Genomic DNA, 60,356 nt, shown 5'->3' on the forward strand with positions numbered 1-60,356 from the left:
CTAGGTTTTTTTTTCTTTTTAAATATTTATGTATGTGAGTGCTCTATCTGCATGTATGCCTGCATGCCAGAAGATGGCACCAGATCGCATTATAGATGGCATGGCCATGTGGGTGCTGGGAATTGAACTCAGGACCTCTGGAAAAGCAGACAGTGCTCTTAACCACTGAGCCATTTCTCCAGTCCTTTCTAGTTGTTTTGAAACAAGGTTTCTCGTTTTTATTCCTGACTGGTCTGGATCTTAGTAGATCAGGCTAGCCTCCAACTCGGAGATCTGCTTGCCTGTGCTTCCCTAGTGCTGGGACTAAAGGTGTGCATGCATCTTAACTTTTTTTGTTGTAGCCTGATTTGTGGGAACTAAGATGTTAGATTCTAAACAAAACCAGGCTGCTTATGTTATTGCAGGATTTTGTGATTCGTGAACTGAGAATTCATTCCAGGATTATAGGAAGAACTCCCAATGACCAATAGCAAAACATGGTTTTTGTTTGTGAGACCATAGCTCAGGCTTTCCTGGAAATTGCCAGCTTCCTTCCTGCTTTGGCTTCCAGGGTGCCCTGTGTGATGCCTGGCAGGTCAGGGATGTGTGGGGATGGAACAAGGACAAAGCACAGCAGGGAACTCTGGTTAATTAAGCATACTTCATTTTTTTCATAAGTGTTAAAGCACTTCACCTAAAACTGGCCAGTTTGGGAGATCTGGCTGCTAGTTTCTTGGAAAGCCAGATAATAATTAACTTAGTTTTTGCTTAGTATGGAACTTCAGGACGCATGACTCCGTTTTTGTTTGATAGGGTGAACTTAGTGCAGAAGTTCAGTTCAAACTAATGCTCTGATAAATTTTATTAACAAGGACATTAAGGGGCTTAGAAATGGCTCAGTTCTTAAGAACACTTACTGCTCTTCCAGGATCAGCTCCCAGCACTCACACGGTGCTCGGACATCTGTAATTCCGGCTCCCAGGGATCCAATGCTCTATCCTGACCTTCATGGGCACTGCACACATGGGATACACAGACATACATGCAAGCAAACATCTGTGCACATATATTTGTTTGCTTGCTTGTTTTTCCTTCTTTCTCTTTTTTTTTTGAGACAGGGTTTCTCTGTGTATCCTTGGCTGTCCTGGACTTGCTGTGTAGACCAGGTTTGCCTCGAACTCACAGAGATCCGCCTGTCACTGCGTCTCGAGTGCTGGGATTAAAGGCGTGCGCCACCATGCCCGGCGTTATATACATTTTTTTTTTAAAGCAAAGGTGTTAAAACTTGTGATTCTTGCCTTGTAATTTTGGCTTCATCATTTGTTTTCTCGTGAGAAAAAGATGGACAATGTGACATCAATTTTTTTTTTTCGTTTTTCACGACAGGGTTTCTCTGTGTATCCTTAGCTGTCCTGGACTCGCTCAGTAGACCAGGCTGGCCTCGAACTCACAGAGATCCGCCTGCCTCTGCCTCCCGAGTGCTGGGATTAAAGGTGTGCGCCACCACTCCAGGTGGCATCAATTCTTAAATCTATCAAATAATTGAAATCTCAGCAAAACCACCCTCCCACCCACAACCCTGCAAACTGGAGCGACGTGAAAACAAAAATGTGACTCAAGAGGAAACCATTGCCGGAGCCAGTAATTGACAGATGATAGGCTTGAAGCGTAATTATCACATAGCTGACACCATGTCTAAACGCTCTGTATGTTTCTCTTAATTCATTAGTTTGTATTCATAGAAGACCAAAGCCCTCTTCCATAACATACTGTTCAGTAGGGCTTTGTCGCGAGCAGAGAGTTCACACTCAGAATCCGGAACGAAGGAGGCAGGCCAAGAGCAAGTGGTACGATTTAGCAAGAGAGGTTTATTAGCAATACAAAGGCAACTACAACAAAAGGCAGCGGCTAAGGCTCCAAGGCCAAGCCACCAATACCATTTCATTACACTCTTAAAACTATCTTAATTCTAATAGGAGTAGCATTTAGCATCTTATAATATCAATGTTCTGGGAGCGTATGCCATTAGGGTATACGACCTGATATCGTGAAGTTCTGTCGAACAGGTTCGCTGCTGCGACTTGAATCAGTTCTCGGGTTGTTATCTGACAGCGTGTCTGTCTGCTCCATCCTGGGAGAGCGCCCATCGGCTGGTAGCATTTTAGGTAATCATGATGACAGCGAGAGAGAGAGCTAGAGAGCTAGCGAGCGAAGAGAGCGAAGAGAAGAGAGCTGGCTGCTTCTTCTCAGGGTTTTTATACTTACTTTTGCCTTACCCTCTCTAATTCACACATCTAGCTTTCTGTGGCACTCTTATCACCAACTTGCAGTCCTGGCTGCTCCTAGGTCAGAACTTACTACTAAGGTTTTATCTATCACTCACACATCTGGTCAGACGTCAGCTTTTTGGGCAGTCAGCTATTTTCTACGCTGGGCCTTGAAACAAGCCCTGACATGTAGCTGCTTCCTACACTGGGCTTTGAAACAAGCCCTGACATGTTTATTACATTCCACCCCCTGACACCTGAAATGATGTCAACATGAAAGGTGTCATCCTGGTTAGCCATCAATTGTTGGCTATTGATGGTTAAACAGTTGCCTCGCAGGGCTGGGGTTTACAAAGTCATAATGGCGCAAACTTCTAGTAATTAAAGTAAATGGTTTCCTTAACTTAGCTTTAATATGCAAACGTTTTAAAATTCTATATCTTCTATTCATTTCATACCATGTTTTAAAAGCTGCAAATTCTAATAACATTTCATCCATCATTGGTGCTATCAGGGTTCTAATTGCCCATGATTGTAAGCTATTTGGGGTATCATTGATTTGGTCAAAATGCCTGTGGTAGAAGTGTGAGATGAAAATGCGGGGTCCGTTGCGCTGTAATGGGTCACACCGTCTCCCACTGGGTCCTTTTCTGAAGTTTGGCATATTTTCTTCTATTTCTGCATGATAAAGCAAATTTTGCAAGAATAATGACAACAATAGCAATACCTGCTACCATTACCATTTCTTTAAACCATTCCCACCATCCATATAGTGGGGAACATATAAAATCAAGCTGTATAATTCTTGCTACATAGTCAAAAAAACTACATTTTCCAATGCTTCATAGATAGACGGGTTTTCTATGATTCCCCTACTTTGTCCCATCTCCTGTTCTGTTAGAATGATTGTGTCAGCCCCTTTTTCCCACAATCTGACCATGTATTGTGCATCTTTCTGACCATTTTGGGCATATTCCCGTCTTAAATCTGCCATCTCCTGTGGGGAGTATGGTCTGGACTCTTTGACCTCTGTTTCCGGGGTATAGTGGGGCTGTCTGCCATCGCTGAGGGGATTCAGACGACTGGCAATGTTCCTGATTGGAGTCCTTTTACTTGTGGTTACTACCGGGAAAGAGTATGAGGGTTCAGATGAACTGGCCAGGTCCTTCTTTTTCCTCACTATATTCATGGCTAGCCTTTTGCCCATAATTCGGTCCTTGTCTATATCCTGTATAGTTTTCACCAAAATTGCTGGTACTTCATTCTTAGGCGCCTATTCTCTACCAGCGGTTGCACTACTGATGGGTCGATAAGACCTATTCTTACATCAGTAGGTTTCATGCCAATTCTATTTTTAACTGCCTGGGCTGTTCCCAACCATTTCTATTCCTCTGCAGTTTCTGGGGGGCTTCCTGTGGCTGGATTTAGATGTAAACCTCTCATTTTCTTAATTAAAGACTTCATTTCCACAGCTTATTTGCCAACCAGTATAGCAGTTTAATCTCTCTTTTCCTAAGGTACCACTGAAGGTTACCTGTTTGAGTGCTCTTGATTAATTTTTCAAATTTTAGATCGGCCAATCTTTCAATTCGTTTACTGAAAAATTTCAGCATTTGTTTGAATTTTAGTTGCCTTATATTGAGTTTCTTTCCTCTGTGCCATTAACCAGCTCTTAAGTTGGCATCGGGCACTGAGTTCGTCCTACTTCCGCACCCTTAGGGAGGGTGGTGTTTTCGGACCCAGGCTTTCCCCGCTCCTCTGGCATCGAGGAGTCCGGTAATCACCTGGTAACTCGATATAAGTTTTCAACCAGATTACATGCAAGCCTTATGTAAATTGGGGAAAGTTAGCATAAACTAATCCTTTCCCCAGCCTTGTTCCAGATCCTGCCGACTACGCCAGCTGTAGTCCTGACATGTTTATTACAGGCTTGGAGTTGCATTTCTGGGCCTGTTTCTTCATAAATCACCTTTTAAGAATTTGGCTCTTCTTCGGAGGGGTTTGGTGTCCATGGCGACAGAGGCGCCAGGGCAACGCAAAGCAAGACAGTCGCAAGGCCAAGTGTTCCGCCATCTGGCGCCCTAGCTAAATTCCGAACTCAGAAGCACCATGTCAGAACGCTGGCCTATCCTTGGAAGCGAAGAAAATCCAAGTTCAAAACAATGACACAAAACAGTGAACAAACTGACAGGCCCATAGCGGTCTAGGAGAAATACAATGCTTCCGGCCACGGTGAGCACGTGGCAGCGGGGTGGGGTGGGGTGGGGGAGGGGGGCCGGGCTGGTCTCACAGTCCAGCTCAGCATCCGTAGGCCTGGCCCCGCCCACGGCGGAAGTATGGGCGGAGCCAGTAAGATGTGCGCGTCTAGTGAACGGAAGTAGCTGTTGGGAGGCTTCAGACGCCTTAAATTCCTGCGGGGTGGAGCGTTTTGCTTAGTTGCTGGAGTCTGGCTTCTCCCTCGCATGGCTGTGGACGTGAAGTCTCGAGCGAAGCGCTATGAGAAGCTGGATTTCCTCGGAGAGGGGCAGGTGAGGGCCTTGGGCTGATTCATGCCTGTTGTAGCGCAGGCACAGCCTGGCCACCGCGGGCTCTTCGTGGGGAGAGAGGCTCGCCCGACTGGTGCCCCCTCGCCGCCCATGAGCGTCCCCTCCCTGCTGGGGACCAGGCCTCCTGACCGCGTCGCAAGCCGTCGCGAGGCAGCTCCAGGGTTTCTTTGTTCTAAAAAAAAAAAAACAAAAAACAAAAAACAAACAAAAAAAAACCCCAACAACAACAACAACAACAAAACCCCAAAAAGTCATGGTGGGGAAGATCCGCAACCAACCACCACCTAGAAGACTTCTCACGGATGTGTTACTGTTTTCCTTTCTAGTTCGCTACGGTCTATAAGGCCAGAGATAAGAACACCAACCAGATTGTCGCCATTAAGAAAGTGAGTTCCTTTTGTGTGTGTGTGTGTGTGTGTGTGTGTGTGTGTGTGTGTGTGTGTGTGTGTGTGTTTCTAGTCTGTGTCTTTCCTGCCACATGGCCCTTGCTGGCACGGGGCTTGCTATTTAGACCCGGCTGGCCTAGAACTGGCGGCGAGCCGTAAGCTTCTGCTTTCCGAGTTGGGGGTTTGGGGGTTTGCATGCGTGCTCCACCACGCCAGAAAATACCCGTGCATTTACAGTTGTTTGGTAGCTATTTGTTGTCTTGGAGACAGCGTTGTTGGGCTGTCCTGGTTGGTTTCCCAACTCGTAGGAGTCCTCCTGCCTCTGCCTCGGCCTCCCGAGTGCTGGGATTACAGATACGGACCACGTTTGGCTTCATTTTAGTAAGCACGCTCACAGTCTGACTGTGGGAGTTACAAGGATTCTAGAGACGATAGCATTTATTAGTGTCCTGTGTATCAAGATGGAATCCGGGCGGAACCAGGCTTTGTTCAAATATTATAAATTAAAACTTTTTGATCCATACAGGTTGGTTGTTAGCCAAGGAGGCAAGTGCTGCCATCTCTTCAGTTTTTGGACGCCATGATATTTCCAGGCCACGGTTGTTCTGTCTGTGCTATCTGTGCAGAAAGGTTCTCCTCGGCATTAACAACATTGATAATAGTGTATTTTCTAAAACGATTTAAATAGTTTTTAAACTTAGCTTCATTTACAACATAATTTCCTGTGTGCCAAACAATTTGACTCTCCCCCCCCCCTTAACTTTTCAAACAGTCTGTAAAATAGGTAAAGGTCTCCTTGTTTCACCATTGAGGTACCTGAGTTAAGTTAGATGACTTCAAGATCACACAGCTAGTAATTGCTGAGGTGAGGGTTAGAGCACAGCCCTTGGCCTCTCTTTCGCACACTCCTGAGATCTGTAGCCATCTCACCATGACTGTCTCTCCTCAGGGCCTCTCAAATGATAGGATTCCTGGTGTGAGCCACTCCCCACCGGTTCCTCTTAACTGTTGTCTTTGTTATCGGTTCTGCTGATGAGAGTGTGTCCCAGCCACACACCTTTCTACTCTTTTTTTTTTTTTAAGATTGATTTATTACTTTGTATACAGTGCTCTGTCTGCATATACCAGGCCAGAGGAGGGCATCAGATCACATTATAGATGGTTTTGAGCCACCATGTGGTTGGGGGGAATTGAACTCAGGACCTCTAGAAGAGCAGTCAGTGCTCTTAACCGCTGAGCCATCTCTCCAGCTCCACCTTTCTACTCCTTGAACATGCTAAATTTCTTTTAGTCCCAGGATCATTATATTTTCTCTTTTAATTGCTGTGTTTTCTCTCTAGAGCTTGGTGTGGTTGAATTCTTTTATTTATTTATTTATTTATTTATTTATTATGCTTTTAGAGACAGGGTTTCCCTGTATAGCCTTGGCTGTTCTGGACTCGCTTTGTAGACCAGGCTGGCCTTGAGCTCACAGAGATCCATCTGCCTCTGCCTCCTGAGTGCTGGGATTACAGGTGTGCGCCATCACGACCAGCTATGGTTGAATTCTTATTTCCCTCAAATGTCTTCACCAAGAGATGCCTTTTAATTGCAGGAAACAGGTGTTTCCCTTTCCTTCGCTGTTCTTTGCAGTTCTTCATTCTCTATCATTTTCATGTCATTACCTGAATCTGAAGTCCTTCCACCTGAGCTCATTGCTCATAACAATTTATTAACATTATTCCTGCCACTGTGATGAGCACATTTGTTTATTATATGTGTGGGTGTTTCTGCCTGCATGTATGTCAGTTCAACTTTGTACAGAGGCCAGAAGAGAGTGTCTTATCCCTGGGCACTGGTGGGAATCAAACTCAAGTCCTCTGGAAGAGCAGCCAGTGCTTTTAACAAGCATAACAAGCACTGAGCCGTCTCACCTGTCCTACAAGTGGTTTCCTTGTCTGCCTCTAACAAGCATTAGGATTTAGAATTCAGCCTGTTTCTCCTTTGTTAGAGCCTTTATGACCTGGCTCCAAAGTCACTATGTAGTAGAGAATGACCTTTAACTTCTGCCTCTATCTCCTTTTTTTTTTTTAAGATTTATTTATTTATTATGTATACAGTGTTCTGCCTGCACACCAGATCTAATTATAGATGGTTGTGAGCCACCATGTGGTTGCTAGGAATTGAACTCAGGACCTTTGGAAGAGCAGCCAGTGCTCTTATCCTCTGAGCCATCTCTCCATCCCTTGTTTTGTTTTCTTGAGACAAGGTTTCTCTGTAGCCTTGGCTTCCTAGACTCACTTTGTAGACCAGGCTGGCCTCAAACTCACAGTGATCCACCTGCCTCTGTCTCCCGAGTGCTGGGATCAAAGGCATGCGCCACCATGCCTGGAAAAACCTTTCCTTCTTGAAGGTGACTTAAATATTTTTTTTCTTTGCCAGGCATAGTGGCGCATGCCTTTAATCCCAACACTCAGGAGGCAGAGGCAGATGGATACCTGTAAGTTCCAGGCTAGCCTGGTCTACAAAGCAAGTACAGGATATCCAGGGATACCCAGAGAAACTGTGTTTGTAAGGGGAAAAGAAAAAGAGTTACTAAACTGCTTTTCCTTATTATGACTTGGACTTCTTAAAGTATTGCTGATGTGACTTAGCAGTTAAGAGTGCTGGCTGCTCTTATAGAAGACCCAGGTTCATTTTCCAGAGCTTGTGTGGTGGCTAACAACTGTCATTGTTCCAGGCCATCTGCCACCTTCATCCTCCACAGGCACAAGGCATGCATGTGGTCCACAGACATTCATGCAGGCAAAAAACACCTATACACAAAAAGTAAATATATGTATTTTTAAATTATATGTAATCGCTATGTTTCTGTGCTTCCCAGCTTAGCCAGGCTGCCTGGATAATGGCTCTTGGGTCACTCTTTGTGTGTGTGTGTGTGTGTGTGTGTGTGTGTGTGTGTGTGTGTGTGTATGTGTGTGTGTGTGCGCGCGTCTGTCTGTCTGTCTGTCTGTCTGTCTGTAGGTGTTTGCGGTGTGTGCACATGATTGTTGAGGTCTGCCCATGTGCAAGCTGGAGTAGAACATTCCATCGCTCTCCTCCTTAGTTGCCTTTTAGACAAGGACTCTCAAAGCCAGATGCTTGCTGTTTTGGTTTGGCCAGGCCTGGCTCGCTCACCAGCAAACTCTCTGCATCTTTGTGTCCCAGTCTCCCAGTGACAGGACTTGAGGCACACACAACCATGGCTGGTGGCTGGCCGTTTACATGGGTACTGGGAATTTGAGTCAGGTCCTCATGCTTGCAAAGCCAAGGTTACTACTGAGCCATTTCCCCAGGACCCTCTCCCCCTGAAAATTTTATTTGTATGTATGCATGTGTAATTGGATGAGTGTATACTCGATTGACCCCAGAGCTTTGAGCATTCTAGGCAAGTGCTTTGTCATTGAGCCACATCCCTAGCTTACGTTATTATCTTTTCTTTTTAAATTTTTAAGTATTTGTATGTATTTGTGTCTATGTGGGTAGGTGAGCACATGTCACCATGTGCTTGTGGATGGAGTAATTTTAAAAAATATTTTAGCTGGGGGTGGAGAATGGCTCAGGTTAAGAGCACCGTCTGCTCTTCTAAAGGTTCCAAGTTCAGTTTCCAGCAACCACATGGTGGCTCTCCATCATCTGTAATGAGATTCAGTGCCTTGTGGCAGGCAGGCGCACATGCAGGCAGAATACTGTATAAATAATAAGTCTTTAAAATGCATATATATTTTTAGCTGATTTAACATCGTAAAATACTAATCACTTAAATTTAGGTGATAAAGAATTTCATGAGATTATTCTTTTATTTATCTTTATTTTTTAAATCTTCACCTCAGCCTCAGAAATGCTAGGATTACATATGTTAATTACCACACCCACATCTCCTTTCATCTTTTCAAGTTAAACATGGACCAGATAACTGCAGGTAATTTCCCCAAAATCACTTCAATGTAGTATACTTGGGAGAAAAAAGTAACATAACAGAAAATAGCATATAGAGTTGGTAATATATCCAATAATCCTGTGTTTTCCACAAAGCAAACTTACAAAATATGCTGGTTCTATGAAACAGTGAACACTGAATAAGCATAGCAAACTACACAAAGTAATGACTGAGTCAGCATTCCCTTCCTTACTACTTACACAGGGCTGTCAATTGTTGACAAAACATTTTTCCTTAAGAACATTCTCCTAGGCTGGGCAGTGGTGGCACATGCCTTTGATCTGAGCACTTGGGAGGCAGAGGCAGGTGGATCTCTGTGAGTTCGAGGCCAGCCTGGTCTACAGAGCGAGTTTTAGGACAGCCAGGGCTGTTACACAGAGAAACCCTGTCTCAAAAAGAAAGAAACAAGAGCATTCTCATTACTGTAAATTATAAAATAAGATAAGGCATTGACGAATTGATTATAAAATGTACATGGGAAAGAACTCAAAATAGACACAATGAAAATAAAATACTCTCAGCCGGGCATGGTGGCCTAAGCCTTTAATCCTAGCACTTGGGAAGCAGAGAGAGGCAGGAGATTTCTGTGAGTTTGAGGCCAGCCTGGTGTACAAAGGGAGTCCAGAACAGCCATGGCTACAAAGAGAAACCCTGTCTCAGAAAAAACAAAAACAATGGTAGCCCATACCTTTGATCTCAGCCCTTGAGAGGCAGAGGCAGGCAGATCTCTGAGTTCAAGCCCAGCCTGGCCTAAAAGATTTAGGACAATCAGGGCTACAGAGAGAAACCTTGTCTGGAAAAACAAAGGTGGGGAGGGGATAAAGGAGACGATTGCTGCTTTGTGTGCGTGTGTGCACGTACCACAGCACGCTCTGAAGGTCACAGGATAACTTGTGGGAGTTCTTCCTTTCCACGCTGTGGGTCCAGGGGATTGGTTTATCAGCTGAGCCATCTTGCAGGTCCAAGATATTTACTGTTTTTAAGTTTGGTTGTTTACCACTTGTGTAGTTCAGCAACTTAAAGTAGACACTTGATTGGTTTTGGTCCTGCTGTGCTGGAGCTCAGACTCTGCCTTCCCCATGCTATGGCTCGCTTGGCTCCTGAGCAACGCCTTTGCCTTCAGCCTGGAGCTCCAGTTGGTCTCAGGGGCTGTGCACTGCTGCGTGCGCTTACTGTGCGTAACTTGCTGGTTTTTTTTAAAAGATGGAGTCTAGAACTCAGTATGTAAACCTGGGTAACCTCAAATTTGGAGATCTGCTTCTCTGCTTCATGAGTGCTGGGGTTAAAGGAATGTACCACCAGTCCCAGCTGTTTTGGTTTATTTGAGGCAGACTCTTGCTGTGTAACCCAGGTTTTTCCTCCCAAGTATAGGCATGCATCACCATGTCAGGCCTGCTTGTAGCTAGGTTTTTTGTGCATGTAGATTATACACTAATTTACTATTGGGAGTTTTGGGTTGCTTGGTCTTATTTCTAAAATTGTTATCGTTTTAAGTGTATCAGTGTTTTACGTCCATGTATGTCTGTGCACCACTTGTTTGCTTGGTGCCATACGAAGTCAGAAGTGGGCATTAGATCCCACCGGAGCTGGCAGTTGTGAGCTGCTGTGTGGGTACTGGGGATGGAACCTTTCGAAGCAGTCACTATTCTGAACCGCTGATGCAGCTCCATCCTCAGCACATTGTTAATGTCTGTGTTTTTGCTTTTTTCTCCTCTTTCTATCCCAGATCAAACTTGGGCACAGATCAGAAGCTAAAGATGGTAAGTATTACCTATAATTTGATCAAACAGAATATGTGTTTATTCTGATCTGAGATGAAGAAAACGTCAACGAGAGTTGTAAATAGTTCTGTCGAGTTAGTGCAGTGTCTCTGTGGGTCACGACCCCTTTGAGGTGGTCACATATCAGATCTCCTGCATATCATTTATTTACATTATGATTCATAACAGAAGCAAAGTTACAGTTATGAAGTAGCAATGAAAATAATGTTATGGCCGGGCGTGGTGGCGCATGCCTTTAATCCCAGCACTCGGGAGGCAGAGGCAGGCGGATCACTGTGAGTTCGAGGCCAGCCTGGTCTACAAAGCGAGTCTAGGACAGCCAAGGCTACACAGAGAAACCTTGTCTCAAAAAACCAAAAAAAAAAAAGAAAAAAAAGAAAAAAAAAAGAAAATAATGTTATGGTTGAGGTCACCACCACACAAGGAACTGTACTAAAGGGTGGCAGTGTTAGCAGGCTGAGGACACTGCTCTAGAGAATAAAGAGATTCCAGTTAGAAACAGCATGTGAGCATTACAAAGACGTTCTGATCACAACATGGAGGGCAGTGAGGTTGTTGGGATCCTCAGTGCTTTTTGGGGTGTTGGAAGTCACTGTTTTTTCCACCTCTGTTTTTCTAACTGCTTTGAAAGATTCAAGATGGCATCTTTTTAAAAGAACACAATGTTTCTATAGAATGGATACACTGGGAAAAGATTTATTTCTTATTCTCGAGCCTCTTAGAATGTCAGGTCCTGTTTAGCCATCAAATCATAGTTATAATGAAGAAGTCACCCGTGACATTGCCAGCACTGTGTTTTAATTTTTATTTCTATCATTTGTATTGAAAGAGTATCTGTAGTACTAATTTGCTATTTACACACAGTCTTCCTTTAATGTTTGTAGGTCAAGAGAAAAGACCCATTCCAACATGTCTGCTCCATGTCTATATATATTATTGTAATCATTGCTATAGAGGTAGAATAAGTACTTCCTTCACCATATATCACAGACCGTGTTAAGCTCCTCTAAAAAAATAGAGGGAGGGGGCAAAGAACTTTCTCATAAAAATAGTTAAAATTACTTTTGTGTGTGTGTGTGTGTGTGTGTGTGTGTGTGTGTGTGTGTGTGTAATGTTTATTTCCTGAAATGGCCTTTCCTAAAAGATCAATTTCCAGAAGGTTTGAGATTTCAGAATCTGTTCATTTTTTGCATTCTTTTTCCATAGGTATAAATAGAACAGCATTAAGAGAGATAAAACTGTTGCAGGAGCTGAGTCACCCGAATATAATTGGTGTGAGTATGGTCTCTTGTTTGCTTGGGGTCCGCCATGTTCTGAATATGGTGGGATTGATCACAGGCTCAGCAGGGTGAACTGATGAGACAAGCCGTGCAGGCGGTGGGAAGTTGAGCAGTGTGAGATGTGTTTTTACCTCACTTGTGCTGTGAGCAGTGCCTCTAGACTGGTGACCTGAGCCACATGTTGCCATATAGGCCGGTTTTGTCAGTGATTTGAATCCTAGAGAGCTGTAGCCACAGGTTTAGCGGGTAGCAGCTTGCATTCAAATTCAGAGCCTTTCTTGTCACCTGTGTGAGGGCTGGAGTGTGTTCTTTTGATTGTTGCAGGCTAGCCAGTTGATGGTGTCTGCAACAGTGCCTGCTGTGGACAGTCTCACATGCCCAGTGGATGGTAGAAGCTATTTAGAAGACACTTTTTTTCTTGTTCTGTTTTGTTTGGGAGGTCTTTTGTGAGCTGCATAGCGTAGCCTTGAACTCGTGCGCTCAGGTGATTCCTTTGTCTGGCCTCCCAAGTAAATAGTGCTGTGGGGTGTCCTCCAGGGAAGACTGCTCGGACACGGCTTAGACAACAGAATCTTTACCTGCTGGCTGCTGACTACACAGGGTGGTCAGGATCCCGGTGTAGCGACAGGGCTTTCTCAGGGTGACCTTGTAAGCACCAAAATCATGTTTTAGGTTGACAGCCTTCATTTAACAGCGGCAGTTGGCCAGAAGCTGAAGCACAGCAGGCAAAGGCAAGGCTGGTGCATTTAGTGATAGTCCCAGAGCTGTGGGCTTGGATGGATTAGGTCTTTGTTTTCATCCTGGCAGGCAGGTGCTGTCTCCGTGCTGAGGTTTTTTGGGTTTGGTTTGGTTTTGGCTTTTCAATACAGGGTACGTGCTGAGTTTTGTGGCCTAATGGAACTCCCATCACGGAGTCACTTGTGTGCTGAGGTGTGGAGGCCTATCAAGTTCTGGGCCCTGTTACAATTTGTACTGTAATTACTGTACTGGAGCTATAAGAAGGTATCTCTGTGCCTGGCAAGAATTTTCTTAAGCATTTTGCTTAGGAATTTTGTTTGTTTTCCAGACAGGGTTTCTCTGTGTAGCTCTGGCCATCCTGGAATGCACTCTTAGACCAGGCTGTCCTCAAACTGACGAAAGATCCACCTGCCTCTGCCTCCTGCGTGCTGGGAAAAGACATGTGCTGCCAAGTCTGATAAAAATTTTTTGTTTGTGTTTTGTTTTGCTTTTCAACACAGGGTTTCTCTGTGTAACAGTCCTGGCTGTCCTGGACTCGCTTTGTAGACCAGGCTGGCCTCGAACTCACAGCAATCTACCTGCCTCTGCCTCCTAAGTGCTGGAATTAAAGGTGTGTACCACCATGCCTGGCTAACAAATAATTTTTAAAAATTACTTCAATAATTATAAATTCCAACAGTACTGAAAAGAATAACAATCTTTTTCTTGCTTTGCAGCTCCTTGATGCATTTGGACATAAATCTAATATTAGCCTTGTCTTTGATTTCATGGAAACTGACCTAGAGGTAAGATTAGGATTCCTGGAGACTTTTTCCTCCCTTTAGTGAAAGAGAAACCTGTATGTTTATTCTGCTTTAAACATACATGAACAGATACACACACACATACACACACAACCACAGAGCTCGTGCGAACCTTAATTTTGCGGAAGTCAAATGATCTGTGATTCCTTTAATTTAGTTGTGTTTCTAGTATCATGTGCAGAGATTTAGATTTTATTGGCATTTCTACCAAGTTCTCTTTAACATATTGACACTTTTATGCACATTAAACCTGACAGAATTTTGAATTTGCTCCCATATTATCACAGATTAATGTCATCTTTTACGAACCAAGTTATTTTTAACATGATATTCATTCATTGAATCTCAGAAACACTTAATAGTTCAAGGATTTAAAACAACTAGAATTCTCAACATTGCTGTTTGAATGCAAATACTATAGTCACTTTGGAAAACAGTACAGTTTGTTATACAATTAAAGACATGTTTACTATCAGATCAAAGATAAAAAGGGATTTTTATGACATGGCATCAAATAGTAAAAGGAATGCACATGCACTAAATATAGAGACTGGCGACAATGGTATATCTTACTGTAGATCCTAGCATTGGTTACCACTAATTTACTGATGTTCTATTATTTATAATAATGTCAGTAATATTGTAGTCATTAGTAATAATAATGTGATCTAGCAACCACTGTTCAGTATTTATCCAAGAGGAAAACATTGCCAGTACAGAAATCACTTGGTGTGTGGGTGTTCACTAAAGCTGGAAACACCTAAAATGTATGTCATCTAGTGGATATGTAAACAGACTGTACGTGAAAATACGACCTAGGATTAAAAAGGAACCAGTTAGTCTTAACAGTAAACTGACTGTGGCAGAATCTACAGTAACCTCATTGGTTCAGTCCTCTTTGCCCCTCTGCTGCCTTCTTTCCTAGGCAATTCCAAGCCATATAGTGGTTTTTTGTTGTTGTTGTTGTTGTTGTTGTTTTTTTTTTTTTTTTTTTTTTTTTTTTTTTTTTTTGGTTTTTAGAGACAGGGTTTCTTACATTGCCCCTTGTCTCTTTGGTTCTGCCACAATTATTTGGTTTTCTTTCTTCTCTCCTCCTATGGTTTTTTGAGGCAGAATTTCTCTGTGCAGCCCTGGGTGGACTGGAACTCGCTCTGTAAACCTGGCTGGCCTTGAACCCAGAGATCTGCCTGCATCTGCCTCCTAAGTGCTGGGATTAAAGGCATGTGCCACCACGCCTGCTGCATGCGTCTTTTTTAAAGCAGCCTTTCTCCTGTCCAGGCTTTGGGTAGAGAGGTCAGTCCAGTCTTACTTTCACCTGTGAGCTGAGCTGGAATGAAGTGGTTTCCCAAAGTAAGCACTTGTCAGACGGGGCAGACAAAACCCACAGATATTGGCTACTTCTAAGCCAGAGTTGCAGGGTGTGCAGAATTACTTTCTCCCCTAGTAGACGATGCTCTTTTGTACCACCTAATTCTGGAAATTCATTGGCTAATCTAGAAATTCTTGTGTGTGGATACATTCATTTTAAGTATATTTTTTGTTTGTTAGAGGTAATGTGGAGTAATGAAACATACCTGTGTGTTGCCTGTCTTCTTCTAGGTTATAATAAAGGATAATAGCCTTGTGTTGACGCCGTCCCACATTAAAGCCTACATGCTAATGACTCTCCAGGGGCTAGAATATTTACATCAGCATTGGATTCTCCACAGGGTAAGACTTTAAGTAATGGTCAGTCCATGAGAGCTTTGTTTTATATTCCAGCATGGCCTGGAATTTGCTGTGTAGCCCAAGTTGGCCTCAAATTCATGATTCTTCTGCTTTTGACTCCTGGAAGCTTCGAGTATAGCTGGTTTTCACCACACCGGCTTTTAAAGTTGCTGCCTAAACTTTATTAAACTTTGTCATTGGTTAGTTGGGGTTTTTACTTATGTATTTTGAGTGCATGTGTCTGTGGGGGTGTGTGTGTCAAGTGCGTGACTGTAGGTGGGTATGTGCCACAGCATTTAAGTGGAAGTCAGATGACAACTCCCAGGAGTCAGTTCTCTCCTGCCACTTTCTCGGTTCTGAGAATCAAAGTTAGATCATCAAGTTTACTGCAAATGGCTCTACCAGCTGACCCAACTTACCAGTTTAGTTGGAGGTTTTTGTTTTGAGGATAATGCCTTCCTGGTGGCCTGGCTGGCTGTGAACTCACAATCCTTCCTCCTTATTCTCTAAGTGCTGGGATTACCAGTGTATGCCAGCTTGCCCAGCTTGTTCTCTTGTTTTGTTTTTTGTTTTTCCAGACAGGGTCTCTCTGTGTAGCCTTGGCTGTCCTGGACTCGCTTTGTAGTTCAGGCTGGCCTTGAACTCACAATGATCCGCCTGCCTCTGCCTCCCGAGTGCTGGGATTAAAGAAAGGCATGCACCACCACGCTCGGCTTGTCCTCTTGTTTTTTAAGGTTTTTGTTTTTGTTTTTTCCTTTGCTTTTTTGAGACAGGCTCTCTCTGTGTAACCCTGGCTGTTCTGGAACTGATTCTGTAGATCAGGCTGGCTCTGCCTCCTGAGTGCTGGGATTAATGTCATGTGCTATGTCCAGCCTTGTTTCCTACGTTTTAAAGTTAAGCTAACTGGCAATGGGAAGTAGCTTAGTTGGTAAAGTGCATGCTTGCCCAACATATATGAAGCCCTGTGTTCGATCCTTAATACCACATTGGCTGCATCAGAAGTTCAAGGTCTTTCTTTTTAACTACATAGTAAGTTCAGAGCCAGCCTGGGCTACTAAATAAACTAAACTAACTCAATGTACATGTTGCTTTTCTCTAATCCTGCTTAATTTTGTTTGCTTGTTTTGGTAACTGCTTGATACAGGATCTGAAACCAAACAACCTGTTGTTAGATGAGAATGGAGTTCTGAAACTGGCAGATTTTGGCCTGGCCAAGTCATTCGGGAGCCCCAATAGGGCTTACACCCACCAAGTCGTGACCAGGTGAGCCCGTGTGTTAGGTATCCACCACAAACGAGCAGCAGCTGGCTTCTGCGAATTACCTCAGGAGGGAGTCACTTTTGGTGTCCCCTCAGGATACAGCCCGCTGTATATTATGCCTACCTCACCACAGGAAAAACTGTACATAGCTCTTTCAGACAGAAACTCATTGGTGTTGGAAACTCACTGAAGTGGATGGTGAACAAAACAGCACACGTTCATGGCCACAGAAGTAGCTGCTGATGCTCTGGTGAAGAGTGGAGGGCTGTGTGGTCTGAATCAGGCATGGGAACAGCAGACAAGGTGCTTCCATGAATAAGGTGGCTTGAGCCTTGGCAGGGTGCGCCTGCTGTTGAGATGTAGACCAAAACTGGAGAGAGGAAGGGCAGTCTGGACCAATCTGAGTGTTCTCTACTTGGTGGGGGGAGTGGTTGGGGCAGAATATTCCTGTACTTGATGGATACTACTGTGTCCAAAAGGCTCTTTAGACTCTAAAGATGATGGTGTCTGACAATACATTGTTTGAAAGCCCTTAAGCATCAAAGGTCAGAAGCCCAGGGCCAACTCTCTGGTTACTCCACATGTCCTACAGCACAAACACCGACGTAGTGCTCTGAAGAAACAACACGCTAAGAAAAACAAGGAGGCTGCTGCAGAATAAGTTAGTCTTTTGGTCGAGAATGAAGGATGTCAAAGAAACACCAGGGAACCAATTGCCAAGAGACATAGGCTGTCCTCACTGAGAGAGCGGCTCCTTCTAAGTCTGAGTTCACTCAGAAATCTTTAATTATATCAGATAAATGATCAGACCTTTTTTAAAAAAAAATGTTTAGGAGTCAGACTTGGTGTCACACCTGAAATCCCAGCACTTGGAATTCAGAGGCAGGAGATCAAGAATTCAAGGTGGGCCTTAATTATAGTGATCTTGAGACCAACCAACTGCAGAAGTTCCTGTTCCAAATATAAAAACAAGCAATGTAGGAAGAATGAGAGGAGGAATTGGGCACAGGTGGATTATACAGTGGCAAGTTAGCATGTTAATGGGAAAAGTCTAATAGACAGCAAGGAACAGTGTTGAGAACTGGCAAGGCAGGGGCTGTAGACCTCGGGGTGAGTGGTTGTGCCTAAACCTGAACCTAAAAGGCCAGTTCATCTTTTACACATTGGCCTTCTGGGTGTGGTATTGAGCTCTTTAATCCCAGCGCTCAGGAGGCAGACACAGTCAGATACTGAGTTAGGGGGAAAAACGGTTCTCATAAAACATGATTTCTTTTTGTTCTCAGGTGGTACCGGGCCCCTGAGTTATTGTTTGGAGCTAGGATGTATGGAGTGGGTGTGGACATGTGGGCTGTTGGCTGTATATTAGCAGAATTGCTTCTAAGGGTAAGTTCTAAGTCCACGTACACTCTTATGTACTGCTGGTATCTTTCTTACCATTTTCTAGGAATTATCTTCTCTTCATAATCCCTGCAGCAAAGTTAACAAGCAAATCAGTTTGTTAACTACAAGTTTAAACAGATATGATGGCACATACAATCCTGGCATGTGGTAGGCTGAGGCAGGAGGATCACTGTGAGTTCAAAACTAGACTGGTTTACATGAAAAGCTCTGTCTCACAAAACAGGAAAAGCCTCAGGTAGTTGGGAGGCAGAATCAGAACAATTAAAGAGTTTGAGGCCAGTCGTGTAGGTCTTTCACAAAGCTGTGACATGGTAACTGGCCAGTCACACTAAGGCAGGGTGGGCTTGTTTGGGCTCACAGCCTGAAAGCACGGTCCGTTAGGAGAGGAATCATGGCAGCAGCTGGAGGTGAGGCTCCTCGGCACACCCATCTACAGTCAGGAAGCAGAGGTGAATGCTGGTGCTCTGCTCAGCCTTACAGTGGTGCTAACACATTTAGGGTGCATCTCCCCACCAGTCATGCTCAGAGGGTTGTTTGATTGGTGGCTCTAAATTCCATCAGGGTGACAATATTAACCGTCACAGGGGCTGGTAAGATGAAGTACTTTCTGCACAAGCATGAGACATTTAGAATTCATCCTATTAGAGCTTGGACCAATTCTGGGTCCAGTTAAAAAACAAGCCACATATTAATTTGTTCAGGAACTGCAGCTGAGCCTCTGACACAAACCTGGTGCCCATGATTTGATCACTGCCACTTGGCAAGAAGGCCTTGCAGGCACACAGAGGAAGGGGATGCAGGCTATCCTGATGAGACCTAATAGGGGAAAGGATGCTCCCCCCCCCCCCACTGCCCAGTCAGAGGTCTGGGAGAGGGGGATAGGGCAGAAGAGGGAGGGAGAGTGGGAACATGAAGATAGGAGCAAGGGGATAAAAATCGGGACATAATTTGAATATATTATAATAAGTAAAAAATATATTACATGGCTGACACCTGTAGTTACAGCACGTAAGAGGCTAAGGCAGGGAGAATCACCGTGAGTTTGAAGTTTGCCTGTGTTACAGAGTGAGACTATCCATCCAACCCCCACCTCTTCCTACTCAAAACTGCAGTGGGTGGGACTAATGAAGGATTTGCTAATAAGTCTAAGAACAAGCACAGTCACTGTTGCTCACCGCTTGAGAGCATATAAGGAAGACTTCCAGGGCTGAAATCTAGGCACTGGAAGGGACACTGAGGGCTGCGTGCCAGAGAAATTGCTTTGCATGTCTTCTGGTGACTTGCCAAAAAATCTGCTTTTTGGAGGCTCAGCACCTCGGAGTACCCAGGTTCCATTCCAGCACCACTACACGGTGCTTCACAGCCCCCTTGTAATTCCACTTCCGGGAGACTTGATGCCTTCTTCTAGTGCCTGAAAGTACTAGGCACGAACATAGTGCACAGACATAGTGCAAGCAATACTCAGACATATAAAGTAATAAAATGAATTTTTAAATCTGCTATTTGGAATATGTTGAAAATATGCTCTGGGGTACTGAGGGAAGCTCTTCAGAAAGTGTTTGTCTGGACGCACCTGCTAGAGACTACCCAAATCTACTTTTCACAGAGAGGGCAGAAGGGTTTGCACTGAAAAGCAGTTAAGTTGATAACGGTAATCAGTGCTTTTAACAGCTGCTGAAGCTACTTTAAGCTCTTCCCAGCCCTGTAGGAGGAAGTTGTTTGTTTGTTTTTTGAGACAGGGTTTCTCTGTGTAAAACTGACTTCCTGGAGCTCACTCTGTAGACCAGCCTGGCCTCAAACTCAAGAGATCCGCCTGTCTCTGCCTCCTAAGTGCTGGGATTAAAAGCAAGTGCCATTAGCACCCCACTCAGAGTTTAATTTTCTTATTACAAAGTTTACAGCATTATTTATGTAACCACTCTCACTAATAACCTTGAAATGTCATTTACTTACTTGTAGGTTCCATTTTTGCCTGGAGACTCAGACCTTGATCAGCTAACAAGAATATTTGAAACTTTGGGCACACCAACTGAAGAACAGTGGCCTGTAAGCCTTTGTACTTTCTCTTTGTTTTGTTTTGTTTTTATTTTTCGAGACAGGGTCTCTATGTGTAGTCCTGGCTGTCCTGGACTTGCTTTGTAGACCAGGCTGGCCTCGAACTCACAGCGATCTGCTTGCGTCTGCCTCCCGAGTGCTGGGATTACAGGTGTGTGACACCACACTCAGCTTTTTATGCTTTTTCTTTGAAATATAGTTACAATTCTGTAAGTTATATTATATCTGAGTGCAGTTATATGCCTATTAAAGAAATTTATTTATTTATTTTGGACTGCTAGAGAAAGATTTCCTGTGCTGGACAAGTGCTCTGCCACTGAGCTAACTTAAGTAGTGTGGTGGCACATGTTTGTAATCGGGAGGCAGGAAGAGCTCTATGTTTTGAGGCCAACCAGGTTAATAGTGAGTTCCCGGCCAACCTGAGCTGTGTATTGAGATCCTGTCTCAGAAAAGTAAATAAATAAATAAATAAATAAGAATTATCATTATTATGAGGCTGTAAATGACAAAAAAGGAATTACAAAGGAAAACATTGTAATTGTGATCTACAGCCACCATCTTAGTGTATATACCCCTCCCCACTGCAGTACTCTGTTCCAGGTTATTCAGTGCCTTCAGTTTGATAGAGAGCTGTTCTAGCAGTGTGCGTTTACAGTCACACAGAAGAGAGTTGCATTTCTTTCTTTCTTTAATAAAAAATGAGGGGCTGGGATGTGGCTCTATGGAAGAGAGTGGGTTTACTGTTAACATGCTCAAGGTCTCTGGTTTACTAAACATACTGGAAGAAATAACGGCAGGATTACTTCTTAATCTTTTGTTTTTCCACCAACTTTGTTTTTTCTTGATGCACTACAGCCTGGTGTTTTTTGTTTTGTTTTGTTTTGTTTTAATTGAGGCAATTTTTACTGTAAGTGCTGGCTGGCCTAGGACTTACTACAGAGACCTTGAGTTAGTACAGAAATCTATCCACCTCTGGTTCTCTAGTGCTGGGATGAAAAGGTGTGAGCCAACACCGCCAACTAATAATATTCTCACTTGTGGACACTTACAATAGTTAACCAGTGTCTAGGTAAAGTAGATTATAAGCACGATTAAAATACTGGTTTTTATGATCATTTTATTCCAGCAACCATTTAATGATGTATATCTCTCACGTCCCAGCTGCTCAGAGAATGCAGCAAGAGGATTACTTGAGCCAAGAGTTTGAGACCAGCCTGGGCAAGACCCATCTCTTTTTCAAAAAACGAAAAAGATACTGATGGCACATTGCTATTTTGCATAATTAGGGGAGGCACACACCCTTTTTTGATTGTTTGCTTGTTTGGTTGTTGGTTTGTTGTTGTTGTTTTCCCCAAGCTAGGGTTTCTCTATGTAGCCTTGGCTCTATTTGTAGACCAGGCTGGCCTCGAACTCATAGGTATCCACCTGCCTCTGCCTCCCAAGTGCTGGGATTAAAGACATGTGCCACTACGCCCGGCGGAACTCTCGGTCTCTTGTCTTTTCACTGGTGCCTCTGAGAAAGCCTTGGGTCGGCCTGGCTTTCAACATAACAAATACCTGTTATCACTTATTTAGATTCTTTTCTTTTTTAAAAATTTGTTTGTTTTTATATATACAATGTATAAAGAAGAGGACACAAGCTCATTATAGATGGTTGTGAGCTACCATATGGGTGTTGGGAATTGAACTCAGGACCTTTGGAAGAACAGCCAGTGCTCTTAACCTCTGGGCCATCTCTCCAGCCCCTTGTTCAAATTCTTAAAGTTGAAGAGCTTTTGGCTTTTTATTCCCACTGAAGCTCCAAGTTCTGAGGAGCAAATCAATGTAAGAAAAATGAATTGTAGGGGCTGAGGACATAGCCTGGTGCTAAGAGTGCTGACTGCCTAAGCATGAGGACCTGATTTGAATAGCGAGCAGCCACATGAAAAAAGAGCAGTTGCAGCATACCTGTAACTCCACTGATGTCGGGACACACAGAGCACATATGCCACACACACATTCTTGCACCTCTCCCTCACCAAAAAAAGAAAGTGAACATTTTAAGATGGATTTTATCTTCTTGTTAAAACTATAACAAAAATATATGAGGCCTAAATTAACATTCAGAGAATTCCTTTTGTGTCATTTCTCAATTTTGTAAGCTTTCTGCTTTGGTTTTGGTTTTCTTGTTTGATTGATTGATTAGGGCCTACAGCTTCCTGCCTTGGTCCCTGGCTTGGTGGGATTATAGGTATACGTTACCATGCTGAGCCTGAGCTGTCCTTTTGCCTTTGTGTGTCCGCATGCTGTAGCACTGTTGTCAGAAAGACTTGACAGAATCCTTTACGCCTTTTCTGAACTGTGCTTGGATACATGTGGACCTCTGGGTTTTCTGTGTGCTCCACTGATCCCTCTCTGTCCCTCCAGCAGCACCACACAGTATGAATTATAGTTGTTCTGTCAGGTCTGAAAATAGGTACCTACTTGAATTAATATTTTTTTCTTTTTCAAAATTGTCTCAACTAGCCCTTTACCTTTCTGTATAAGATTCAGAATAATTTGATCACATGTGTAATATGTCAAAATATTAATCCTGTTTCCTGGAGAATCAATTCTTTCCTGTGTTGAATATTTTCAGACTATGAACTTATTTCTCATATTTTATATGGATGTTTATTTCATCAGCATTTTATAGCTTTTAGTACATGAGCCTATACACATTTTGTTAGACTTCTCAACTAAGTATTTTTCTTTTTGGCATAATTATAAAGTATTATCTTTTCTGTTCTGATGTTCACGTACTTGTTGCTAGTATGTAGAACTGTGATTTTAAATATATTTGTTATGTCTTGTAGCCTTTACATATTACCAATTCTGACTGATTTTTCCCTTTAAATAGTTTCCTCAGGCTTTTCTGCAAAGACTGTCTAACAGGTCATGTTGCCTCTTTCTTCCATTTCTGTATCTTCGAATCCTTTACTCAGATTTGAATTATAATTTTTCAGGACATGTGTAGTCTTCCAGATTATGTGACATTTAAGAGTTTCCCTGGGATCCCACTGCAGCACATCTTCATTGCGGCCGGAGACGACTTGCTCGATCTCATACAAGGCTTGTTCTTATTTAATCCGTGCACCAGAATTACAGCTTCACAGGTATTTATATTAGAAAACCTAAGGACCATTATATATATTATATTATATTATATTATATTATATTATATTATATTATATTATATTATATTATATTATACTAGTATTCTAAGTGTCCTAATATCCCTTAAGTACCAGCAAGATATGTATCTTTTGTGTTCTTTCCCCAAGCTATAAACACTGTCCAGGATGATATTACATTTTATTATGTGTACACATAAGAATTTACACTTGCCTAGCGTGTGTGTTTTCATTCCAACTGCTATATTTCAGATGAATATTTTATTTTTCTAGTTTATGTGTATGAATGTTTTGCTTGCATATATGTCTCTATATCAAGTATGTACAGTGTCCATAGAGGCCAGAAGAGGACATCAGATTGCTTGGAGCTGGAGTTAGGTGCTTTAAGTCAAACCCAGGTCTCTTGAGTGCTGGGGTTAGAAGCATGCACCACCACTGATGGACTTGGGTTTGTTTTGTTTTGTTTTTGTTTTTTTGAGAGTGAGAGAGAAGACGAGTTGGTGTAGAACTGAGAGGAGTTGGGGAAGGAGAAAGAATATGATCAAAATATATTTGGTTGGTTTTTTTTTTTGTTTGGTTTTATTTTGGTTTGATTTTTTCAAGACAGGATTTCTCTGTGTAGCCTTGGCTGTCCTGGACTCACTTTGTAGACCAGGCTGGCCTTGAACTCACAGAGATCCACCAGTGCTGGGATTAAAGGCGTGTGCCACCACTGCCCAACTGCTTTTTGGTTGGTTTTGTTTTTTGTTTTTTTAAGATTTATTTATTGTACATGAGTGCTTTATCTGCAGATAGCATTGTAGATGGTTGTGAGCCACCATGTGGTTGCTGGGAATTGAACTCAGGACCTCTGGGAAGAGCAGGCGGTGTCCTTAACCACTGAGCCGTTTCTCCAGCCCCTGCTTTTGGTTTTTTGAGACAGGGTTTCTCCGTGTAGCCTTGGCTATCCTGGAACTCTTTTTGTAGACCAGGCTGGCCTCAAACTCACAGCTATCCACCTGCCTCTGCCTTCCAAGAGCTGGGATTAAAGGTATGTACCACCATGTCTGGCTACAATCAAAATATATTATACTTCCAAAAAATCTTACAAATTTAAAATGCCCTGATCTTCTTAACTCTTAGAGATTTATTCTAGAGCAAATAAACTACTGTGGCTGGTATATTATACATATGTATTAGTTGATAAACCTGTCATCTGAGAGGAAACCACTTTTAAAATTTTTAAATTCTGGAACATTATAATGGTTAATAAAAACTTTGGATAGGCCCAAGTAAATTTTCACCCGTTTGCAGTGGGTTATTGTATTTGTAACTCATGTTTACGTTTGCACTTGTAACTTATTGTTCCACTGTGGGCTTTGTGGTTGTAGAAACATTAGAAGGAAGTGTGCCCACCCTGCTAGCCCCCCAAGTAACAGCATCAGCCAGCTGTGGGATGACGGATGTGTATTTGTGTAACTGTCGATGTGAATTCTTTGTTTGAGGCTATAGGGGTATTTACATACTATTTTAATTTTTAATTTGGGGTTTGATTTTCCTATATATAGTACAGACATTTAATGCATTACTTTTGAGCTATGTGGTGGTGCATGCCTGTAATCTCAGCACTCAGAAACAAGCAGTGGGATGGCAGCAAGCGACAAGCAAGAGACCAGCCTGACATACTTGCCAAGCTACAAACCAACCAGTGCTACCCAGTTAGACCTTGTCTCAAAGGAAAAACAGAATAAGACCTCACTTACTTTTCTTTGAAAAGGCATTGAAGACTAAGTACTTCAGTAATCGTCCAGGGCCAACACCTGGATGCCAGCTCCCAAGACCAAACTGTCCAGTGGAGGCGTTAAAGGAACAGTCAAATCCAACCATGGCAACAAAACGGAAAAGAACAGAGGCCTTAGAACAAGGTAAGGATCCCCACTGATAAAAAACAGAAAGGTGAAGTGACATCAAAGAGCTCTAAATAGCCAGTGACTAGAAGCCAGTTAGGAAAATGGAGCTGTGGAGCTCTCTAAACCCTGACATAGAGTGCTCCTGTGCTCCATTTGAGGACATGGCATGTGAGCTACACCTGAGAGGTATCCACATGTGCCTTCTATGTTTTTTTTTTTTTTTTCAATAAAAAAAATCTGTGAGCTGGGTATGGTGGCGCACGCCTTTAATCCCAGTGCAGAGGCAGGCGGATCATTGTGAGTTCAAGGCCAGCCTGGTCTACAAAGAGAGTCCAGGACAGCCAAGGCTACACAGATTCTGTCTCGAAAACAAAAATATTCTTTTTTTTTTTTTTTTTTTTTTGGTGGCATTCTGATTGTGTGTCATGTGTGTGTGGAGGCCAGAAGAGAACTTTAGATCCCTGGAGCTTGGGTTGCAGGTGCTGTCAGATACTGGACATGCATCCTGGGAACCAAACATGGCTTCTCTGGAAGACCAGGAAGTCCTCTTAACCATGGAGCCAACTTTCTAGCCCTCCCCCTCTTATTTATGTGTGTGTGTTTGTTTGTTTTATGAGACACAGGGTCTCTCTATGTATCTCTCACTGGCCTGAACCTCACTGTTTAGATGAGGCTGGCCTTGAACTTACAGGATCCACCTGCCTCAGCCTCTTGAGTGCTAGAATTAAACATATCTTCAGCACACCCAGTTCTTCAACAGTTTTTGTTTTTAGCATTTTAATTTTAATCTTTTCATTTATTTTTATGTGTATGGATATTTTATTTGCATGTGTCTGTGTACCGCGTGTGTGTGGTACCTGTGAAGGCCATATGAGGGCACCAGATTCCTGGCACTGGAGTACAGACACCTTTGTGCTGCTGTGTGGATGTTGGCAGTTGAAGGGTCCTCAGAGGGCCCTTCAGCTAGAAACGTACTGTGAGCCTGTAAGTCAGACAATGGCACTGCAGTGCAGGGAGTGAACAACCTTTTTCTTCTGCTTTCAGGAATATTGCCCAAGAAGCTAATTTTTTAGTTGCAGCGAACAATGGACAGTGTTTCGTGCTGAAAGAAATAATCCAAAAGACAAATAATGGAAAAAATAGGGCACGTTAAATGCTGTAGAAGAGAACTTGTAAATATTCTGCACATGTAAGATATGTAAAACTATGGGTTATTTTTATTAAATATATTTTAAAGTAAAATATTTGTCATTTATGATTAGAGTATAAGAATGAGCTCAGTTCTCTAACATGTAATCAGCGTGTGCTAGGAGAGCCTGACATGCAGTCACTGGTTGTTCTGCAGCTCGGGATGATATGCCACTTCAGGATCATTAGAAGTCATATTTAAAACAGAAAAATACTGTTAGCAGCTTTGCAAGTACTATCCAGACTATCCAGACTAAGAAGAGCTGAAAACCGGCCCCTCCCCTTACTACTCCCCACTGTGTCTCCCTGCTACAGCCCGAGTGGCTTTGCCTGTGTTGGCATACACCACCAGGACCAGCCCCTCATACATTAGTTCCACTCCCCAAGGAGATGGCTTTGGGGAAATTTCTGTCTGTCTTTTCATGGTTTTATACTGCTATCTTCAAAGAACTCTGTCTTACCTTATGATAGCCCATGCCTTTAATACTAGTTCATAAAGGCCAGTGGATCTCTGAGAGATTGGGGCCATCCTGGTCTATACGCTGAGTTCCAGGCCAGCTAGGTTACATAATGAAACTCTATCTCAAGAAGCAGAAATAAGCAAACCAAAACAAAAAGGAAACCCTACTATATCTAATGCTGTTTCTTGTTTTTTTGTGTAGAAACTTTCTTTCTACATTAATGGATATGAATCTAGTTGATTTAATTATCATACTAATGTTATTTACCTGTGCTTTGTTTATGGGCTATTTTTTTCTATTGCTGTATAAAACTTACCATAAAAATAACATGGATTGCCAGACATGCTGGTGGCTTGGAGGCACGTGGATCTCTATGAGTTTAAGGCCAGCAGAGTCTACAGTCCAAGGCTACATAGTGAGAGCCTTTCTCAAAGGAGCACCAGTGTTGGTGTAGGTTAGCAGTAAGCATTTCCTAGTGTACATGAGCCCTCGTTTCAGCACCTGGCACTGTAAAATAAATAACACAAATGTACTGGGTAGTAGTTCTTAGGTGAGACACCTAGCTAGCACGGCTCAACTTCCTTAAGAGTTTCAAGCAAAACGAAGTGTTGGTCACATGAGGTTTTTTTAAAGTTACTATTCTTATGTACATAGGTGTTTTGTCAACATGTATGTCTGTGTAACATGTGCATTTAATACTCACTCAGGCCAGAACATGGTATTGGATTCCCTAGAACTGGAATTAAGGATGGTTGTAATCCACCAAGGGTTGTAGGAAATCCAGCCCAGGTATTGAGAAGAACAGCCAGTGCCTAATTACCAAGTCATCTTTCCAGCCACCCAAAGTTTCTGTATGGAAGGTTTGGGAGAGCAAAACCCCATTCCTATTTTGCATTCTCATGGAGTCCCATGGGCGTTCAAAAGTTAGGATTGATGTAATGTTCACAGAGGAAAAATATAAATTTACATGGGGCCAGGTTTGGCTGCTCATGTTTATAATCCCACAGTTGTCAGGCTGAGGCTGGCCTCAAATTCAAGGCCAGCCCAACTACAAATAGTTCTATGCCAGTCAAAGCAAGACCCGCCCACCTCAAAAGCAAAACAGAAAGAATAACCTTTTTGGCATGGGAGAATTAGCTACTTAGCTGGGCGTGCTAGGCAGAGGCAGGGAGATCTCTATGAGTTTGAGGATATCCTGGTCAAAATAGAGATTTCTCAGGCAGCCAGGGTTACATCATGAGAGCCTGTCTCAAACCTAATAAAGTCAGCTGTGTATTTACTATATTAGAAAAGAATAGTAAGTAGTGAAAAAGCACCAAGGCAGAATGGCTTGGTCCAGAATAGTTAGCTTGAAAGGGAAATGACTGGGAAAATAGGGATTAATGGGGCTGGTTATACAGAATTCAGCTTTCTCATCCTTGATGCTGAAGATGCAGCTTTTAGTCATGTCTTTTATTTTTATTTAATTTTAATTTTATGTGGATGATGCTTTGACTATCACATGTGTGCTGCAGAGGCCAAAAGAGGGTATAGAATCTCCTGGAACTGGGGTTACACAGTTGTGCTCTGCTCTGTAGGTTCTAGGCAAACCTGGGGCTTCTGGAAGTGCCACAAGTCTTTCTCCCCGCCCCCCCCCCTTGGTTTCTCAAGACAGGGTTTCTCTGTGAGTCTTGTAAGCACATGTGTGCGTTCATACCACAGCACATATACTGAGGTCGACGAATAACCTCATGTGTCACCTTTACCTGCCCTGCTTTTGAAGCGGAGATACTTCGTGCTGGCCCATGAGCGTCCAGAGATTACCATAGCACTGGGGTTGCAGACATGTGTTCCAGGCTGTATTTGGGTTCTGGTCCTTGTGCTTGGGTGGCAAGTGTGTTAGAGCCATCTTCCACTAGTGCGGTTTCCAGCATGGTTGTCCTACGTTGCCTAGGCTGCTCTAGAGCCCCTGAGCTCCTGTTCCCGTCAGCTGTGTCGTGCACGCCACAAGTGCATGCCACCATCCCTGGTTTCTTCCTTGCTGTATTTTAGGGATTATTACACTGTACAGATATATAGCCCATTGTATGGTTGTACTAAACTGCTGTTTTTAACTTTCTGTTACACTTATTTGTGTGTATGTCCACACATGCATGTACATGTGTGCACGCATACCACAGAGTGTGGTGGTCAGAGGACAGCTTGTAGGCGTTACGTAGGTCAGAAGGACCAAACTCAGGCTGTCATGCTTAACAGCAAGTGCCTTTACCAGCTGAGCCGTCTCGCTGCAAACTTCGTTTTTAATACCTTTTGGGTTTGAAACAAGGTCTCTACTATATAAAGCCCAAGGTGGCCTCAAACTCTGCCTCCCAAGTGGGATTACAGGCATGCGCTACCACGCCAGGCTACTAATGGGCTTTTATATTGCTTAGAGCCTTTGATAGTGCTTAAGACACCTGTACTAGCCTTAACACATCTGTATGCGGTTCCTGCCTGTGTGCAGGGTAAGATCCTAGCTGGATCAGACTCGAGGGTTGCAGATTTTTTAGCCTTAAAAAACAAAAAAACAAAACAAAAAACCCACCCAAACCCCACAAAACTCTAAACTATAAAACACATGCCGTTTTTGTTTATAATCATTTTTTTTTTGGTAGAATTTTTCCAATAGAAAAATACATAGGTTAGACAATCTCCCTGTTTCCTTTCATGCCCTTCACCCTGAGTTACACTTCCAACCAGAGAAATTGGGTGGGCAGTCTTAGTGACTTTTACACATGTGTGCTTGGTATGTTAATAAACGAATGGAGTCCATGAATGAAAGTGACATTTCTCACTGTGGAGCGCGTCCTTGGAGGTGTGGATAGGCGCATCTCATTATTTCCCACAGCTGACTCAAGGATGTGCCTTCCTGCCCTGCTCGCCTATGGGCAGGCAGGGATGTAAACCCTTGCTGTGTTTTCACTTGTGCAGCAGCAGCTTGGCCTTTGTGGGATTAGTTTTATTTAATAACCCAAAAAAGAGTGAGTACTACTAGAGCCAGCCAGGCATGGTGGTGCGCGCCTTTAATCCCAGCACTCAGGAGGCAGAGGCAGGTGGATCACTGTGAGTTCGAGGCCAGCCTGGTCTACAAAGAGAAACCCTGTCTTGGGAAAAAAGTGAGAACCAAATAATCACTCTTTTCCCTGTGAAGTAGATGCTTACAGGTTTTTGGTTGGTTGGTTGATTGGCTTTGGGTTTTTTTGAGACCTCTGTGTAGCCCTGACTGTTCTGAAACTCACTCTGTTGACCAGGCTGGCCTCAATAAAAGACATGTGCCACCACTGCCCAGCATGCAAGAAGGTTTTTGTTTTGTTCTGGGTTTTTATTTTGCTTGTTTTGGGACAGAGACACAGTGTAGCCCAGGCTATTGTTGGCAGTCCTGCCTCAACCTCCTAACTGCTGGGGTTGTAAGCATTTAACTCACCTCAGTTTTTTCATTCCCAAGAAGTGCCTTTCCCATGATTGTCTGCTGTCGGTTCAAAGACACATGATGATTCTGCTTCCCCTTTCACTGTCCAACACAGCTACCAGAAACCTCAAGGTAAGGGTACAATGTCCATAATCCAAATGGAATGGTGAAAACATCATAGTCACTCAAGACCATGTCATGAGATAAGCTGTCACCGGGAGTGTGGGCGGTGGTAAAGTCTTTAAGATTCAGTGTTTCATAATGAAGTCTATTACATATCGCTTGGCAGCAACCCGTTCTGAGAATTCAGTCAGGGGATTTTGTCATTATACAGGCAGTGTACATACAGTTCTAGCGTCACTAGGCTGGACTGCTGTTGTTGGCCAACGTGTAGCTACATAGTATATAACTTAATAACTAGAAAATTGAAATGTTTGTACCATTTTCCAGTTATCTCAATAACTTTGATCTGATAGCTAGATCTTTTATTAAAATCACATGGCAGACAGATTGGCATGGTGACACTTGCCTTTACTCCCAGCACGCTGGAGCCAGGCAAGCAGATTTCTGAGTTCAAGGCCAGCCTAGTCTACAAAGTGAGTTCTAGGACAGCCCAGGGCTGTTACACAGAGAAACATTTTCTCAACAAACCAAAACAAAAAACAAAAACAAGCAAACAAAGCAATCACATGGCAGGCAGAAGCATAAACCTAGACTTTGTCATGGCTCAGGCAACCTCAGGTGAGATTTTTTGTGGGACCACCACATCTGCTTCCAGGATGGAATGAGACAGAGCTGCTAAGTAAGCATCCATTAGGTTTGCCTACAAAATGCCTCTACTGACCAAAAGAATAAATTATGAAAGGAACTAGCAATTACTAAGGAAACTATTGCTAAAATCCCACCATCACTTTTTATTGATGTTAACAAGGAAATTACTTGCAAAATTTGAATAGTAAATGAAAATTTCTGAAAATGGCAGCTAAGGGTTAACAGTTAGTCTTAGGTATTGTTATATTGACTTAGCTGACCTAAGAACAATAGTTATTTTAAATAAATAATATATTAGTAAAGGTTTTGGGTTGGTTGGGATTTTTAAGTATATTTTTATTTTATTACATTTATTTATGTTTTTCATTTATTTTTTTACACAGAGTCTTACTGTGTAGCCCTGGGTGTCCTTGAACTCACTATGTAGACCAATATGATCTCAAAATTCACAGAGAGCTGCCTGCCTCTATCTTCTGAGTGCTGGTATTGAAGGTGTGTACCCCCACAAGAGTCAAGTGTGAAGATCAGAGGGCAAACTCTTGGGAGTTGGTTGTCTCCTTCCACCTGTGGATGCTGGGGGTCCATCATGTCTGGCAGCAGGAGCCTTTATCAACTGAACATGTCGCCGGCTCTAGTTTTGTTTTTGTGGGGTTTTTTCCCCCGTTTTGTTTTGTTTTGTTATTGAGACAGGCAGGGATTCTCTGTGTAGCCTTGGCTGACCTGGACTCCTTGTAGACTCACAGTGATCCGCCTGCCTCTGCCTCTCAAGTGCTGGGATTAAAGGTGTGCGCCACCACTGCCTGGCTAGTTTAGCTTTTTGAGAGTTTTTTTAACTAGGTAGCATCAAGCTTGTTCTAGGACTTGCAACTGTGAAGCCCACTGAGTGTTGGGTTTACAGGGAGGTACCACCACACCCAACAGAAAAGTCAGTTCATAAGTCTGTGTGTGTGTGTGTATATATACACCAGAAGTCAGCCTTCCATGTTGTCCACCGTATTTTTTTTTTTTTTTTTTTTTTTTGAGGCTGGGGCCTGGGGCTCTCCTCTAGGCTCGGCTGGCTGGCCTGGAAGCCCAGGGATCCCCCTCCCCTGCACTCCCGCAGTCAGGTTCCAGGTCTGCTTCGCAGTAGCTGGCCTATCATGTGGCTGCCGAGGGTTAGCCTCAGCCCTATGCTTGCATGCCAAACACTTCACCTACTGAGCTGTGATAAAACATGGAAATGTAGTTTATAAATAAAATGTAAATGCAGACACTAATACATTCCTTGTGGGACGTGTATTAAGGGGTTTGATTACTTAAGCTGCATCCTAAAATTAAAAAGGAAGGATGTAATCAAAACACATGTATTAAGATATCATAATGAGTGCCGGGCGGTGGTGGCGCACGCCTTTAATCCTAGCACTTGGGATGCAGAGGCAGGCGGATCGCTGTGAGTTCGAGGCCAGCCTGGTCTACAGAGCGAGTCTAGGACAGCCAAGGCTACACAGAGAGACCCTGTCTCGAAAAACCAAAAAAAAAAAAAAACAAACAAACAAAAACAAGATATCATAATGAAACATTACTTTGTAACTAAATTTTTTAAAACATCTTGAAAGCATATAACTTTAAAAAAAAGATTTATTTATTATTATATATATAGTACTCTGTCTGCATGTAGGCCTGCAGGCCAGAAGAGGGCATCAGATCACATTATAGATGGTTGTGAGCCACATGTGGTTGCTGGGAATTGAACTCAGGACCTCTGGAAGAACAGTCAGTGCTCTTAACCTCTGAGCCATCTCTTTAGCCAGCATACAACTTAATTTCGACATTTATGTAATTCTTTTTCTGTTTTTGGCAACAGCCTTACTGTATCGGGTCAGCCCTCAAACTCACAGTGGTCCTTCTGCCTCAGCCTCCCACATGCTGGGATCCACAGGTGTGCGCCTCCACACCCAGGTCCTTGTTCAAAGCCTTTACAAAGCTGAGCATCAAACCCAAGGCCTTTTTTGTTCTGTGTTTTCTTTAGACAAAGTTTCTCTGTGTAGCCCTGGCTGTCCTAGACCTCACTCTATAGACCAGGCTGGCCTCGAACTCAGAGAGATCCGCCTGCCTCTGCCTCCTGAGTGGACTACAGGCGTGTGCTGACCCCAGGCCTTATGCATGCTAGCCAAGCGTTGTAACTCTGAGCTACATTTCCACTCTGAAAGCTGATTTTTAACATCTCTAGTTTCAACTGGTTTATTTGTAAAATATACCTGATGGCAAAGAACAGGATCTCGTAAGAGTTCCTGAGCAGTCGGAGTCTCTGTGCGGACAGTGGGCAGAACAGCTGCAGCCCGCAGGACCAGAAGCACGGCCGTTCCAATGTACGAGATCACGCAAGCCACAGAGCTCCCAAGCTTCCCGCCAGGCAGTTTTGAGTGGGAAATTCTGGCTCGTGGAAGCTTTTTCTTTATTCTTTTTCGAGGCAGCGTCTCTGTCTTCCAGGGCCCGAGCGAGCATGTAACTCACCTTCCTTTGATGAGCCAACGCTTCTTCTTTATCACTCAGCTGTCAGCACAGGGTTAGGAACGTACCAGTTAGTAAGTCTAAATGCAGAAAAAGGAGTAATGCATTCTACCAAAGTATTGCATCCTAAATGGTAAGTTAATAGCTTAAAATTCATCTTGTGTTCGTGTTCATGTATGTGAGTGCCACGGAGTATGTGCTACTATTGGAGAACAGCTTGTAGGTGTCCCTTCCCTGTGGACCCTGGAATCTCTAGGGTGGCAGCAGGCTCCTTTACCTATTGAGCCATCGCACTAGCTGAAATTGTGCTCCCCCTGCCAAGACAGGGTTTCTAAAACCTGTGTAACAGCCCTGGCTGTCCTGGAACTCAACTTGTAGACCAGGCTGGCCTTGAGATCTGCCTGCCTGTCTCTTCAGTGCTGGGATTAAGGTATGCACCACCACTGCCTGGTTTTATTTTTTATTTCCTCTGTGTCTGTGTGTGTGTGTGTACGTACACCATGTGTATGCAGGTACCCTAGGAGACCACAAGAGGGTATCCTAGACTTCCCAAAACTGTATTTACAGGTGGCTGTAAGCCTGTCAATGCTGGGATCTGAACTCAGGTCTTCTAGAAGAGAAGTCCTTTTTAACTCAGGAGCCAAACTGAGCCACCTCTCCTGCCCCAGGATAGTGGGTGGGGGTGGGGAGCAGCAGAGAGGAGCCTCATCAAGTAATGGTACTCGCCATGCAAGCTTGATGAACTGAGTCCAGTCCTTGGAACTCAGAAAAGCAGAAGGGAAGACCTGATGCATAGAGTTGACCTCTGACCCCACATGTGCCATGGCATGCGTGCCCACTCATACATCACACATACATACAATAACATGTTTCTTTAAAAACTCAACAACTTGGTGTTGCTTCTATTTAGTCCTGTAAGGCACTTAGAGACTGGGAAGGCTATATGTATGTAATCCCAACATGTACTTATTTCTGGAAGAATATTTAAAGCTGTATCTAAACTTGTTTTTATGTATTTATCTACAAATAAATACGTCATCAGAGTTAAAGAGTGTTTTTGCTTGAAGTCCTTGAGTCTGTGTCTTGGTCTGGTAGCCATCTGTGGAAGGGTAACAGGACTGGCTGCAGGTTGTGTTAATGATTTAAGGATATTGCGACCAAGTGCCTGGAACATGTAAATGCCCCGAGACACACACAAATGCAGTCAGATGAACCGGCTGGAACGAGTCCTGACCCCTCCTCAGATGTGGAGCCTCACAGCCGCGGGAAGAGTTGGCAGGTAGGTGGAGGAGGAGAGGACTGAGGAGGCAAGCATGGCTTAGAACAACACGAGGCGAGCATTAGCTGAACCGCAGCCCCTTGCAGGCGGGCAGAGGCCCAGTACTAACCAGATCTCTTAGCATCTTCAGGACCTCCTGCAGGCTGTCTTGGTCTTCAGCCCTCGTGGCGCTGTTTTCTGAAGGGAGCATCCCCAGCAGTCTCTGCCCTAAGGTCTTCTTTCTCCTCTGTGCTGGACATCCTAAAAGTCAATGGGAGACTCCAGCTGAGAAAAAAATACACTCACTGACATTAATTACAGTAAAAGAAATATCTGGGAGCCAAGGCTACTGAAGTCTTAAGTCAGTACAGAGGTCATCCTCCCAGAACCACAGGGACCAGGGTTGCAGGTGGTACAGCGTGATGCGGGGATGTGGGTCTCAGGGTGGGGGTGGGAGCCTGGGGCATGCTGTTGGAAGCTCAATGCTCAGCCCCAGGCTGTTACAGTCTTCAAGGGCAGCAGAAACCTTGGTCTGTATGTGAGATTTCTCTGTGTAGCCTTGGCTGTCGTGGACTCACTTTGTAGACCAGGCTGGCCTTGAACTCTGCCTCCCTTGAGTGCTGGGATTATGTCACTGTGGCCAACTGAGATCTCCCAATTTTAAATGTCACTGCACAGGCCTGACACAAGGGCAGTTGTCTTGTGTAGCAAGCACCTTTACCAAATTTTTGTTTTGGTTTTTCAAGACAGGCTTCCTCTATGTTGTCTTGGCTGGTCTGGAACACTTGCTAAACTTAAAGTGAGTAACAGCTACATCAAAAAATTCAATTATAAGCTGGGCGTGGTGGCGCACACCTTTAATTCCAGCACTCTGGAGGCAGAGGTGGGTAGATCTCTGAGTTTAAGGCCAGCCTGGTGTACAAAAGAAGCCCTGTCTTGAAAACAAAAACAAAAACAATTCAATTATATCTCTTTCCTGTGCTAATCAACTTTTATCATATCCCAAAGCAGCTCAGTGCCCGTGCTCCCTACTTACCATCCTCCTTGAGGTGCTGCCTGCTTATCCACGTTGCTGCCCTTCTACACTTATCCGCACATGCCAGTCTCAGGGTCTGGTCGCTTTTCCTCATTAGTTGTTGCTCAAAAGCAATTCTGAATGCATCTGCCGTTATGTGCGCCTCTTCCTTGCTCTTCTGCAGGATTTCCAACTGGAAGAGCGTTGGGGAGGCATCAGAGGTGACACCCGAACCTCTGCGTCCCTCTCCTCCAGTCCCTCCCACTTGTCTGCAGAGTCAGCACCTGCGCCTTCTACCCAGTGCTCCGGCTGGGATGCCAGCACTCCGCCTGTGTCCGCCAACTCCCTGCCAATCCAGCTCTTGAAACTCACTAGCCTGGCTTGGCCAGGTGTCGGCCCTGCCCAAATCCTGGAGGAAAGTCACAGGTGGGAAGGAGAACGCCAAAGGCTGCACTGTAGTTCGGCCTAATACTTCCCCAGCTAGCTGGACTCAAGTCAGCTCTATGCAATTACATGCTGTCCTTAAGGGGTAGCTAATGTTTGGTGGTTAGGCTGCCTGTGTGGTCCAAAGGCTTTAAATTCCATTATCTTGAAAAAAGATAAAACAGTGGCTGAGTGTAGTGGTGCATGACTTTAATCCCAGCACTGGGGAGGCAGGAGCAGGAAGAGTTTGAAGCCAGTTGGTCTAGAGAGCGAGTTCTAGGACAGCCAGAGCTACACAGAGAAGCCCTGTCTCAGGAAGCCAAAAAGGAAAACAGTTTTAGGATTATGCCAAATCACCAATTTGGTTTATAAACATTTGTAATTAAAGTCCAATTAGAAGGGCAACTCTCAGGATGGAGAGATGGCTCAGAGGTTAAGAGCACTGGCTGCTCTTCCAAAGTCCTGAGTTCAATTCTCAGCAACCACATGGTGGTTCACTACCATCTATAACGTGATCTGCTGCCCTCTTCTGGTGTGTAGGTGTACATGCAGGCAGAGCACTATATATGTAATGAATAAATAAATCTTTAAAAAAAAAAAAAAGGACAACTCTCAGTTGACCAAATACTGGTCCTGTTGACACTAACCATGTCTATTTCCTCCACAGTAGTTATCAGCTCGCTACCCTATGAGAACTGAGGCTTATGTGGCCCAGGGCACACAGGGCCACACAGACACCAAACCATGGTGCTAAGGGGTCAGCTAGTTCAGTGCATAAAGGTGCCTTCCATTTCAAATAAGCTCCACATTCATCTCACCACTACCCAGTGTTAATTCCACTGAGTTTAAGTGTAAATACACCTTTTCCCTCTATTAACTGTGACTTGGAGGCCATGTATAAATGAGAAAGTATGACTTTAAGAAATATTAACTAGAGCTGGAGAGATGGCTCAGAGGTTAAGAGCGCTGTCTCTGCTCTTCCAAAGGTCCTGAGTTCAATTCCCAGCAACCACATGGTGGCTCACAACCATCTATAATAAGATTTATTGCCCTATTCTGGCAAGCAGGCACACATGCAAACAGACTGTTGTATACATAAAAAATAAATCAAAACTTTAAAAAAAGAAAGAAAGAAATATTAACTAAGCCAGGCGTGGTGGCGCACTCCTTTAATCCCAGCACTCAGGAGGCAGAGGCAGGTGAATCGCTGTGAGTTCGAGGCCAGCCTGGTCTACAAAGTGAGTCTAGAACAGCCAAGGCTACACAGAGAAACCCTGCTCAAAAAAACAAAAACAAAACAAAATAACAAAACCAAAAATAAACCAAAGTAAAAACTTTACACATCTTCAAATGTCATGCAACATACCATATGTATTTTGGAATCAGGTAAACAAAATCTAAGCACAAATTAATGTTATCACATAAAACCAAGGCTAGGTTCCACAGCCTACGAATCCTAAGAATAAGGTCATTATCACAAATATTGCTGTTTATTTTACTGCTAATAAAGAAACGGAACCGAAGCCTGTGCTGTCGCACTGGTGTGATGCATACCTCATGTCTAAGCTGAAGAACCAGTTTCCGAGTGGACGCTGCCATTTTGGCACAAGAACAAGGGCTCCCGCCAGGACCACGACACAGGCAGGCTCCGAGTACTGCAAGCTTGAAACCAGAAGGCATTGCCTGTCACCAAGTGTCACGCTACCTTAGCCACATACAAACACAATCCCACAGCCCTGCACATGCTAGTCATGTCCCTGAGGCAAAGAAAATGGGAAGTGTATATATGTGATGTGCTTACGTTTTATTATAATAAAAACATATATTATAAACGATGTATGTCATATATCGTGAGGAGTTCCTGATCTGGGTGGAAATGACCACAGTTGAGACATCATCATTTCCAACAAAAACGTCAAGGAATTCTACCTTCCTTCTCACTCTCAGAACCTTTAATCCTGGCATCTGTCTCCAATAGCTTGGAATGTGCAGCAAGAATTTAGCCTAACCAGGCAGTTAATACTAACATGGTGCGCGCTTCCTGTGACAGGCGTGGCCTCTATAGCCTGCATTCACTAGGTCCCCCTCCCGCCAGCAAGACAGGGCCCAGGGAGTTTTATTTTGCCCCTGGGGAAAGCAATCATCCACTTAAAAAAAAAAAAACAAACCAAAACTCTGCAATCATGCACTGTATTTTACAATATTTTTAAAAAGATTTTTTAAAATGTATTTATTGGGCTGGAGAGATGGCTCAGTGGTTAAGAGCGCCGCCTGCTCTTCCAAAGGTCCTGAGTTCAATTCCCAGCAACCACATGGTGGTTCACAACCATCTGTAATGTGATCTGGCGCCCTCTTCTGCAAGTACATGCAAGGAGAGTACTGTATACATAATAATAAATAAATCTTTTTTAAAAAATGTATTTATTGTGTATTGTGTTTCTCCTGCGAGTAAACCTGCAGGCCAGAAGAGGGCACCAAATCTCAACATAGATGGTCGTGAGCCACCATGTGGTTGCTGGGAATTAAGCTCAGGACCTTAGAAGAGCAGCCAGTGCTCTTAACCTCTGAGCCATCTCTCCAGCCCTACAATATTTCTTGGGCAACGACGATTATGAAGTTACCTGTAGCCGTGGCCCCTTGAAACTTGGCTAAGCCTCAGTGAAGAAACAGGATGACCACTATAACTCAAAGGAAAGCAAGAACCTTCTTTTTATTTTTCAATCATTTTAGCAGCTGGGCACACTTACTAATTTGACAGGAGTAGTCTATGTAATTTTGCACCATGCATTTTAAAGTTTCATAAGGAACTTATACTATAAAATTATCTAAATCCAGTCTGCCTAGCTGTGAACTACTAGCAGTGTGGAAAATAACACCCGCTTGTTTCTCTCTGACCTCATATGTGACGTAGAGCTTGAGTCATAATCTAAGTGTTAAATGTGTCAGTCTTAGACATTTGCTAAGGGCAGTGCACAGGTTGTTCTTGGTAACAGTTGCTTTTTTCTGGGTTCTTCAGTGAGTGAAAGGCATACTGTTTAATAATCCCAAGGCCCTTTGTCCCTTAGTAGCTAAACTTCCGTATTATAAGCCAGAGACAGGCCATCAGCAGATCTTTTTTCTGTTCTTGGATAAGCCACAAGTTCCCTTGTCACTGTGGGAAAGTAAGTGAACCGACCCAGCCTTAGTTGGATGACACCCCTTTGCAGCCCTTCAGTGAGGACAGTGTGAGGAAGTCCTCGGAGAGAGCCAGAGCCACTCAGCAGCGAGGCATAACTCAAGCAGCGTGCGCTGCAGCTGTTTAACGAAATAAACCAGTAGGGCAGGAAATAGCACAACAATTGTGCTGTTGGGCATGGCAGCGGCAACAGTTGGCAAGAAGCAACCTGGGCAATCCCATGGGCTGCTCGTACCCTTGTCTGGTTTTGGTTTTTTTATTTTATTTTTTTGTTTTGTTTTGTTTTTTGTTTTTTTTTGTTTTGTTTTTTGTTTTTGTTTTTCGAAGCAGGGTTTCTCTGTGTAGCCATGGCTGTCCTGGACTCACTTTGTAGACCAGGCTGGCCTCGAACTCACAGCGATCCGCCTGCCTCTGCCTCCTGAGTGCTGGGATTAAAGGCGTGCACCACCACGCCCGGCTCTCATACCCTAGTCTGAGTACCTATGTTGCTGTCCTAGAGTGGGAAGGAGGGAAAGCAGACAAGACGGTGTCCCTACATCCAGGTTTCATAGGTGCACGCCTACCTCGAGACTGGATACCTCTGCAAAGCCACTGTCCTCCTGACCCGTGTCCTCCTGAGCCATCTTCTGTTGTTTGATATCAAGCATGGCGAGGGCCTCCAGGTACCGTTGATTCAGAACTAGGAAGGGCCACACACGACTGTGTTAGTTCTGAGGACAGAGCTTTGTGAGGTTACCCCGGTGCCATACACTTATTTCTTCTGGGCAACACACACCTCAGATGTTACCCACAAGAGTGGGCTCCATCCCGAAAGCCTAGCTGATGAAATAGCAGGTATCATGGAAGAAAAGAAAAAGGTAATAGCTATCTCTTTACATTTTTTTTGTTTTTATGTGCATTGCTGTTTTGCCTGCGCGTACGTCTGAGTGAGGGTGTCGGGTACCCTGGAACTGGAGTTACAGACAGTTGTGAGCTGCCATGTAGGTGCTGGGCATTGAACCGGGTCCTCTGAAGAGCAGCCGGTGCTCTTAACCTCTGAGCCTCACTCTAGCTCTGTAATAGCTACTTCTAATGGGGAACTGCGAGTTTGCTCTAGGGATGTTCGTAGATTTGTGGGGGGGGGGGGGGAGGAATGGATCTTGAGACAGGGTGTCTCTGTATAGCCCTGGCTGTCCTAGAACTCACTTTGTAAGCAGGCTGACCCTGGAACTCACAGGCAGGGTCAAAGGGCTACTGGAGAAACTGATGCATGAACACAGCCGTTATTTCAGAATATCAGAAGACTGTGTTGAATAACTGAAGCAGCAACTACAGTATATCAACACCATGGAATTAATCACTTTTATTTACCTAAAGTATTTTCGTATTTTTTAATATTTCAGACATGTACAGAATGATATCCACCTTCCACTCTCTCCACAAACGTTTTGCTTGTTTCTTTTTTTCTTTCTTTCTTTTTTTTTTTTTTTTTGTTTTTTGTTTTTTCAAGACAGGGTTTCTCTGTGTAGCCTTGGCTGTCCTGGACTCACTTTGTAGACCAGGCTGGCCTTGAACTCACAGAAATCCGCCTGCCTCTGCCTCCCGAGTGCTGGGATTAAAGGCGTGCGCCACCACGCCTGGCTTGTTTCTTTTCTTGAGACAAGGTCTCTCTATGTAGCCTTTGGCTGTCATCAAACTCACTCTGTAGCCCAGGCTGGCCTCAAGCTTATAGAGATCCACCTGCCTTGCCCCGCTGAATGCTGGGATTAAGGGTAGGTGCCATCACAGCTACCCCAGTTGTTTACTTGCAATTGACTGAGTTTGTGTTGTATGCATCTCACCTTGATAGTCTTATCTAAAAATAAAAACTAAAACAATAAAAAAACTTCAATGATGCATTTTTTGTTTGTTTGGTTGGTTTCTCTGTGTAGCCTTAGCTGTCTTTGACTCACTTTTATAGACCAGGCTGGCCTCAAACTCACAGAGATCCACCTGCCTCTGTCTTCTGAGTGCTGGGATATAGGAGTGTGGCCCCTGTGCCTGGCACATTGCTTCTTTTTATTTTCCTTAAATTATATTACTTCAAAATACTACCATTTTGCCTCTGTTGACAAGAGCGAGCTTGCTACAGTATGTTCTATATATGCTGTCTTTAAACATATTTTAAAAGAATCATTAACAGGCATTACTCACCGGCATTTTCGGACTTGAGCATTTTTATTTCTTCTGTTTTCACCTTCAGATTCTCTCTGAGGACTGCATTGTCGCAGTTTAGTCTGGGAAAAAAACTAATTAAAATAGTAACACCTCCTCACTGAGCAAAGATGTTTTTATTTCTACAATTTGTTGCATTTTATTTGTGGGAGGCACAAAAGTACACACGTGGTCAAAGGAAAACTCGTGGGCCTGGGTACTCTCCTACTCCATGGGTCTTCAGGTCAAACTGAGGTCATTGGGCTTAGTGGCAAGTGTTTTTCAGCTCACCTTCAACATACATACACACACACACACATATATATATTTTTTGTTTGTTTGTTTGTTTTGTTTTTTTGAGACAGGGTTTCTTGTGTAACTCTGGCTGTCCTGGGACTCTCTTAGTAGACCAGGCTGGCCTCGAACTCACAGCAATCTGCCTGACTCTGTCTCCCAGTGCTGGAATTAAAGGTGTGCAGCAGCAGCAGCAGTAGTAGTAACCACCGCGCCTGCCTGGCAGTCCACTTCTGTAGTCCCTCACTGGGGAGGCTGAGACACGCTGGCCTAGGCTATGCATTTAGAGCCTTTCTCAAGAATAAAAAAAAATTGTGGGTCCTGGAGAGATGGCTTCGTGGTTAAGAGTGCATATTGAGTTTTCAGAAGACCCCACCTTGGTTCCCAGCCTCCATATCAGGTGACTCACAACTCACAACTGTCTGACACCCCAGCTCCAGGGCATCTGACACCCTCTTCTGGACTCCCAGGGCAGGTGCATTCATGTAAACATACCCCACTACAAATATGCACATAATTACACCATAATGCAAATTTTAAAATAAATAATTTCTTAAAATAAAAATCACTGTTTATGCTGTAGTTTTATATTTTATCTTTGTTTATGTTTGTCTGATGAAGAAACACATGTGGTATATTCATAGAGTGAAATCTTCTTCGATGTGGGAAAGACATTGTGAAAAACTCTACAACATGGAGGACTTTGCAGGACCTTCCTGAGGCAGGGTCTCGTACTCACTGCTGCACCATACCAGGCTCGCTAGCCTGTGGGCTTCTGGGAAAGCCATGTGTCCCTTGGCCATCATGCTGTAGGCGTGCTGGGACTGCAGATAACCACACCCATGCCTGCTCTTTGCTTGGGTAAAAGGCCGGTTATCTGCGTTTAGGTCCTCACGCTTGCTCAGCAAACCCTTTACACACTGGGCTGTCTCCTTAGGCGGCTTTGTTTTCGGTTGCTACTTTACAAATGCTAGCGAGGCCTTCTGCCACTGAGCAACATCCATGCCCTTGTTTTATTTTATTTCAAAACAATCTCATTAAATTGGCTGGAAGTTAGGAGACTTCTGCCTCCTCCTCTCCAGCAGCTGAGGTTACTATGCATATATATATAAGTGTCACTATGTATGTATACATGTATATTAAAATAACAGAATATATGGAAATGGTAATAGATAAGCAATACACATTTTATTTATAGTTTGCTCAAAGAAGGACACCTAAAACTACACTTGAATTATATGCTTTACATTTTTTCCTTGGGGAAATGTTGGATGATGCTACGCATACTTGCCTAAGGATGCACCTCAATTGTAGTGTAACTGCAGAACATGTACAAGGCCCTAGGTTCAGTTCTCAATGCCATGAGCATACAAACCTGTCATATTTTTGGGTCCAAGATTCCTCTATATTTTTACATCTATCCTGATCAAATTCCATTTCCCACTGTAAGGCGTTTATTTCCTATAGAAAGAGAAATACCACCTTCATGTTAAAGAAAGAACATTTCATGGAAATTATCAGCATAAATCATTTAGACACACTGACAGAGTGAAATAACTCATTTAATCATACAACAGTTAAACGGGTAAAAACACTGCTCAGAAGAGCCGACAGCATTTGTAAAGTACATCAATGGACGTTTTAGCACTTAGACACACTTTGCCTAGGCCCACTGAACACAGAAAAGAAAATTTAAACTGTTTGACTGGGTTCAAAGTTTGCTGTACTGCCTGGTGATGTTGGCACATGCCTTTAATCCCAGCACTGCAGAGAAAGAACTCAGGTGGATTTCTGAGTTCAAGGCCAGTGCCCAGTGCAGAATGAGTTCTAGTATGGCCAGGGCTACACACACACACACACACACACACACACACACACACACCTTTTTCTCCGAGGTCCTGAGTTCAATTCCCATCACCCACATGATGGCTCACAACCATCTATAACTGTAGTCCCATGAGACACAATGCCCTCTTCTGGTGTGTAGATGCACATGCAGACAAAACATCCACATACATAAAAAACATAAATAACTCTTTAAAAAAACAATCGGCAAACTGAGTGCAAGTTTCTCGGTGACCACCTTTGCCCATGTAGACACCAGAAACTAAATTTACACTTGCGAGTCTCAGCCCACATGGCCCCATCAAGGGAGGATACAATTGACATAAGAAAGAGACATCTATGGTGATCCCGCGTCCATATCCAGTGAGATGTGTGGAAGCACACTGACCCCGCCTGGGGCAGAGGAAGGAAAATGAGAAGTGCCAAGTTGGCAGGACCTCCTGCTACCGTAAAATGGAAACAAAGAAGCCGTACTTTACCCATGTGACAATCTGTTTTAAAATGCAAGTGCCCAAAGGGAAAAACTATCAAAGACCGGAAGTACTCCTTATGGAGGACACACAAATGACACTGTGACTGTGATGACCCTAAAGGAATCATGTTTGAATATTATCAGACTGATCATGTCAATGCTAACAGTTGCAAATACCTTCTCCAAAGATCTCTTTTGTTCTATGGTTTTTTGAAGAACTGTCTGCATGTGGCTCGTGGCTTTGCCAAGCACTGCCTAAGGGGAAATAAAATAAAAACCGCATCAGCAAGATCAAGTGTTAACATTCCTATCTGCACACTACAGCATCTGTGCACATATTCCTATGTGCACATTTTATTTTTTTAAATATTTATTTTATTTTCAATCCGTGTGTCTGTGTGCATGTGTTTGCAGGCACCTGAGGAGGCCAGAAATGGTGTAAGATCTCCTGGAGCAGGGCGAGAACAGTGGCACGCGCTTTTAATCCTAGCATTCAGAAGGCAGAAGCAGATGGATCTCTGTGAGTTCGAGGCCAGCCTGGCCTGCAAGCCAGTCCAGGACAGCCAAGGATACAGAGAAACTCTGTCTCAAAACAAAAACAAAAACAAAAAAAAACAAAAACAAAAACAAAACAAGATCTCCTGGAGCTGGAGTTACAAGCAGTGTGAGCTGCCTGATGTGGGGTCTGGGAGCCAACCTTGGGCCCTATCAGAAAGCTGTATGTGCTGTTGTTAACTGCTGAGCCATCTCTCCAGCCCCACATTTTAATTTAAGATAACAGAATATTAGCAAGAGGAGAAAGTCACATCACCACTTTTTTGTGAAGACTGATAGTTTAAAATTCAGAAGATATCCTTCACCCCCAAATGAAAATGAATGATTTTTTTTCTTTTTCTTTTTTTTTTTTTCCAAGACAGGGTTTCTCTGTGTAGCCCTGGATGTCCTGGACTCACTTTGTAGACCAGGCTGGCCTCAAACTCACAGCGATCCGCCTGCCTCTGCCTCCCAAGTGCTGGGATTACAGACATGAACCACTATGTGCGGTGAATGAATTTTCTTATCAGGGAAATATACACAGCAGTATCATCATAGTCAGAAAGAAGAAATAACTGAGATTCACACCAGCTGGTGGGTGAAGGATAAATAAAACACGTATGGCTATAAAATAGATTATTAGCAATGAAGAGAAGAAAATACAGCCAGCTGTGATAGCACACGCCTTTAATCCCAGCACTCGGGAGACAGAGGCAGGTGGATCTCTAAATTCCAGGACAGCCAGGGCTACACAGAGAAACCCTGTCTTGGAAAAAAAAAACAAAATAAATCTATTAAAATATCAGGAAATTATGCTACTAAAATGTCTATCTTTTTTTAAGACTTTATTTATTTATTATACAGTGCTCTGCCTGCATGTACACCTGCAGGCCAGAAGAGGGCACTAGATCACATTATATATGGTTGTGAGCCACCATGTGGTTGCTGGGAATTGAACTCAGGACCTCTGGAAGAGCAGTCAGTGCTCTTAACCTCTGAGCCATCTCTCCAGCCTAATGTCTGTATCTTAAAACTTAACAATATTAAGCACTGATACTTTTGTTTAACAAAGTACAAACATCACTAATTACTGTTGGTTGTTGTTTGTGTGTGTGTGTGTGTGTGTGTGTGTGTGTGTGTGTGTGTGTGTGTGTGTGTTCCCAAAACAGGGTCTCAGGATATAGCCTGGTCTTGAACTCTCACTCCTGCCACTGCCTCCTGAGCGCAGGGATCACAATGCCGCTTACTATTGGAATATATTAAGTGGTGAAAATTTCAGAAATAAGTCCTTACCATGCTTTGAAGGATTTTCAGTGCTTCTTCTTTGGCTTCAAGTTGTCTCTGAGATGCTTCCAGCTCAGTTTTTAAAACCTCTACTTCCTGAGGACAGAGATGCAGTAAGCCTCGCAATGCCTGCAACAGTCCACGTGGCTAGTCCACACATCTACCCTTCCCAAGGCTGTGAGCTCCTACAGATCTTGAAGGGAACCAGTCAGGCTACAACTAAGAGCATCACTATCCAGCTCCAGTTGGGCCGGGCGTGGTGGCGCACGCCTTTAATCCCAGCACTCGGGAGGCAGAGGCAGGCGGATCACTGTGAGTTCGAGGCCAGCCTGGTCTACAAAGAGAGTCCAAGACAGCCAAGGCTACATAGAGAAACCCTGTCTCGAGGAAAAAACAAACAATAGGAAAAAAACAAAAACAAAAACAAGCTCCAGTTGGAACAAAAGCCTGCTTCTTGCATTTACCTACATAGGCACATGGTTAACAGTAAGGAAAAGAAAATTCTTGGTGCTGTTTTGTCTTACAAAGCCATCTCAAATATCTTCAAACTGCTTATATAGTCAATGTCTCATCTTCCTGCCCCTACCTCCCACGTGCTGGGGTAATGGATATACGCTGCCAACACCCAAGTGAAAAGAAAAAGCTTTAGTATAGCAGGATATTTGATCACACTGTGAATGTCAAGACTGTGTTGTTTATTAGAAAAACCTGTTTCTCGTTGTGGTGTGGCTCAACCCTAGCACATACATTTAATCCAAGAGCTTTCTGCTTGAATATTGTAAACAGGATTAAATAAAGTCAGCCATAGGTCAAGAGGCAGAACAAGCAACCAGCTGACAGGGAGTGAACATAGGAAAAAAAAAAAAAAACAAATAACAGAGTAAGAGGAAGTCAGGAGGATGCACAGAGAGACAGATGCACAGGAAGTAGAAGGGAGGGACATTCAGTTTGATGGTTTTTGAGATGTCATGAACATCGGTTAGGAGGAAGGTCAGCTGAGTGCTTTCTCTGCCTCTCTGAGCTAGCAGGCATTCACCCCAGCATCTGGCTCCCGAATCTTTACTTGTAAAATTGAACGATTGAGATTTTTTTGTTAAAAACAACATTACCACATAAAAAAAAAATTAAGGTTTTTAGATCGCCATGCTGCCTCTGAAGGCGGCTGCAGACTGTGGCGTTCCTAGCCTGTAGGGCATACCTTAATTTCAGACTTCTTCCCTCCAAGGCTTACAGGCAACCAATTTCTGTTCACATCTCCAGCTGTGGTATCTAATAGCCCTAGTAATCTAGCCTTAGGAAGCAGGATTCCTTTGCCCAAAGATTAACCAACTACTCAAAGCTGCCATGCCCACCGGGGTGGGGCTCCTCAGACCAACTGGGACGTTCTTTTTAGGTTATGGACCTTCTAGCTGTCCGTCAGGCCTTGGCCCTGCAGTCTCTCCCTCTCCAGGCTGAGCTAATGAGAAGCTCTCCCGTGGCCTTGCAGCCCTTCCCTCCTTATCCTTACAGGATAAGTTTATGGTCCTACTGAGTGCCTGCTTCCATGCCCCTTGGCATGTAGGCTAGTCCAGGCTAGGCCATGTGGTGTGGAGCATCCCCAAACCCCTGAAAACTTAGGACTTGCAAACTCGCTTTCTTACTCAGAATTGGAAGGCTCTCTCCCTTCAAGACGCCATCACATCTTCTCACCGCCTCTCTTTTCTAATTTCTAACAACTCTCTAGTCTTCTGACTTCAAGGACATTAAATTAAGGCAGATTTTTTTTTTGAACCCCACACACAGGAAAGGCATCTACGAGGAAGCGGTTTTCCCCCAGTAGTTTAAGATAGGTTTAAAGAAGCCAGACAGAGAAGTGGCAAATCTGCTTGAAGTGGCGGGCATGCTTACATAAGAGGGCTTTTTAAGAACAAGAGCCAGGGCCACCAAGATGGCTCAGCAGGTTAAGGAGCTAGCCACCATGCCGGTCCCAGTGGCGCACGCCTGCAATCCCAGCACTCTGGGAGGCAGAAGCAGGCGGATCTCTGTGAGTTCGAGGCCAGCCTGGTCTACAAAGCGCCACCACGCCCGGCCCTCCTTCCTACTCTTTGGAGCTACAGCCTTTGAAAGTAGGTTCTCTGAGTTGGGGGCTAGCCTGGTCTACAAACTGAGTCCAGGACAGCCAAGGCTACACAGAAAAACCTTGTCTCGAAAAACACACACACACACAAAACAAAGCCGGGCGTGGTGGCGCACACCTTTAATCCCAGCACTCGGGAGGCAGAGGTAGAGGCAGGTAGATCACTGTGAGTTCGAGATCAGCGTGGTCTACAAAGTGAGTCTAGGACAGCCAAGGCTAACACAGAGAAACCCTGTCTCAAAAAACAAAAACAAACAAACAAAAATAAATGAGAGGGAGAGAGAGACAGAGAGACAGTCAGAGAAAGAGATACACACAACCAGAGTCAGAGAGACACACACACACAGCTTCTGGAGGGAGGGAGGAAGGGAGGGAGAAAGGGAGGGAGGGAGAGAGGGAGAGAAATAAGAAACAGAAGAGGTCTGTTTAAAAGTATGAACCCAAGAGATGAGGAAAGAAGGGGGAACCTGGAGGAGCAGACAGGGAAGCGATGCTCACTCATATCACACAGGACATACCTCTAAAGTTTCACGAAGGCGTTGCCTTAATTGTTCATCTGACAATTCAGAATTAGAATCTATAGGGGGGGAGGAAATGAACACTTTTAGTTAGATACTGGTTATGTAGCTGGGCACGGTGGCGTGCTCCTTAAATCCTGACACTTGGGAGGCAGAGGCAGGTGCATCTTTGGGAGTTGGAGACCAGGCTAGTCCACATAGTAAGTTCCAGGATAACCATGGCTTTGTAGAAAGACCCTGTTTCAAAATGTCCACACCACCCCTTGCAAAATACAGGGCATTTGCTTACAAAATATTAAATTGCAAAGTGAAAAAATTAGAACTAATGATAAAAATACAAACCCTAAAATATCCATAAATTAAAAGATATGTGGTTTTAAAAACAACACCTTCTAAAGGATAGTGATATGAAACTTACGTTACTGTGCTAATTACTACACATATTTGTAGGAAAACATGAATCTTCTAAGCCAAATACATGTATTTTAGTACTTAGCTTAAGCTTAATCAATGGAGTAATAATAATACCTGGGAATGAAACTTTAATTTTCCTTCCAAGGCCAGTGACAACTAGATGCCTCCTGTAACTTTAATTGTGTAATTTGTTCTTTTTTATTCCCACAACCTAGACCTGCACCTGGCACTAGAGGACCCAATTAAGTGTTGACTGGGTGGGGGGTGGGGTGGGGTATAAAACGGCCTAACAGAAGGCACCTGTAATACCAGCAATTGGGAGGCAGAGGCAGGTGGATCAATGTGAGTTCGAGGACAGCCTGGTCTACAAAGTGAGTCCAGACTGTCTCAAAAAAAAAAAAAAAGACAAAGCCGGGCGGTGGTGGCGCACACCTTTAACCCAGCACTTGGAAGGCAGAGGCTGGAGGATCACTGTGAGTTCGAGGCCAGCCTGGTCTACAAAGTGAGTCCAGGACAGCCAAGACTACATAGAGAAACCCTGTCTTGAAAAACCAAGAAAAACAAAACAACAACCCCCAGCCCCACCAAAACAGAAAGGGGAAGCCTAACGTGCGTATGATATCAGAGCTGCCTGGATACTGCACTTCGTGGCTGTGGCACTACTCATAAAGAAAACATCAGTTACTTTTAACTCCGCAAAATCTGAGCCAGGCGGTGGTGGCGCATGCCTTTAATCCCAGCACTCGGGAGGCAGAGGCAGGCGGATCTCTTTGTGAGTTCGAGGCCAGCCTGGTCTACAAAGCCAGGACAGCCAAGGCTACACAGAGAAACCTTGTCTCTAGAAACCAAAAACCAAAACAAGCAGACAAAACCTCCGCACATTCCTTCAGGAGAATATGATTGGGCCAGCGGGGTGAGTCAGCAAGTAGACGCGTCTGCCACCAAGCCCGGCGACTCAAGTTCCACCCCTGGCACCCACCTGGTGTAAGTAAAGAACTGTTTTCTTCAAGTCCGGCCTTGGGGTTGACCTGGAGCTACTATGTATTCAAATACTAATTGCTTGTCCCTCAAGATCCTTCCTGTCCTAGGAGCAAACTCTCATGCATCCAAAATGACGCTGTGCGCACCTTGCTCCCAAGTTATCCCTGATTGGCTAGTAAAGTGGGCGGGGCAGAAGAGAGGTAGGTGGAGCGAAGGTTCGGGGCCTTGTAGGGGTGGAGAGAGGAAGGCGGAAGAAAGTAGCAGGAACCTTGGGTTACTCTAATAGGAAGCACGTGGCGGAGAGCTGCTTGTTCTGAGGACTAGCCTGAGAGCAGCCCAAATGGAACATCTGCAAGTATTTATGGAGATTTTGGCTGGGAAGCAGACAAGATAGCTTAGAGGGTTGGTATCTGCCCAACTCCATTGCTTTAAGGTTTATCATAAATCTAAAAGCCTGTAATCCCAGAACTCAGGGAGGCAGAGGCAGGCGGATCGCTGTGAGTTCAAGCCCCGTCTGGTCTGCAAAGGAAGCCCAGGACAGCCAAGGCTACACAGAGAAAGTTGTTCCAAAAATCCAAATAAAATAATAAATCTAACAAGTTTCTGTGTCTTTTATGTGGAAAATAGCGGGTTAAGGAATAACTGCCACTGTATTAATAACTGGCATTAATAATATTAATAGAACAATTAAATCCATTTACATTGTTGCATTCCTTGGCATGGGCTTGCACCCCTAACCCCCATAAGTAAACAAATTTAATCTAAACAAAATCTTCCCAGCACTCGGGAGGCAGAGGCAGGCGGATCACTGTGAGTTCGAGGCCAGCCTGGTCTACAAAGTGAGTCCAGGACAGCCAGGGCTACAGAGAGACCCTGTCTCGAAAAACAAAAACAAAAACAAAAACAAAAACAAAACAAACAAACAAAAAACTTAAGGAAGCTGGGGGTGGTGGCGCTTGCCTTCAATCCCAGCACTCTGGAGGCAGAGGCAGGCGGATCTCTGAGTATGTGATGCCAGCCTGGTCTACAAATAGAGCTCCAGGACAGCTAGGGCTGTTATACAGAGAAACTCTGTCTCGAAAAACAAGACAAATTAAACAAAAAATAAATAAGGAGATAAGGATGAAAATCTACTGCAGGTCCTGATTTTCACATGCAGGGGAAGGCAGGAGAGGAAGCTCCGTGATCTTACTTACCCACGCTGCTCTGTCGTCTGCCGCCAGACACTCTGCATCCATGGGCGCCTGGATCTCCAATGCCCTTATTCCTGGAATACTGGAAAATGGTTTCGCTTCTTTCCTCCCCCTTTTTTGGAAACGGAGGAGGGCTCAAGTTCTTCCCATCTGACCTTTTCTTAGAGGTCATCGAACACGAAACTTCATAAAGGCCACCAGGTTTTCTTCCGAGGCCATACCCTAGGTCACCTTCTGTCATGTCATCCTCCTCTGTTTCCCAGATATCTTCCGTTTCGCTTGATGACCTCGACACTTTGCTCATTAGCCAAATAAGAGAAAACAAGCTGTTTGTAGTTAAGGAAAGCAACGGTTAAAGAGCAGTCAGCAGATGCAGCGATCCCTCTTCTGTTTTTTTTCCTGCCTCCCTCCCCCAAAAAGACATGAAAGATGGTTAAGAGCACTGTCTGCTCTGCCAGAGGTCCTGAGTTCAATTCCCCACAACCACACGGTGCTTTATAATGAGATCTGGTGCCCTCTTCTGGCTTGCTGGCACACATATATGCAGAGCACTGTATATATACTACATAAATCTTAAAACTACCAAATTATGAATAAAGAAAATGGGGTGTATGCACACACACAAAGGAATATTAGTCAATAATTTTTTAAAAAGCTACTTGGTGGTGGTGCACGCCTTTAATCCCAGCACTCAGGAGGCAGAGGCAGGTGGATCTCTGCTGAGTTTGAGGCCAGCCTGGTCTACAGAGCAAGTTCCAGGACAGCCAAGGCTACACAGAGAAACCCTGTCTCAAAACAAAACAAAACACAAACAAACAAACCACACACACACCAAAAAAGAAAGAAAGAAAAAAGAAAAGAAAGAGGGAGGAAGGAAGGGAGGGGTTGAAGAAATGGTTCAGTGGTTAGGAACATTCACTGCTTGCAGGAGACCAGACCTGAATTCCCAGCAACCACATCAGGTGGCTCACAACTGCCCGTAATCTCAGACCACCCTCTTGTGGCCTCTAAGGATACCTGCACACAAGTGGTAAGCATACCTGACAAGGAGGCACACGCATACACATCAATGTAAATAAAATTTAGATTAAAACAAAACAGAACAAAACCCTAGCACACAAGTGCCCTTTGCAATCCTAACTGGACTCATTTGACATCTCGGGTCTTTTTCCACAGGAAAGGGTCCCGAGATCGAGGTGAGGTGCTGGGATGCCGGGAGGGCTTGCAGTGTGAACGCAGTGCCCTGCTGATCAGGGAAAAGTAAACTGGTGTACTGAGGTGACATTTAGACACTTTATAAAGGAACCGGTTCTGTTCATACAAGTCTGAGTGTGGTACAAAATTCAGACAAGTGTGAAAGAGGCTTCATATGACTAACACTGTTACGGAAAGACTTCGCCTTTCTGTAGGGTCAAGGGCACCCTTGGGTCTATGAGGCTTGCAAATAGTAAATAGACGAGGAAGGTGCTGTCCCATTTGTGCTCAAAATCTCCCTTTATTGTGTAAAAACCAAAAGCTGATGCCACGAGCAAAGGCCCTGACTTTGTCCATCTCTTCCCATAGCGATGCTGGCTACCCCAGGCTCTCCGCGGCTCTTGTGTGGACCAGGCATTCTGCCCCTCAGAGCTCGGCGCTACCTGCACTGTTCCTCCCCTACATAGTTGCACACCTGGCTCCTCAGCCTCTTTGGGTCCTTACTTCAGTGTCTGTCACCTTCTTGGTGGCCTTTCTTAGGAGACTATCTTACATGAACAAGCTTCGAGGCAGGAGCTATTGCTCAGTGGCCGAGCACTTGCCTCACACGCATAAGGCCCTAGGTTCCATTCCCCACACTGCAAAATAAAACAAATAAAATTGCAAGCCACCGAAGCACAGGCTTGTAACTTCTAGACTTAGAAGGTAGAGGCAGGAAGAGGCCAGTTCACGTCCAGCCTGGGCTACAAAGGAAAAGCTTGCCTTAAAATAACACACCAGCACTTTTATGCCGGCACTCTGTGAGTTCGAGGCCAGCCTGGCCTCGACTCTACAAAGGGAGTCCAGGATAGCCAAGGCTACACAGGAAGACCCTGTCTCAAAAAAAAAAAAGAGCCAGGTGTGGGCTGGAACCCAGATATCTATCTGCCTTCCCGTGTCCCCTGAATTCTAGGATAAAGGGCAGGCACCATCATGTCCAGCTCCTCTTCCTGTTTCCATTTTGCTCCTTCCTTTCTTCCCTCAGTGCTTACAACGTTGTGACGTAGTCCTCTGCAGTTTACTTGTTTCTCAAACTATGTCATCAATCCTCAATCCATCTGATAAAGTGAGGGAGCTGAGAGAAGCAGAAGGTGACTCAGGCCTCCTCAGGGGACATACATACATATTAGGCTAGGTCAGTCACCTGCACATTCGCCACTACCACAGCCCAAACCTGCTTCAAACACCCTCATGCAGAACGGACATCCCATAGGTACGGTGTTCCTGCCTGGTTCACCCTAGAACATAACCCAGTCTCTAAAACATAACTGTTGCCCAATAAAGACTTGTTTGCTACACAGATAAAAAATAGAGGAGAGAACACACAAATATAAATGCTTGCCTCTAGGACAAGGACACGCAACAGTCATGTCAGCTAGGCTCCACGCTAGGCACCATAGGACAATGTCTTCTGGCCGGGCGTGGTGGCGCACGCCTTTAATCCCAGCACTCGGGAGGCAGAGGCAGGTGGATCGCTGTGCGATCGAGGCCAGCCTGGTCTACAAAGTGAGTCCAGGATGGCCAAGGTTACACAGAGAAACTCTGTCTCAAAAAGCCAAAAAAAAAAAAAAAAAAGAAAGAAAAAAGAAAGAAAGGACAATGTCTTTTGGAGACAGCATCTTAGAGAGTGTACCATCCCTGAACCCCCTCAGCCCTCAGCCCACCGGGGCCACTTACTTGGTCAAGGGGAGCAACTGCTGCACGGGCACTCAGCCTCCTCCCTTCAGCATGGAGTGTGGCCGGCTCAGGCTTTCAACACTGAGCATTTCAAAACAGCGGTTTTGTTGCAACTGTGTAGAAATACTTTACCTTGAAAAAAAAAAAACACTAGGAGTTAAAAAAAAAAACCAACAACCTACTGTCAAGCTTCAATTCAATGAGAAACATAATTAACAACAATAATATAAAAACAATCACAGTAACAAGTCTCGGGCAGATGAGGATGGAAATATAAATAAATATCCTGCTGCTTAAGCAGATGCTTACCGGAACTTCCAAACAAACGGAATCAGTCTTGGGCTTTGTGCTGATATTGCTATCTTATTTTTCATTATTAACGCCAGATGCTGGGGCTGGAGAGATGGCTCAGAGATTAAGAGCACTGACTGCTCTTCCAAAGGTCCTGAGTTCAATTCCCATGGTGGCTCACAACCATCTATAGTGAGATCTGGTGCCCTCCTAACTGTATACTTAATAAACAAATCTTTTAGCTGGGCAGTGGTGGCACACACCTTTAATCCCAGCACTTGGGAGGCAGAAGCAGGCGGATTGCTGTGAGTTCGAGGCCAGCCTGGTCTACAGAGTGAGTCTAGGACAGCCAAGGATACACAGAGAAACACTGTCTCGAAAAACCAAAAATAAACAAACAAACAAATAAATAAATATTTTGAAAAACAGTTACACAAACCTGCAGACTGCACACACACACACACACATAGATACATAGAGAAAATAATTCTTCCAAAAACTAGAAATAATCCAGGTGTCCATCTCTAAGAATGACCATATGAGTGGATATTCAGTAGTGAACCTCATCCACTAGCCAGGTATGGTGTGGAAGATTTGTATCCCCAGCATTCAGAAGTGGAAGCAGGGGAGTCATAAACTTTAAGACAGCTTGGACTACACTGCAGCCTTCTTATAAAACACAATCAGGAATAACAAAGCACAACATAAAGGGGTGCACACTTGTGGTCCCGCTGCCTGGGAGCCTAAAGTAGGAGGATCATACATTTGAGATGAGCATGGGCTACATAGTGAGGTCCAGCATAGCCTGGGTTACATAGTGAGGTCCAGCATAGCCTGGGCTACATAGTGAGATCCAGCATAGCCTGGGCTACACAGTGAGATCCAGCATAGCCTGGGCTACATAGTGAGATCCAACATAGCCTGGGCTACACAGTGAGGTCCAGCATAGCCTGGGCTACACAGTGAGGTCCAGCATAGCCTGGGCTACACAGTGAGGTCCAGCATAGCCTGGGCTACACAGTGAGATCCAGCATAGCCTGGGCTACATAGTGAGATCCAGCATAGCCTGGGCTACATAGTGAGGTCCAGCATAGCCTGGGCTACATAGTGAGGTCCAGCATAGCCTGGGCTAAATGGCAAGATCTCATCTCCCAAAACCAACCAACCAACCAAAGCCAAAAACACAACAGAACAGAAACTCTATAGTGCATTTATTGCATCTGGTGTACTTGCAACAACAGGGGCGAAGGCCAGAGCTTACGCTAACAAAGAGGCAGATGCTACATGAGATCCAGTTAAAACTGGTGTCCAGTGACAGCTAGCAGGGCTGGGCAAGTTCAGTGTCAGAGCACTTGCCTAGCGTGCACAAGGCCCTGGGAGTCAGCACTCAGTATGCCAGCAAAAAATGTAGTGGTGACCTGCTTGATGGCCAGAGTAACTAACTGGATTACTGTGAACCTTCCAGGCTATAAGCCATTTATGTAGGTCAGTGACAGCGAATAGACTGATCCCAAAGATCACTGGGAAATTGGGAGTGGCTATGGAATAGTCTTTTTTTTTCTTCTTTCTTTCTTTCTTTCTTTCTTTCTTTCTTTCTTTCTTTCTTTCCTGAGACAGGGTCTCTCTGTGTAACAGCTCTGGCTGTCTTGGAACTTGCTCTGTAGTCCAGGCTGGCCTCGAACTCATGGAGATCCACCTGCCTCTGCCTCCTAAGTGCTGGGATTAAAGGCGTATGCCACAACCCCCCCCCACAACCCCCCCCCACAACCCCCCCCCAGCTTTTTTCTTTCTTTTTAAGACAGGATTTCTTTATTACATAACTGTGGCTGTCCTGGAACACCTCACTATGTAGACCAGGCTGGCCTCAAGCTCAAAGATCCGCCTGCCTCTGCCTCCCGAGTGCTAGGATTAAAGGTATGCACCACCACTGCCCAGCTCTAATGTTTTTTGTTTTTTGTTTTTTAAATGTACCTCTGATGGGTATTGGGTGTGTGGTATTCATATGTGATTGTAAGAATCAAACTTTACTTCTTAGAATCACAAACCTTCCAGTGAGTTTACTATGTCCGATACTCATCAGGGCAACAGGAAGCTGTAGAACTGAGCAAGCGGCTCCCCCAGGAGCCTGAGCGCAGATTTCATAACCTCAGATCTCTGATCCTGATTTGAGTCGCTGGCTCCAAAGTGAGTTTAGGTATAAAGACCGGATGGGGTCACTTGAAAGCACCATGGATATATCTGAGATAAACTACAGTAATCAAATAAATAATCTGAATTTGAGTATTAAGCTGACATGGTAGTATACAACCAATTCAAGAGGCCGCGGAAGAAGGATTGCAGTTGAGACCAACCTGGGCTACAAAGTAAGATTGAATCCTCCAAGAAAAGGAAGATTTGCATACCAGTTTTATCTATCTTGTTGTTGATTTTCTTTCTTTTTGGCTTTTCGAGACAGGGTTTCTCTGTGTAGCTTTGACTATGCTGGACTCGCTTTCGTAGACCAGGCTGGGATACAGGCGTGAGCCACGGTGCCTGGCTCTTCACTCTTAAACACACATTTCCGGCTGAACACTCTGCCAGGAATTCAAATACAACTCAAAACACGTTCATTATCTCACCCCAAGCCAGGTCTTTTCAGGAGTTCTCTATTTTCTCAAACGTGTCATCCATCTGTGTTCCAAAGCCATCAAGTAAAATACTTTACAATCAATTCTCTCTCTTTTCTCTTTGATCCTCTCATGACTTCAATTGTTAAGGTTTTGTTTTATTTGGTTTGGTTTGGTTTGGTTTTTCGAGACAGGGTTTCTCTGTGTAGCGCTGGCTGTCCTGGAACTCTCTTTGTAGACTAGGCTGGCCTCGAACTCGCAGCAATCCTCTTACCTCTGCCTCTGGGTTTACAGGCGAGCGCTACCACGTCCGGCCACTTGTTAAGTCTTTAACTCTCACAAAAATCTCCCCAAATCATATCTTTGGCACTTTAATTTCCTAGTTGAATTTCTGATTGCTTCTTCTGGGCTAAGCCAATAAAGCCACTCTACACATCGCTGCAGAAGTCAATGCTTTTAAAACAAATCTAAGGATGGCCCGGTCTTGCCCTAAGACACCCCGTGACTCCCATTATTTCAAAGAGTGTGTCACATTTGCTACATCTAACAGATGCTCCAAGTTGTTTGTTGAAGAGAATTAAGAGAGGACAAACTCCAACCGGGAAATCGCAGGCCAGCAGGATCTACCCCCACTAGCCTGACAACTTTGCTTTAGCAAACAAGTTGATCAAACAGCTACTACTTCCTGTCCCGCCTGGGAAAAAACTTAACATAAGCCCTCCTCAGTGAACCGTGGCCCACTTCACTTTGCTGTGGGGCGTTATAGAGTAACGTTTAACTTTAGAATACATTTAAATTTATAATAAGTTGCAAAGATTAAAACCTGTACATCTTTCACTTAAATTCCTCTAAAGTTAGCATTAGGTTACATTCATCAAAAATCGAGACGAAAACACTGGTGCAGGTAATATTAAACCACAGACTTCCGTGGGGTTCCTGTTTTTCTCCAAGACTTTTTTGTTCGTTCCTTTTCGTTTCAGGATTTTTAAAAAAAATTTTTTCTCTGTGTAGCCTTATGTTTCAGGATATTGAAACCAGGATATTGCACAGCATTTACGTTTTTGAAATCGGTATTCTCCAGTGTCAGACGACGCTATTGATGGCTGGCTGTACGGGAAAAGGAACCAGTTCGCAAATCTGACTACCACCTGGAGTTTCCACTACTCGGCAGCCGGGCTCCGGAACCTCCCCACCCCGGGTTCCCTGCGCCCAGGCCTGACGCTGGCACTCCGCGCATCCGCGCAAAGACCTAACCTGCCGCCGCGCGCAGCCCTCGCGCCCTTTCAGTGGCTCACCCCGCACCGCCGCGCGTCCTCAGGCCACGTGACCGCACGACCACCGCCAGGGACCAGGAAGGGCCGCCAGGTCCCGGTGACCCAGCCGCGCGCCAGTCCTCCGGAGCCCAGCGTCCCTGCCTGCGTGAAACCGGATGTTAGCTGCCCTCCTCCAACCTCGGTTCCAAAGCCGGATGGACAACCGACGTACAAATAAAAGCCTGAGATTTAGAGCGGACTAGGACAGGGTGAGCGTCAGTGCACGTAAAGTTAAATGGTCCCAACCTTGGGACGTTAGGGACTAAGAGGAGAATGCGCCGGAGGTGAGGTTCCCGGGAGAGGCAGATCTTGGAATCGAGGCTTTCTGGAGTTAGAAACCCAGAAGGCAGCGTGGGCCAGAGTGAGCCCTGGAGTACTTAGCCTGGTGCTAAGACCTATCTATCCCTGTTCATTTCCTACCTCGCCCTAACCCATCCAACAGGCTGGATCAACTTAATTACCTTGCCGAAATGATTGTGTATTAAACATCTTGTAATAATCGAAGGCTTTGCGGTTGTCAAACACTTCGCTAGGTTTAAAGATGACTCTGGTTTAGAAATAGACATCAGAGGCTGGGAGAGATGATGGCTCAAGAGGTTAAGAGCACTGGCTGCTCTTCCGAAGGTCCTGAGTTCAATGACCAGCAACCAGGTGGTGGCTCACAACCATCTATTATGAGATCTGGTGCCCTCTTCTGGTGTGCAGGTGTGCATGCTGGCAGAGCAATATACATAATAAATAAACAAAAATATTTTTTTAAAAATGGATATCAGATCTTTCTCTTGCAGTAACGAACATCTCAATTCTTCTCCGGAGGCAGTCTGTGTTGTCCTTAGTTAATTAGGTATGAGGAAAACCGTGACTTAGAATGGAGTTTATCTTGGGGGCCCGGCTGCCTCGATGCTGACCTGCATGGAGTCTTTCACATAAGCCCCACGCGGTCACCTAGCTTCTGCGCTTGGTTCCATCGCCTACACTGCAACCAGTGAACTGCTTCTAGGCGTGCCTGTGTGAATTCATTACGATGCCTGGCATCGTAAATCATGTTATCATTCATGTGTTTGTGAGAGTAAAACTCTGCAACCTTTATGTCTACCACAGAACGGATTAACTCAAACTAAGAGATTAAGGAGTCCTGTAACTTGAGCGGGGCCGAGACGTGGGGAGGGAGACGAACTTTTTTTTTTTTTTTTTTTGAGACAGGGTTTCTCTGTGTAGCCTTGGCTGTCCTGGACTCGCTTTGTAGACCAGGCTGGCCTCAAACTCACAGCGATCCGCCTGCCTCTGCCTCCCGAGTGCTGCGATTAAAGGTGTGCGCCACCACGCCCGGCTAAGGGGAGACGAACTTTTAACAAATGTGAACCGTACACTTTATCTTTTGTGGGGTGCTGATGATTGTATGCCGTGGTCTTGTGTGGTCTGGATGAGAAAAGCCCCCATAACCTCATATATTTGCAAGCTTGGTCCCCGGTTGGTAGAACTACAAGGTTTGGAAGGATTAAGAGGTGTGGCCTTGTTGGAGGTGTGTCACTGGGGGTGGGCTTTGAGGTTTCAAAAGCCAATAGCAGAACTAATATCTCTCTTTTTCTCCTGCTTGTGGGTCATATGTAAGCTCTCTGCTCCTGCCCCAGTGCTGTTTCCTGCCATGATGGCCCGAGATGAACGCACCACCTTCTTAAACTATTAACAAGCCTCCCAATCAAATGCTTTCTTTTATAAGTTCTTTTATAAGTCATGGTGTCTCTTCACAGCAGAACAGTGACTATGACAGGCTTTGTCCCTTGAAACATATGCCATCACTGAGCCATACTGCCAAAACAACTGTAACCCCCTCGCCTCCCCCTCCCCGCCCCCCCGTTTCTCTGTGTAGCGCTTGGCTGTCCTGTTCTCCTTTTGTAGACTAGGGTGGCTTCCAACATCAATCCGTACTCTTCTGCCTCCCAAGTGCTGGGATTAAAGGCATGCACCACCACAGCTGGGCCATTAAGTCTAAATTTTGTTTT

The 60,356-nt window shown here is 44.3% G+C and overlaps 2 protein-coding genes across 6 annotated transcripts; one reads left to right on the forward strand and one right to left on the reverse strand.

Annotated features, from left to right (window-relative positions):
- Positions 1-4,598: 4,598 nt before the first annotated feature.
- On the forward strand, positions 4,599-26,444 carry CDK7 (cyclin dependent kinase 7). Of its 2 annotated transcripts, XM_084801365.1 has the most exons (12): positions 4,599-4,774; positions 5,119-5,178; positions 10,863-10,896; positions 12,124-12,191; positions 13,652-13,720; positions 15,338-15,448; positions 16,590-16,708; positions 17,989-18,088; positions 20,066-20,152; positions 23,146-23,295; positions 25,070-25,217; positions 26,247-26,444. In XM_084801365.1, the coding sequence occupies exons 1-12, from the start codon at positions 4,709-4,711 to the stop codon at positions 26,273-26,275; spliced, it is 1,041 nt and encodes a 346-aa protein (XP_084657491.1). In that variant the 5' UTR covers positions 4,599-4,708; the 3' UTR covers positions 26,276-26,444. The 2 variants fall into 2 exon arrangements, with proteins under 2 accessions (XP_084657491.1, XP_084657492.1); XM_084801366.1 differs by lacking the exons at positions 4,599-4,774; positions 5,119-5,178 and having other exon boundaries at positions 12,124-12,189.
- A 6,811-nt stretch (positions 26,445-33,255) lies between these two features.
- On the reverse strand, positions 33,256-58,791 carry CCDC125 (coiled-coil domain containing 125). 4 transcript variants are annotated; one of them, XM_084801358.1, is made up of 13 exons: positions 58,336-58,791; positions 54,140-54,275; positions 51,237-51,559; positions 48,646-48,704; positions 46,021-46,107; positions 44,371-44,448; positions 43,252-43,337; positions 41,583-41,665; positions 39,974-40,089; positions 37,790-37,897; positions 35,834-36,005; positions 34,928-35,058; positions 33,256-33,581 (listed from the first exon to the last, which is right to left on the reverse strand). In XM_084801358.1, the coding sequence occupies exons 3-13, from the start codon at positions 51,535-51,537 to the stop codon at positions 33,270-33,272; spliced, it is 1,533 nt and encodes a 510-aa protein (XP_084657484.1). In that variant the 5' UTR covers positions 51,538-51,559; positions 54,140-54,275; positions 58,336-58,791; the 3' UTR covers positions 33,256-33,269. The 4 variants fall into 4 exon arrangements, with proteins under 4 accessions (XP_084657484.1, XP_084657486.1, XP_084657483.1 ...); XM_084801360.1 differs by having other exon boundaries at positions 51,237-51,527; positions 54,144-54,275; positions 58,295-58,791; XM_084801357.1 differs by having other exon boundaries at positions 58,295-58,791.
- Positions 58,792-60,356: the final 1,565 nt, after the last annotated feature.

Source organism: Acomys minous (genome assembly GCF_964271855.1).
Source record: "Acomys minous genome assembly, chromosome: 11".
In the NCBI taxonomy this organism is placed as follows: Eukaryota; Metazoa; Chordata; class Mammalia; order Rodentia; family Muridae; genus Acomys; species Acomys minous.

What these genes read in the sequence shown, in the direction of transcription:
- CDK7 (XM_084801365.1), top strand. Translation starts at nt 4,709, where the DNA reads ATGGCTGTGGACGTGAAGTCTCGAGCGAAGCGCTATGAGAAGCTGGAT. An exon ending in ATTTCCTCGGAGAGGGGCAG is followed by an intron (nt 4,775 to 5,118) that starts GTGAGGGCCTTG and finishes TTTCCTTTCTAG; the next exon opens with TTCGCTACGGTCTATAAGGC. An exon ending in TAGCAGAATTGCTTCTAAGG is followed by an intron (nt 18,089 to 20,065) that starts GTAAGTTCTAAG and finishes ACTTACTTGTAG; the next exon opens with GTTCCATTTTTGCCTGGAGA.
- CCDC125 (XM_084801358.1), bottom strand. Translation starts at nt 51,537, where the DNA reads ATGAGCAAAGTGTCGAGGTCATCAAGCGAAACGGAAGATATCTGGGAA. An exon ending in CAGACGACAGAGCAGCGTGG is followed by an intron (nt 48,705 to 51,236) that starts GTAAGTAAGATC and finishes CCCCCCCTATAG; the next exon opens with ATTCTAATTCTGAATTGTCA. An exon ending in TGAAGATGCTAAGAGATCTG is followed by an intron (nt 33,582 to 34,927) that starts GTTAGTACTGGG and finishes CTGTGCTGACAG; the next exon opens with CTGAGTGATAAAGAAGAAGC.